Source organism: Gobio gobio, assembly GCF_949357685.1.
Source record: "Gobio gobio genome assembly, chromosome: 14".
Taxonomy (NCBI): domain Eukaryota; kingdom Metazoa; phylum Chordata; class Actinopteri; order Cypriniformes; family Gobionidae; genus Gobio; species Gobio gobio.
In genome coordinates this window covers 35,877,124-35,938,071 of record NC_137107.1, presented here as the reverse complement: position 1 = coordinate 35,938,071, position 60,948 = coordinate 35,877,124, and the positions used below count along the sequence as shown (strand labels likewise).

At 41.1% G+C, this 60,948-nt stretch overlaps 1 protein-coding gene across 1 annotated transcript; it reads right to left on the bottom strand.

The window, feature by feature from the left end:
* Positions 1–1,276: 1,276 nt before the first annotated feature.
* nsmfa (NMDA receptor synaptonuclear signaling and neuronal migration factor a) lies at positions 1,277–44,677 on the bottom strand (the record flags this gene model as incomplete). The annotated part of the gene is made up of 15 exons (XM_079834956.1): positions 44,610–44,677; positions 44,490–44,526; positions 34,338–34,396; positions 33,307–34,098; positions 28,664–28,730; positions 16,310–16,362; positions 15,815–15,904; positions 13,773–13,897; positions 10,962–11,045; positions 7,916–7,949; positions 6,864–6,934; positions 6,527–6,606; positions 6,326–6,428; positions 2,980–3,055; positions 1,277–1,374 (listed from the first exon to the last, which is right to left on the bottom strand). Exons 1-15 carry the CDS (start codon positions 44,623–44,625, stop codon positions 1,277–1,279), a joined length of 1,785 nt encoding a protein of 594 aa, XP_079691082.1. The 5' UTR covers positions 44,626–44,677.
* Positions 44,678–60,948: the final 16,271 nt, after the last annotated feature.

Sequence of the window (60,948 nt, the reverse complement as noted above, 5' to 3'; positions counted from 1 at the left end):
ACTTTTGATCAATTTAAAGCATCCTTGCTGAATAAAAGTGTTAATTTATTTCAACAAAAAAAGCTTATTGACCCTATATTAAGTACAGAAGGAAGGAAAAACTGGGCACTAAAACCAAAACATGAATACAATTTTTTGACAGCTTCCGCATGTACTGCACTCAAGGAGGTACACACGATGATGGCTTAAATATACTGCCATTTGGAGCCAAATAATATGTTTAAAGACTGACAGTTTCAGACCAAGCAATCAAACTGAGCGTGAAAACAGCCAAATTGTTATGAACACATTGACACAAGCGCTTATTTGAGCAATTCTGTAACGTCTCTATGTTCCTGCTGACGCTTCAGGTGCACCTGGTGTAGATGCCTGGCTATATTGAGGTCAGAGTTTCTATTATTATATGACTGGAAGTCACGATTTCCCAGTATGGAGACTCTGTATGATTGCGTTTTTACAATGGGTCTATATTTTCAAAGGAGGGACAGGTACTGGCATATAATGAGACGACACGAAAACGGAAAGTGATGAAAGATTCCTAAACCTCTGAAACAAGCACATATAAATATGTTGGCAGAATGCACATTCTTTCCACCTAAAACGTCCACACATCTGGATAGGGGGGAAATTAACATATTCATAAAAGCTAAAACCTGAGTTATTCAAAATAGTTCATTAGAAAGACCACAACAATAAACACTGAAAAAGTAATTTGTGTACTATTGACATTTAGATTATTTGCATGACTATAGCTACTCTATATACTCATGAGATGTATATCCTGTATGTATATCGATATATTAGTTGTTATTTCATGACCATGACCATTTCTGTGTTTTCTGGGTAGGTAAGTTTCGGCGCAGTTGATTTTGCACTCAGGACACTGTCATGAGCACAACTGTCTCGGGCTAGAGATCGATAGCGTTCAGCGATATGTTAGTTTAAAAAAACAGTCGACAACTTGTTTGTCAACCAGAGAAACACCCCCACTTTTCTCCATTTGAGAACAGAAACATCCACGTTCACAGATTTCTCTTCCATTTCGATCCATTTGCCATTTGTTTTTGCCCCTTGTGTGTTACCGTTCGGAGGTGGTTGAAGTCTGCAGAGACGAGCTGAAATAAACAATACTCGAGACGCAGCGATGGCAGAGAAGTGTCTGTGACCATCTCCACTCGTTTTCCTCTTCCTCCTGTTCTCCGAAATGAAAGCTGGTAGAATGGAGTTTTACAGTGGGACGTCCTGCCCGCGATGCTACAGGCTGATCCGCGAGGGGTCACAAGAGATCTTCGTAGTCGAGGAGTTTCGAGTGCTGCCGGGTTTTCCAAAGTCGAAACAGACGGAAGTCGAAGTACATCTCAATCATCTCTTTGCCTAAAGGAGAGAGGAAGATATGATTCTGGAATACATTTGGTGAATTCAATGTGAGAATGCCTCTCTATGATGAACAGACACTTCAACATAGATTCTCTCAGGTGGTAATTGGAAAACAGCATGCAGAGAGAGACAATATAGATAAAGAGAGATGACAGAGAACTGATTGAGAATGAAGAGAGGAAATTGAGAGTCAGTAGCGATGTTTCCATCCACCTATTTTTATGCGAATTTTGGGACATCGCACTATATTGCGATATTGGTATTTGCAACACTGGATGGAAACTCCAAGATGTGCATAAATTCTAAAAATGCGCATACAAAAACTCATGAGCAGTGAGTTGGATAATATTTTTTTCCATAAGAAAACACATTTACAGAATAAACTCCCCGATGCGCAATGGGACGGCATAACTGGATCAACCAGCCGACCGATCTCGTTGCACTGTTTTGGTCGTTCTGAAATGCTGGAGCATAGACTGTTTTACACAACACCCAATAGGATTTTTCCATAGGCTTTCGGGTTATCGCAAAAAAACAAGCTCTGCGATCAACAAAAGTTTATGATACTTGCACGTGTTGTCCCTCAAGATCATTTTCACAGATGAACACAACTTTTATGAATTTTGAAGTCTAAATGCAGTCGCCAGAAGTAAAAAGCTAAAGGTACTACACCACGGTCGCTCGACTTCAATGTCTCCACCACTTAACTTCGGACAACTCTTTCAGTTTTTATCTCAAAACATTTGAGTTAGACTAGTTTATAAGAGCACAATTATGAGCATAATGAGGCTGTACAAGCGGACTGAGTTTACCTGTTAACGTAGGATGACGTTTAATCTCCTCGACAGACTCTGTGGTCCCATTTAGCCACTTGTTAACAACCGCCTTTTTCAAAACACATAACAGCTTCAAAAAATCACGAGTTAGGTAATACTGGTGTATTTTATGTCGTAGAATATTGAGTTTGTGTTCACCACAGACCTCATTTCAGCCATTTAACCAAAACCCCACTCAAAAAACCCATTGACTTTGGGACAATGGAACCGGAAGTGCTAAAATGCTAACTTTCCACGTTTTGGCCTACAAAGTGATGTCATACCTGCACCACTCTATTGGATGGAAACAGTGCTTTATTCGCAAATTTTATTTAGTTAAATTGGCAACTTTGAATGGAAACGTAGCTATTGAAAGAGAGTGGTGGAGTTGCTGTCCTAGGACAGATAAAAAAAAAACTGAAAAGAAAAACCTGCATTAAGTTATTTACAATGAAAGGCATGTCAGTAAAAATCTTTCATCATACTCCCCCTCATGCCATTCCAAGCCTCTCATACAGGTATGGTACAACATGAGGGTGAGTAAATGACCAAATAGCTATACAAAAGCTTTGTATGAAAAAAATAAGCGTACAAGTTTGGACTGACATGACGAATTCACATTTTTGAATAAGATGCATTGCATGTAAATCAGTATGCCTGTATGTTTCCTCCATTAACAACTACTAGATTTCAAATCATGCAAGAAAGAGTCTGTTTGTGTGTGTTTATATGTGTGTAGGAGTGTGAACATAAGCACATTTCAGCAGTTTATTGCAGACGGTCTCACCCTGAGCGGAGAGCTCCAGCGGTGACTCAAACGTGACAGAATAAGGCCTCATCAGGTTCTTCAGTTTCTGGAACAGCTGTTGGCACATGATAAGCCAAGACATTAATAATCCCCTTTTTTTTCTCCCCCTCACACAGCTCTCTCACTCTCTCCTTCACTCGCTCTTTGACTCAAGGAGGTTAGTTAGGGATAATGGTAGTCTCTCTCTTTGCGGCCCTGGATAAATCTCACACGGGGGACTGGAAGGGCAAACAGGAGCCTTCAAAAGAACCCAGTTAAGATCTTAACATTCATGCACCGCTCCAAGAGGCTTCAGAACTCAGACGGAGATTAAAGATGAGTTTACAGACACAGATTTTCTCTTCCGGCTCACCCTGAGAAGGAAGCCGGTGCCTTGCAGAGCGAATAAAGATGAGAACGTGACCACAACGCTAAGGAGGATGCCACAAACAAATGCTGCAAGATTCATAGAGCTCTCCTTTGGGATGAGCATAGATATGGTCTTGTGAAGGCCAAATTCTGTTGGCAGATAACCCAGCATGCATTCACGAACTCACACAAGTCAGTCATCCTTGTGTCAATCACAAGCACGCACGCAATTCTCAGGAACAGTGGCGCCTTTTGAGAAATGACGCATGGCAAAGGAGATTTACGTCGAACCCGTCTCCATAGAAACGCAATTGTACATTAGGTTCCAAGGGCGGCATGAATGTGTCCTTGGGGTGTAATCTCGGGGCTCCTGTCATAAAACACTTGTCAGGCTACCAAACAGACGGAATGATCTGAAAGTCAAGCCCGACTCTAAAGGACAGACGCAGATTCGTGTTCAAGTCACAAGTCCAACGGTTACAGAGTTTCAGATCAGATGTTAATGATCACAGCAACTAGTTTGGGTGTTACATATACTACTGTTTAAAAGTTTGGGGTTGGTAAGAAAAACTCTTACACTCATCAAGGCTGCATTTATTGGATCAAATATGCAGTAAAAACAGTAATATTGCAACATACTATTACACTTCTCAAATATAATGTATTTCTGTGAAGGCAAAGCTGAATTTTCAGCATCATTACTCCAGTCTTCAGTGTCACGATCCTTCAGAAATCATTCTAATAGGCTGATTTGCAGCTCAAGCAACATTATTATTATTATCAGTGTTATTTTAGGATCATTGATATACTATTACATTTAATTAATTTAGTTTTAGTCATTTTTTAAAATGTCTAATAGTTATTATTCATTTTTGTTTTAGTTATTTTAGTTCTTCAAGTTAAACCAAAAGAAAATGAGAAATGAGGGCTTGTCAACTAGCTGAAATAAAATTTAATTTAAAAAATCTTTTTCAGTTAACGGATTTTTAAAGCTGCAGTCCGTAAGTTTTGCCTCTTTGTCGTCATCTCTGTATGAAACCTGCAATTGCAGTTATTTGCGGAATTATCATTTTACGTGGGTTGTGCATCGGCACAGCTCCTCAGTGCGGATGAATCTAATGTTTTGAGGAGTATGTGTGGGTCATTCATCACCGCACCAGTGTGGATACTGTACTTCGGAATCACAGATTCTACGTCTTGGAAGTATGACCAAAATAATCATTTTCACCAGAAAATGTCATCTGAACAAGAAACATATCTGCCACTTTTGTTCAGACCAACTGAAAGAAAAAAAGCATTACAATAAATTATGCTACCAATTTTTGTAATTTCCAATTAAATCTACCGATTGCTTAGGTCATATCACATCAAAACCTGCAAATCATAATTATTGTCATACTTTACAGCTTACAGCATTAATATACAGCATTGCGTGACTATGCGTATTTAGTGTGTATTAGCGTAACCTGTAGATTTCTGTACGGTCTAATCTTTTGCTTTTGACTACGGGTGAATCTCCAGTTGTCACTGATGATTGTTGTTTGGACTTTCTGGAATACAATCCACCATCATAATGATAAATTGTATAACTCCAGCTGCTGTGAGAAAAGGCTATAATGATCTGCCACCTGCAGCATCCTCACATGCGATATAGCCTACTAGCCGGTCTCCTTATGTATACAGACATGATGTAATGACGCAAAGACGAACTGTGCCATGCTCGAATTTCCCGCAAAAAGCTACCAGTACCACTCAAATTATAACATTATTTTACAAGCTTACCGCGTGGGCTAAGGTAAGGAGATAGTTTTGAACACTGGCTGGTGATGTACTTGAAGTGTTTACAGAAACAAAGGGTGCTTTCACACCTGCCTCATATAGTTCGATTGAATCGTACTAGAGTTCGTTTTTCCCTTTGGTGCGGTTCGTTTGGTCAGGTGTGAAAGCAGCAATCGCACTCGGGTGCGCACCAAAAGCGGACCTAACAAGCGTACCGAGGGTACATTATCGAGGGTACATTATCGAGGTCTCGGTACGCTTGTTTGGTCGGCTTTTGGTGCGCACCCGAGTGCGAAAGTTTCTTAGTTTCGCTTTCAAACGAACTCTGGAGCAGTTCGTTTGTGGTGAGAACGTGATCCGACCTCGAACAGACCCAACTGCAAAAAGTACTGATCATATTTGGACTAAACCAGCTGCTGTAGTCAGCTGCGCTGTGCATTATGTGATGTAGTGAGGAGGTGCGGAGCCTCATAGAAATTTGATCTGATGACCATATTAGGTCGCAACTTTCAAAAACTCACAAGAACAGCACGATCTTCGCTTGAATTGACGAGCGATGCGCGCTCGCCGTTTGCAGTGCATTAGATTCGTTATAGAAATGTATTGTTTGCATATTGTGGTGTATACAAACAATGTAATAGATTATGGCCATGGACAAAACCAGCCCACGCAGTCGCAGTTTAGGAAATACGCCATGGCCAATGAGTGATGTGGATGTTGTCATGTGACTGCATTTTGGTTAGTTTCAACTGGTTCGGACCAAAGCAATCAGTGTGGTGTGAAAAGGAGCCAAAAAAGCTGAAAAATGCTACAATGTATAATTGTTTGCCCTTGGTTCGGACCAAATGAACCGAACTAGAGATGTGTACACCCTAAAGTCTATTTAGCCAGAAATAGTAAAAAAACACTTCCATAAATTACAATAAACTGACAATTACAGGCTGTTGATGCTTAAACATAGCTCTAGATACTGGACAGGAAAGAGTTATTTTAAGTTGCATAACTGAGGGAAAAAGGCTGTCAGGCATGATGGTGACAGACGGAGAGGTGTGATAGGAAAAATGGAGAGACGGAGTTGGTGCATGTGTGCGATGAGAGCTGAACATGGCCCCAGAGGGACCATTTCTAAATATAATGCAGAAACTCAAGGTACAAGCATTACATAAATACCACGGACTAGCTTCAGAACTTGACGTACCTTCTCTCCATTCGGATTGCCCAGGACATAGCAGCCCATGATGTGGATCAGGTTTGGCTCTGGATTCACTTTACTCATAAACCGGCTCAGTCGTTTCCAAAACCTGCATGAACACCACAAACACACAAGCAAATCCCTCTGATAATAGTTCTCTCATTGAAGGAATACTGGGACAGAAACAAAAGCATGGATCTCACTAACTGGCTCATGTCTTCTTCTTTCTCGACCTTGGCAAAAGTGGCCACTTTATTCTTCAGCAGGTACAGGTGCCCTGGGCCGCCCTGAGACAGAAAATGACACATTTGAAATCTTACATAACATCTAACTCAAAGAAACAGGAGAGCAGTACTGCCCTCTGAACTGAGAGAGAGAATTCCTGTCCAGAACACACAACCATTACACAACATCAAACCTGTATCATCAAACTGAAGAGACAGTAGTGCAGTATTATTCCTACAAACACTGCTGATTCGCTCTGGTGCACTTGCGGTCTCATTTCGTGTCATTTTGTGTGTTTGTGGGCCTGTTTTTCTCTTACCTGACAGAAGATCATCATGCGCCAGATCTTTGAGCCCTTCCTGTAGGCTGTTAATCTCTTTTCAATCTCCTCTGCACAGAAAACAAACACACTGTCAGGATGACCATGGCAATTTAAACAAAACCAGATCGAAACCTAGGATTCCACTATTACCCTGGTTATACCTTAAATGTAAAAGTCTCATGTAACCGCAATTTTCTTGCATGGCTGGACTGTTGATTTTCATGCAAACCCTTAAAATAATATTTTCAAGTTAAGTATAGACACTTTCAAAAGTGATCTAAAGACTTAGTTATTTCGTCTGGCTTTTGGTGTTAATGTGAGTGATTTGCTGTAACATGGACTTGATTGTTCTTGTGATTTTATTATTTTATGCTTGTAATAATTTTAGAGTTCTACGCTATTGATATACAGCACTTTGGTCCATTCTTATAGTTTTGAAAGTGAATATTAAATATAAATAAAATTTGAGCTGAGTTGATTATTTTAATTATTTATTTCCTGAGGTTCACCTTTTTATTATATTATATTAATTATATTTTACAACAAGGTTCCATTTGCTAACATAAGTTAACATGAACTTACAATGAAAAACATTTATTAATCTTAGTTCATTTTAATTTCAACATTTACCAATACATTATTATTATAATAAAATGGATCCAATCTATTTTGTTAGTTTATGATTTATTTATTTTTGCACAAACAAACGGACAAAGAAAAAATATAATTACCATAATTATTCGCATTTAAGAAAGGAAGACAAACTTTAATTTATGATTTATTATGTGACTTTAACACACATTGAAAACGTGATTCCTACAGATTTTAAAAAGCCACTGTTGTAAAACAGTCACTAAAAAATATTGCCACTTCTCTGATCCAGAGTCATTTATCAGGAATCCAATTGTTTTTGTATTTCTCATGCTGGCTGGTGCAAAAAAATCAATACAGAACCCACCGTCATTCCACACTGAAACAATCAGGCAAGGAGTAAAGTGCTCAAATACACAAAAAGCACACATCAAACACACACACATGAAGCTACGTACCCAGAATATCATCAAACGTGGCATGTTCATGATCCTGGAGAAAAAAATAATAAAAGCAATCAATACAAGACTTTGCAGGACTAATTCGGAAGAGAAAATGTTTTTGTATTATTCTTAGGACTCTATCATACACCCGGCATAATGCAAAGCTAGGCGAGATGCAAGTGTTTTTTGCTAGTTTCAGCCCGACGCGGTTACATTTTCACGTCCAGCACCACGTTATTTAAATAGCAAATGCACTCGCACCCATCTGTTCGCCCATGGGTGTGCTGGTCTGAAAACGAGGTGTGTTCAGGCGCATTGTTGGCGCGCTGCTATTTTGAGGCAACTGAAAACGACAAACATCCAAACAGTCAATAGCGCAGTATTTTTTGTGTTATTTAAAGGGCGCGTTAGTAATATGCGCCTATAGGCGGGTCCACAACACGTGTACACTCTGCTTATTACACACACAGGGACGCACAGCCATGGGCGCCGTATAGGGGGGACTGATAGGGGCCCCAACAAATAGGTAAAAACGAATTAAAAATTGTTATTATATTATACAATATATAAACCATCATCATTGAGTATATTTCAAATAATAATCAAATGAATGATGTCTTTTATTTAACTTATTCTGGCAATAAAAAGTTAAATATCCCCATTAACCAAAAAGTAATCATCCATATTGACAGACCACCCCCCTGTATCTGCATGAAATGGTTTGGTCCTGCCTTAACGCACTCATCAGTAGCCGCGTTTCCATTACAGATTTGCGCAATATATTTTCTTAAGTCGATAAAAAAATATTGCGCAATGACGGGGTTCCTATTAACTGATGTTATGCGACTAAAACAATTTGTTTCCTCTCGTGACAAGTCATTCCAAAAATGATGCCATGTAGGTTGTTAGGTTTATGTATATTCCATCCACCGCATGCCATTATTTTTAATGGAAGGAGACATGCGTGTTATCCAAGCATTGATGGCAATGAAAAGCACCGTATACTTGAGCAGGTTATTGTGATGCATTGCTGCCACATACAGAGACGAGCGAAATGTTTGAATTTGCATGCTGGTAACTCAACGTTTTTTTTTACTTTGGTTTGGAATTTTGTTTGTTGGAAATATAAACTGAATTTAGAAATGCTTTTGAAATGAAAAACTTTGCGTTTAATAAACAAAATACATTTTTGAAATGAAGACAGCGTTTGGAGTGTAGTGCACAATAATCTGTTCCCAGAATCCACGGCCTTTGTTCTTATTGTGAGTGCACACAAATAAAAGTAGACAGTTTATAGTTTATAATTATGTATTGCACTGATCTGTATGGCTAAAAATGACGGAGTGTGAGTTGTTTCCGCTGTCATGAAGGAAAAAATCCATCAGAACACTGGTTAAAGAAAACGTAGCCTATTCAGTTTTGTAGTTAGGCTATGTTTAAATATTATTATTATTTTAATTTCATATGTTGATTATCAAAAGTGAGCACCATGAGTAAGGCTACATAATCAGATGCGCATATGTCTGGGGACATGGATTTTGAGCACTTAATTGAATTTTGTTTTCTAGAAAGTCTTTCTATAAAATTAATTTCGTTTTGTATACATTTTATCTTCATTTTAATCAATGTTTCATAAACCGATTGGCTGGATTTAATAAACAATTAGGAAATATAGCAGCCAATATAATCGTGACATGGAGGCGTCGGCGCCATTAATAGCATTGCATGTGAACTGGAGCGTGTCTCACGGACATGAGAAATATGTTGCTTGAAATGTCTACTTTTAAACGAAACTATTCAAAATGAAAAGAAATAGGCTACTCTCTGATTATGTAACAAAATGTAAATTTCTCTCTTGGTGCATCCGCTACTGCGAAGATGGCGAGTCAGCATTGTCAGCCGACATTGACACAGAAAACTCTAGAGTTTATTAATAAACAATTAAAATGTCTCCTTGCTATTTTTGACACATTCATAATCAATACTTTTGCCGGTTCTATGTGGCAAGCTTAATGTGTGCGCTTGAGTGAGGATAATAATAGCCTATTATATAGGTAGCCTACTCATTACGGTAGGCTAATATATTACATAAATGCTCGGGTTTAGAATTCTCTCATATTTATGAAATTAAATTAATAAGTGCTTAGTCAACGAATGGCTTAAATGAACAACTACTATTATATAAAAAACTTTAGTCAGGGACAGCCCTACTTATTTCACATATTTTTGAACCAACATGTCACAATGTGCAATCTGGGATGAGCAAGCTCGAGTAATAAGTCAGTATTAGATTTTGGATAGCTAGCTTGGCTTGTATGTTTGGTGCAGAATGGGTGTGTTAGGGGGGGCCCAACCTCATATTCTTTCATAGGGCCCAAAATTGCTAGTGGCGCCCCTGCGCGCAGCAGCACACAAACATTTCTAAATATTCAAAATAAAAGGATTCCTCTCTGGAGAAGCATTCAGTCTTTCCACTCGCAAATTCCGCCATGTAAATAGTGAATCTGTCATGGTGCAAACGCAACTGGCTTTTAAAGGGAATGGGAGATGAGACTCTGATTGGTTTATTGCACGTTACGCTCAAAACACACCCATGACTCATGAAGAGACTAGGTACAACCCTTTAGGACCATGCGCCTGGCGCGCCGACCGTTTTTTCTGTCGATAACAAGCAAAAGTGGATTTGGACATGCCCTAAGTGCACCTGCGCCACACGCTTCCGACCATGTGCGCAGATCGTTAAGATAGGGCCCTTAATGTCACTAATCTCTAATATGCACCCGTCCAGTCCAGATAACCTTACTTGCTCCTGCTTTTCTTTGTGCTGTTGAGGACGTGTTGTGATTACTATTGCGTTTGCTGTCAGTTTGGTCTTCACTTGTCTGTCTAAACCTCTGGACCTCAGGCAACATGTCTAGCTGCATCTCATCCTATACCATGTGTTTGACTGTCTATGAAAATCTGTAACCTTAAAATTGATATCCAGTGTTCGACATAAAAATATTTGGATGATTCTTCATGTCATAGTAAGTGATGCAGAGTAAAAACAGATTTGACTTACATAGAGTATGGGTATAATAGAAGGATCATCCTTTCGAATAATATTGGGAACATATTCTGCTTTGGGCACTTTAGATGAAATCAGCTAAAAGACACAAAATCACAAAGATAAAAATGATCAATTACGTGAAAGATTTTAATTAAATGTAAATAAAGGAATAATTCAGACAAAAACTAAAATTTCCAGATTATTTACTCATCCCAAGGCCATCCAAGATGTATATGACTTTCTTTCCTCAGCCAAAGAGAAATCAAGGTTTTGAAGGAAAACACCCATCTAATGCAAGTGAATGGTGCTCAACATAGACCATATTTGACAGTCCAATCCATACTTAGGCAGCTTCAAAGGGCTCCACATGGTTTGCATTTCAATGTTTTTCATTCATTTTGAGAAATACTGAATCTGTTGCTGTGTAAGTGAGATGAGTAAATGCCTGCTCATTTAGTCTAGAACTACAATAATCATCATGTTTACACAGCGCTCACAACACCTGCACTTACTCTCGATTTCTCTCAACATGTGGACAGAAGAGCTGTGAGTCAATACATGAGAAAACAAAGTAACTTGCATTACATATTTGAAAAAGTAACTCAGATATTTTGTTGTAAAGTAAAGAGTTACTTTACTAGTTGAAAAAGTAATCTGATTACATAACTCACAGTAGTCTGATTACATAACAACCTGTAATGCAAATGCTTGCTTTGGTCCAGCTCTACAAAGCACATTCACAAGACGGTTGATTTCACAATAACCGCCCCATTGTTTACAAGATAGGTTTATATCCAGGATACACACACGATCGGACCATTTTTAACAATAAAATGAAACAAATACTAGCAAGGACCACTTGTAAACAATTCTTTCTGCCTATGTACCTTCTCAACTCGCACACGCGTGAGAGGTTGTGAACTTGTGAACCATCTTGTGAACAGACTTTGAAGCGTTTTTTTTTTCCAGAAAATGACTGATGGTTTCACTAGAAAAGACCCTTATTCAGCTGGGGTCGTGTGGATCCCTTTGAAGCTGCCAAAATAAGGATTTTGGACCATTCACTTGCATTAGAAGGAGAAAATTCCTGTAATATTTTCCTCCAAACCCATAATTTCTCTTCAGCTGAGGAAAGAAAGTCATATACAATGGGGCAAAAAAGTATTTAGTCAGCCACCAATTGCGCAAGTTCTCCCACTTAAAAAGATGAGAGAAGCCTGTAATTTTCATCATAGGTACACTTCAACTATGAGAGACAGAATGAGAAGAAAAAAAATCCAGAAAAGCATTTATTTGCAAATTATGGTGGAAAATAAGTATTTGGTCAATAACAAAAGTTCATTCTCAATACTTTGTTATATACCCTTTGTTGGCAATGACAGAGGTCAAATATTTTCTGTAAGTCTCCACAAGGTTTTTACACACTGTTGCTGGTAGTTTGGCCCATTCCTCCATGCAGATCTCCTCTAGAGCGGTGATGTTTTGGGGCTGTCGCTGGGCAACACGGATTTTCAACTTCCTCCAAAGATTTTCTATGGGGTTGAGATCTGGAGACTGGCTAGGCACTCCAGGACCTTGAAATGCTTCTTACGAAGCCACTCCTTCGTTGCAGTGTGTTTGGGATCATTATCATGCTGAAAGACCCAGCCACGTTTCATCTTCAATGCCCTTGCTGATGGAAGGAGGTTTTTACTCAAAATCTCACGATACATGGCCCCATTAATTCTTTCCTTTACACGGATCAGTCGTCCGGGTCCCTTTGCAGTAAAACAGACCCAAAGCATGATGTTTCCACCCCCATGCTTCACAGTAGCTATGGTGTTCTTTGGATGCAACTCAGCATTCTCCAAACACGACAAGTTGAGTTTTTACCAAAAAGTTCTATTTTGGTTTCATCTGACCATATGACATTCTCCCAATCCTCTTCTGGATCATCCAAATGCTCTCTAGCAAACTTCAGACGGGCCCGAACATGTACTGGCTTAAGCGGGGGGACACGTCTGGCACTGCAGGATTTAAGTCACTGGAGGCGTAGTGTGTTACTGATGGTAGCCTTTGTTACTTTGGTCCCAGCTCTCTGCAGGTCATTCACTAGGTCCCCCCGTGTGGTTCTGGGATTTTTGCTCACCGTTATTGTGATCATTTTGACCCCACGGGGTGAGATCTTGCGTGGAGCCCCAGGTCGTCAGTGGTCTTGTATGTCTTCCATTTTCTAATAGATGCTCCCACAGTTGATTTCTTCACACCAAGCTGCTTACCTATTGCAGATTCAGTCTTCCCAGCCTGGGGCAGGTCTTCAATTTTGTTTCTGGTGTCCTTTGACAGCTCTTTGGTCTTGGCCATAGTGGAGTTTGGAGTCTGACTGTTTGAGGTTGTGGACAGGTGTCTTTTATACTGATAACAAATTTAAACAGGTGCCATTAATACAGGTAATGAGTGGAAGACAGAGGAGCCTCTTAAAGAAGTTACAGGTCTGTGAGAGCCAGAAATCTTGCTTTTTTTGTAGGTAACCAAATACTTATTTTCCACCATAATTTGCAAATAAATTCTTAAAAAATCAGACAATGTGACTTTCTGGATTTTTTTTCTCATTCTGTCTCTCATAGTTGAAGTGAACCTATGATGAAAATTACAGGCCTCTCTCATCTTTTTAAGTGGGAGAACTTGCACAATTGGTGGATGACTAAATACTTTTTTGCCCCACTGTACATCTTGGATAGCTTGGGGTGAGTAAATAAATCAGGACATTTTCATTTTTGGGTAACTATTCCTTTAAGTTAAATTAAGTAAAAAATAAAAAATATATTTTAAAAAATAATGTACCATAATTTTAGGAGGGATGAAGTCGTCCCCCTCACATGCCAGTCTCTCCATCTCTCTCTCCTCCTCCCAGTCCATGTCTTCACATCCGCCCTCATCCGGAGTACAGCAGGTCTGCAGTTCCCCACCTGTGGCACCACACAACACAGCAGAAACAGACAGTTCAATGATGGACACAGACAAAGCAGAATAAAGACAGAGGGCAGAAAAGAACAAAGAGACAAGGGAAGAATGAGAAGACAGAAATGGTGGTGGAGAGCAAGGTTGAGATGAAGAGATAATGGAACAAAGATAAGATAAATAGACAGTGAATATTTTCTACATGGACTGCAGTAAACTCTCACTCTTAGTTTTGTTTCCATGTAAAGTCATATTCTTATAAAAGAAAAAGTTCACCCAAAAATTTTATTCCAAACCTTTATGCCGTTATATTTTTATGTGGACATTTTTTTGTTGTAGTTGAGGAAATCCCAAAGAATGATAATAGTGAACACAGCTGTCAAGTTCCAAAAAACATCAAAAACACATAATAATTAAAAGTATAATAAAAGTAGTTCATGTGACATTCATATTGCTTAGCATTTCAAGTCTTCTGCAGTGTTATTGTTGTTGACTAAAACTCAAATTAAAACTATTGAAATAAATACATTTTTGCTAATTGAAATATGAGTAAAGAAAATATTAGATGAAAATTTTTACAAATTTAAACAAAAATTAGAAATGTTGCAATTGACTAAAACAAAATGATAATGAATTTACTGTGAAGGTTTATTGAATCCTGAATCAATGATTCAATCACTTGAATCCTGTAAAATTTGAATCCTGAATCACTTGTTTGACTGCAGTCCATTTAAATATACAGTACACCTAACTAGAGTTACACATATAAAACTGCAAATGAGAGACAGAAGTATCAGTAGTATGAAAGAGAGTACAAGGGAGAAAAAAACTCCATTAGAAAATCAGCACCACAGAAAACCAGGCAGCTATAGAGAGAGAAAACTGACAGAGAAAAGCAAGTATACAAATATTACAACTGTAAGTCAAATGTTCACAATCGTTCATCAGGCTCCCCGCAGACACGGGTGTAAAGAATACATATGATGACAAAAAAAAGGTCCAAAGACAAAATACACACAGAGTTAACATGCTGACACAGAATTCTAGTGTGCACACACACATACACACACACACACACACACACACACACACACACACACATTCGTCTCCAGAGTCCAGACAGACGATCCAGGCGGGACAGATACTCACAGAAAGAGAAAGAGGAGAGGAGCACATATTCGGGACAGAACCACGCTCAGAGGAAGACAGACAAACAGGATCAGCATCAAGAGCAGAGGAGGCATGTCACTGAAAGACTGTGTATGTGAGTCTACTATATGTGTGGGTTATAGAAGTGTTCCATAGGGTTTGCAATGATTTATGTACACTAACATTCATAAGTTTGGTGTCAGTACCATTGTTTTTAAGAAATAATAGCTACTTTACGCATTCAATTGATTAAAAAGTGATAGTAAAGATGTTTGCATTACAACACATTTTTTTTATTTAAAATAAATGCAGGTTTTTTTGTACTTTCTACTCATCCAAAAATCATGTTTCCACAAAAATATTGAGCAACACGACCATTTTAAACATTAATAATAATAAGAAATGTTTCTTGAGCAGCAAATCAGCATATTAGAATGATTTCTGAAGGATCATGTGACTGAAGACAGGAGTAATGATGCTTTGACATCCCAGGAATAAATTACATATTTTAAAATATATGTAAAACAGTTATATAAAATTTTAATAATATTTTTGTATTTTTTATCAAATAAATGCAGCCTTTGTGAGCATAAGAGACTTTCAAAACAAAAAAATCTTACTGACACCAAGCTTTTGAACGGTAGTGTAAATAAGTAATAACTGGTTCTGTCAATAATTTTATATAGTGATCTTGACATATGGGAATGTTAAGTATGTCAAAGTAGCAAGTAGGTGACCGTGTGTGTGTGTGTGTGTGTGTGTACAGGTGGACTCACTGTCTTTTGAGTCGTTTAGGGAGTCTTGTTTGACAGGGGTCGGATCGCTCCAGGATCGGTTGAAACTCTTCGCCCTGCGCTCTGCAAATGCTAGTGAAGTGGAGAGATGGTCACACGCACACAACGCCCCATGATCCTCACAGACTGTGGGCCGCAGCACATACAGTACACTCGTACACACCAACAACCACAACACCAGCTACACACACACATTTCTCATATGCTTCAATGTCCATTTCCTCCATTGTCCTTTGCTACACTTGAAACACACAGAAGCAAAATCGACCAATCCTCAATCGTTGTTTCATTGGTTACAATGACACAAAACTGTCAATCATCCTCCATACAAACACACAAACATCCCCAAACTACACATGCGCATGCTAACCTACATTCACAAAGCAATGCATCACATGCACAAACAAAAACACACATGAAACAAACACAAATGGAACTGTGCAGTCAGTCATACTGAATATTCACACATAGACTCACTTTGTGCTTTCATTCTTCTGCTGCCCACCATTCTTAAATGCTTCCGGAAATTCCTAGAAAAAGACAAAAAAAGAGTGAAAGAAGATAAATCAGGTCATCAAGTCATTTTTTTATGGATAAAAGCACAAGAAAACAAACAGCATGTGTGTGACATTTCACCAAAAACCCTTTGCTCTGCAGTAAATAAATCATATCATATCCACGCTTGAAGACGTGAAGAGATTTCCCGTGGGTTATTCAAAAGAGCAAACATATTTTGAAGGCCATATGAAACCCAAGCGCTTCGCTAAATATTTGCACCACGTAGGCTGACGGAGACGCGAGCAGACGTCCTTGCTTGTGTGCACTTCTGTGCAGTATTGAACCAGCAAGTGTGTACTTTCTTTGAGCCATTTGGCATCACTCCAGCTGACTGAGAAAGCAGACGAGAAAAATGCCACTGCAGTAGAGTCTGTCCCACACCTTCAACACGACTCTTACTCTACGCATATCCATGACAACTGTACACTTAATTATAATGGTTGAAACACTAGTAAGGGGTGGACAAACGTGACAGAGAAAACAACAGATGAGAACAACAACAACTGAGAAGACCAAAGCGTTAGGTCAGAAACCTACTCAAATATACAGACAAATAAACATACGCAAATATACAGACGCTGATGTGAATGCTAGGCTAACATATTTCAATCATGCTGTCCTGTTGTACATACCTGTGACGTGTTCTTGTGTTACTGCCATGGTAGATAGTTACCTTTAAAATTTCTGTGCCATTAAAGAACCTATTAAATCAAAATGTGAGTTGTAAGCCTACATGTGTGTTAGCATTGAGGCTAGATACACTATATTGACAAAAGTATTGGGACACCCTTCCAAATCATTGAATTCAGGTGTTCCAATCACTTCCATGGCCACAGGTGTATAAAGTCAAGCACCTAGGCATGCAGACGCTTCTACAAACGTGTGAAAGAATGGGTCACTCTCGGGAGCTCAGTGAATTCAAGTGTGGTACCGTGATAGGTTGCCTCCTGTGCAATAAATTCATTCGTGAAATTTCCTCCCTACTAAATATTCCATGGTTGGCGGTATTATACAGTGGAAGCAATTGGGAACAACAGCCACGAAGGGGTAGGCCACATAAAATCACAAAGCGGGGTCAGCGCATGCTGAGGTGCACAGTGCGCAGAAGTCATCAACTTTCGGCAGAGTCAAAAGCTTCAGACCTCCAAACTTCGTGTGGCCTTCAGATTAGCTCAAGGACAGTGCGTAAAGAGCTTCATGGAATGGATTTCCATGGCCGAGAAGCTGCATCCAAACCTTACGTCACCAAGTGCAATGCAAAGCGTTGGATGCAGTGGTGTAAAGCACACCGCCACTGGACTCTAGAGCAGTGGATACGTGTTCTCTGGAGTGACCAATCATGCTTCTCTGTCTGGCAATCCGATGGACGAGTCTGGGTTTGCCAGGAGAACGTTACTTGCCTGACTGTATTGTGCCAAGTGTAAAGTTTGTTGGAGGGGGGATTATGGTGTGGGGTTGTTTTTCAGGGTTTGTGCTTGGCCCCTTAGTTCCAGCAAAAGGAACTCTTAATGCTTCAGAATACCAAGACATTTTGGACAATTTCATGCTCCCAACTTTGTGGGAACAGTTTGGGGATGGCCCCTTCCTGTTCCAACATGATTTTGCACCAGTGCAGAAAGCAAGGTCCATAAAGACATGGATGAGCGAGTTTGGTATGGAGGAACTTGACCGGCCTGCACAGAGTCCTGACCTCAACCCGATAGAACACCTTTGGGATGAATTAGAGTGGAGACTGCGAGCCAGGCCTTCTTGTCCAAAATGAATGAATGGTCAAAAATGTCCATAAACACACTCCTAAACATTGTGGAAAGCCTTCCTAGAATAGTTGAAGCTGTTATAGCTGCAAATGGTGGGCCAACTCCATATTAAACTCTACGAATTAAGAATGGGATGTCATTCAATTTAATGTGCATGTAAAGGCAGGCATCCCGAAATTTTTGGCAAAATAGTGTATATGCTGGTATATTACTAAATGTTGACAAAACATTTAAGCATTAAAAATGCACAGTCTTTCTAGATGCAAATTTAAAATTATATTGAAATGAATGGGAATGCTAATGGAAAGCTAGCTTTTTTAGTCACACGACTGGCGCAGAGACCAGGAAGGCAAAACTGAACACTGAACTGCATCACAGGCCTGTCAATTATTCATCTGTTTCAAGCCACAAATATTTGCAATCCATATAGAGCACCTGCCGCAGTATTTTATTTACTAAAAAATACTACTGCTTAAGACAGTGATATTAAGATCAAAATTCAGTAAACATCTTGATAATATACTATATACAGGCAAGCAGATGAGCTCAGAATATGAACGCAACATGCAGAACTGCACATTAAATGTTTTCTTTATAAAGGTTTTCTATGGGAAAACGCTTAACATGAAACTTTGCACATTGTGTTCATTATTTTGGTTCATCTACTTGTCTGTACATAGTATGTTTTATTAATTAACTGAATTTGGTCCACCAATATCACTGTGTTAATCCACATTAAGCATTTCTTTATATGATTATCTATGGGAAAATGCTTAATATACAAATTATGCATCATCATTACGGTCGGTGTATACTGAAATTGGTCTTTTAATAGGTCGTACAGTAGTAGTTAGTACAAACCTGGTAGAAATAACTGTCTGGCAGCAGAGAAAAGCCTTGTTTTGCCCTCTAGGTGGGAATAATTTTAACTAAATATGAGAGATCATACAAAATGCATGTCATTTTGATTTAGTACTGTCCTGAATAAGATATTTTACATAAAAATGTTTACATATAGTCCACAAGACAAAACAAACAGCTGAATTTATTATTATGACCCCATTCAAAAGTTTATGAACCATCGTTTCTCAATACTGTGTGTCGTTCCCTGGATGATCCACGGCTGTTTTTTTGTTTTGTGATGGTTGTTCACGAGTCCCTTGTTTGTCCTTAGCAGTTAAACTGCCCAATGTTCTTCAGAAAAATCTTCCAGGTCCTGCAAATTCTTCAGTTTTCCAGCATCTTTTGAATATTTGAACCCTCTCCAGCAGGGACTGTATGATTTTGAGATCCATCTTTTCACACTGAAGACAATTGAGGGACTCAAACACAACTATTAAAAAAGGTTCAAACATTCACTGATGCTCCAGAAGGAAACACAGCGCATATCTAAAATATCTTATTCAGGACAGTACTAAATAAAAATTAATGCATTTTGTATGATCTTATGTTGTTAAAATTATTCACATTTTCACAGATTTTGCAATGCTTTTTCTTGCAACTGTATATTCTCCTGGGACCCAAGAATAGACTTTTGTCAGTAGTGGGCATTATATTTCAGTGAATTTCACCAATTGACATCATACATATCACAGTTTTAAGTCTGGGTGTCCTGTATAGAGCACATTCAGGGCTTTTCAGAGATACCAAATGTTGGGAGGTTTCACAATGATAACTTCTCATTTGTCTTTAAAAATGACTGACATTAATTTAGTGATTAAATTCAGCACTCTTTTGGAAAATGATAATATTTTGTAATTATCTTTTAAATCGGACTCATTTTCAAATTGTTTCTCATAAATCAACATCTCAGGAAAATGTCATAGGATTTTATTTCTAATCAAAATATGACTTTCTGTTACAAAACAGGGCATTGATTTCATACACGTCGACTAGTGGACACCACTTAGAGCATTTATCAGGCATTTTGGGAGCACATCAAGTGAATATGGAAATAAATTATATATCAACATTCCTATGAAATAGCAGATATTATGAAAATGTTGCCAATTTTTACTCCCATTATTACAGTTCTTTTCTCATTACATGCTCTGTTGCACCAAGAACACATTAATATGCAAAATAGATACAGTGTATAGATGTATTGTATTGAATGGGACTACCCATTTATGGACATTTTACCCACATATTGCATAAAGTAAAATGGTATATCGATTCATTCTGTTATATTTTTGAGAATCATCTTTAAACAAAGATGAAAAAAAATCATCTTTAAAAAAAAACACACTCAGTCCTGGAGGGCCGCTGTCCTGCAGAGTTTAGCTGCAACCCCAAATAAACACACCTGAACCAGCTAATCAGTGTCTTACAAGGCCCTAGGTTTGACACTGATTAGCTGGTTCAGGTGTGTTTAATTGGAGTTGGAGCTAAACTCTGCAGGACAACGGCCGTCCAGGACTGAAGCTTGGAACATACTCTGCAAGAACAAAGAAATTTGTTAGTTTTCTCGAGGTGGCAAGAACAAGAACAAAGTTCGTTCTGGCCAGACATTCCATACTTCACGAGAAAAGCAGGTGCCGAACATCTCCGTTTCTCCGCATTAACCCCGCCCACTTTAAAATTCTGACCAATCACACAATAGTTCTCGGACACCCACAAGAAAAAAGTTCTGCTCAGACGATGTGTCGAGAACGAGCTGCGAGAACTCCCAAACCAGGGCTCCGAGAACAAAATTACGTCATTTTGTTCTCATAGCCCTGGGAGCGAGAACTTTTTTCTCTGTTCTTGCGGAGCATGTTGCAGCCTTGAGTGTGGAGACCCCTGCTCTAAACAATGTAATGACATGAAAAAATACTACATTCGAAAAACTGGACTGTATTTGTAATTACACAGAAGCATACTTCAGTGGGGCAAAAAAGTATTTAGTCAGCCACCAATTGTGCAAGTTCTCCCACTTAAAAAGATGAGAGAGGCCTGTCATTTTCATCATAGGTACACTTCAACTATGAGAGACAGAATGAGAAAAAAAAATCCAGAAAAGCACATTGTCTGATTTTTAAAGAATTTATTTGCAAATGATGGTGGAAAATAAGTATTTGGTCAATAACAAAAGTTCATCTCAATACTTTGTTATATACCCTTTGTTTGCAATGACAAAGGTCAAACGTTTTCTGTAAGTCTCCACAAGGTTTTTACACACTGTTGCTGGTAGTTTGGCCCATTCCTCCATGCAGATCTCCTCTACAGCAGTGATGTTTTGGGGCTGTCGCTGGGAAACACGGATTTTCAACTTCCTCCAAAGATTTTCTATGGGGTTGAGATCTGGAGACTGGCTAGGCCACTCCAGGACCTTGAAATGCTTCATACGAAGCCACTCCTTCGTTGCCCGGGCGGTGTGTTTGGGATCATGGTCATGCTGAAAGACCCAGCCACGTTTCATCTTCAATGCCCTTGCTGATGGAAGGAGGTTTTTACTCAAAATCTCACGATACATGGCCCCATTCATACTTTACCTTACACGGATCAGTCGTCCTGGCCCCTTTGCAGTTAAACAGCCCCAAAGCATGATGTCTCCACCCCATGCTTCACAGTAGCTATGGTGTTCTTTGGATGCAACTCAGCATTCTTTCTTCCTCCAAACACGACAAGTTGAGTTTTTACCAAAAAGTTCTATTTTGGTTTCATCTAACCATATGACATTCTCCCAATCCTCTTCTGGATCATCCAAATGCTCTATAGCAAACTTCAGATGGGCCTGGACATGTACTGGATTAAGCGGGGGGACACGTCTGGCACTGCAGGATTTGAGTCCCTGGAGGCGTAGTGTGTTACTGATGGTAGCCTTTGTTACTTTGGTCCCAGCTCTCTGCAGGTCATTCACTAGGTCCCCCCGTGTGGTTCTGGGATTTTTGCTCACCGTTATTGTGATCATTTTGACCCCACGGGGTGAGATCTTGCGTGGAGCCCCAGGTCGTCAGTGGTCTTGTATGTCTTCCATTTTGTCTTCCAAACTCTTAAACAAGAAGTTACAGGTCTTTGAGAGGCAGAAATTTTGCTTTTTTTTGTAGGTGACCAAATACTTATTTTCCACCATCTTTAAAAATCAGACAATGTGATTTTCTGGATTCTTTTTTCTCATTCTGTCTCTCATAGTTGAAGTGTACCTATGATGAAAATTACAGGCCTCTCTCATCTTTTTAAGTGGGAGAACTTGCACAATTGGTGGCTGACTAAATACTTTTTTCCCCACTGTATATACTGTCAAGAAGCAAGTTCATCATCAAAGGCGATATACTGTATGATCTGACAGAATGCAACATTAGATGCACTGTATGTTTCTTTAGAGCAACTCATCTCCTAAATTTGTTAGCAATGAGAATTATGAGAATACTGCTGAACGTTCATCTACTAAACAACAGCCTGAAAAAGTAGACTGACTGTAAAAGAAGACTCGTTTATGCTAATGCACTTATAGCACCCATTTTGGCAATGCTGAGATTGTAACGCATTCTTGCATTATGCATTTGAACACATTTCAGAACATTTTCATCTACACATGAAATCAAGCAGTTGCGTACTTATGCACTTTTCTAAGCCATTTTGTCCACACTGAAAATTCCAACAAGAAAAAGTGCACTTTATACCAGTTGATGCACTTAATTAACTGAAAAAAATGAATTGTGGACACCTTATATGCACTCAACAGTCGCAGCTTTACATAGGTGGCCAGATGGGAGGGGCCATCAGACTCCGATGGATGACAAAATGACCTTTTATACCTCAAACATCAGTGCATTGTACATCACTTGGGATGCAACTTATAATTTGGACCTTATAGTTCTTGTTCAAACACTCTTGGCAGAAATGCAGCGATACACATGGCTAGCGCACTGTGGAAGCATATCCTGATTATCCAGTGCATTGTGTAGGAAAATGTAATTTCAGAATTGTATTGAGTCTGTTTCAGGGTTTTTCACAATGTGTCCTGTTTTTTGACATAATTACATTGTAGATCATGACTAATTGGAAGGGAAGTAATGAGGAGACAGGAAGAGTGAAGCAGACACAGGAGAGGAAGAGAGAAAAAATGCTCTGTTTACACATGTGACAGAGCTGTGCCCACCTGTGAGAGGAGGGCGATATGGAGAAGTCTCCTTTTTCTGTCCGTCTTACGGCCTATTTACTCCCACGTGCATTAGAGAGAGAGAGGGAGAGATAGATAGAGAGAGAGAAACCTCCCTCGCCCCCGCAGCTGAGGATGAGTCACAGCCTTTCTTCTCCATTGTCTCTTTGCATTCTCTTACTCTCTCTGTCCCATGTCTGCAATCACTGCTCCTCTATTAGCTCTTTAATTTCATCACCACCTCTCACACGCTGTTAAATAATTATATTTCCTCAACCATTAATATTTCACCAAAAATTTAAATTCTGTCATCATTTCCTCACCCTCATGTTGTTCCAAACCCACTTTCTTTATTTTGGAGAGGCTGCTCACTGCAGAGCCAGTGGGTGGAGCTTGACGTCCAGCTTTCAATTCACTGGATGCAATGGGTGGAGCTAGATTGTCCACACCCTAATCCTGTACACCTATCGCTCAACATAACTAGGCACGATTGGTCGATACAATCGACTGCGTCGACGGTGTTTAGTCGACGTCAATATTTTTAGTCGACTGGGTAACGTTAAGTTGGGTACGATATGAAATTATATTAGTACCGGTCCTTTAAAAATGACAGCACTCTAATAAGAGCAGCATTTCTTAATTCGCGTCGATGTGTGACAGCAGAAGTGAGGACGTGTGTTTGAGCTCTGCTTCCACCGTTCACTAAACAATGGAAGCAGAACAGATAAATATAAGCTCAGGAAAAAGAAAGCAACAGAAAAGATGAATCAGATGAATATGATGCTGGTAGCACAATCTGATAGGCAGCATTTTTTTGCTGTCGAATTGTGCAACCTACTGTTTTAATGGGAGGTAGCGAAATGTGACAAGGTGGGACAAATCGACAGAAAACTGGGACGTGCTCCCGCGCGGTGCCGGACTCTGATCTGAAGCGCGCGCAGCCGCGCACACACCTTTCACTCAGACAGATCGTGACGCCAGTTTCGCAAATTATTGGGTTTGAATGGTAAAAAATATTCGGGTAAACTCTGTCGGATATGTCTTTAGTTAACGTATACAGAGTTGAATGAGAAATCGGGTGTTACAATGAATTTGGTCCGTGCAGCTCTTAAAGGGCCGGACCTAATATTCTTTGTGAAGCAGGGCAGGGCAGGGCAGGGCAGGAACACGCCGGCCAAGTAAGTTTTTAGTTTTTTTTAACCCTAAAATAATGATAAAACAATGAATAGTAAGTTCTGTCATATTATTCAAGTACTTTTACAGGGTTTTTTTTTGCCATGGTATCGATTCAGTATCGGTATTGAGCTATTTTAGTCTTGTATTGTATCAAAGTCACAATTTTGGTATTGTGACAACACTATTCTATATAAAACGTATTTGCTGATATTCTCTTTTTTTTGTTATGTTGGTTTACAAATTCGTACCTTTTTACATTTTTAATCTTTTAGTTTTACATTTTGTCAAGGGCTTGTTTACATTTACTTGTCTTTATAGTACAATACTGAAGGCCAACGTTGCAAGTTAAATTAAATGTTTTTAAGTAAACTTGTTGAAAATTATTGTGATAAATTAGTCGATAGATTAATCGACAAATTAGTCGATAGATTAATCGATATAAAAATAGTCGTTAGTGGCAGCCCTAAACTCCACCCATCCAAGAGAGGTGGAGCTAGGCGTCATTTGGATCTGCAGTTAGCACCACTTGCTATTTTGTGGATCATGGAAAGCAATATTTCACTATTTAAACCAAAATTAGGATTTATTGAAATACACTATGTGTATTATATTATTACTATCTTGGGTGCTCTTCTACATACTCTATAATGAATGGTGACTGGAATGATCACACTTCAAAAAAACATGAAAAGCACCATAAATTTGCCATATAAAGTTGTCCTCTGGTATAAAACAGATTTAAAGAATTGGAATATAGCGAACAAGTTGTATGAATGAACTTTATAGTGTTTTACATGCCATTTTTGAAGCTTGACAGTCCCCGTTTATAGTATGAAAAAGAGCAGCCTGGACATTACGTTCTATGGAAGAAAGTCATACAGATTTCGAACGATATGAGGACAAATTTCTAATTCAGGTGAACAATCCCTTTTAGTGGAAGCTCAGTAGGGTCGGACTATGTGTTATCTCATGTCACCTCATCTTCAAGCAATTACTCAGGTGTTTTTCCACACCACATTGTCTTTCCCCTACAGCAGCTGTGCATTGTGGGAGACATCTGGCTGGTTGCTCCAGACTGCTGTCCAATATGACCTCTCCGGCTCCCAGTTGTCCCCACCCACAGAAGCCGCTCTGATTAGGTAATTTTATTCTTGCCTTGTCTTCCACTCATTCAGATTCACACTCTCCTTTCATCTCTCTCCCTTTCATTATCTCTCTGTCCTTCCCTCATTCTCCTGAATGTATGATTGCAGTCTATCATTTGTCTCATGGGGTTGACTTTCTAGAGACGCATCACACCACCCCAGTCCAACAATACACTCCTGAATCATCTGTTACTGTGCTACTGTGACCATCTGGTCCTGTTTCAATTATCCCTGATCCTTAGAGAGGACTCTGAATGAAACATACTGGCTAAAAAACAAAGGCCAAACAATCTATAAAAAAAGCAGCTATATTGATTATATAAAGATTATGCTAATAGATCAGATCAATATGCTTTATCTGTACTGTTATGCAATATGCTTTTCCCTGTGGCTTTTCAGAGGCTTAGAAATGATAAAATGTGTGTGTGGAGGGGATTATAAATCTTATCAGCATGACTCATGAATATTAACTAGGTGACGTAATGCTCATCCAGTAGTCATAACCGATTTGCTGAAAATCAAGTAACTAGCCAAATTAGGATTACTGCTTACTGAGTTAATTGAATGCTGATATAACCGGTTGGCTCAAGCTGCACCAAGGCGTAGTTCGAAAAGCAAAATATAATAAAAAAAAGAAATAAAAAAAAAAGAATATATATATATACAATTTTATTTACCCCAAACATCAATTATCACTCTAAAAAACTTTTTGTACATTTATTTGCATTATAACACGTTTATTTCAATTCAAGTCCACTTGTTTTACGGAATTCATCTGAACATCGGTGACATGGTTTAGTATTGGGAATGTCTATAATATCTCTTGTGGTCATGTTTACATTGGTTTGGTCATTTTCCAATAACCCCCTATTTCTGAGGTTACAAGCAACTGCATTTTCCTCTCAACTTGCATAGTTCAGTCAACACCTCAGTTGAACAACACTAAGAAAGTTAGTTTGTGACTGCAAAACAAAAAGCAATGTTAAGGTTTGTTGTAACCGTGTAACCAATCGAATCTGACTCAACCCAACCGCACAGCAAATTAGGGGCTAACCTGCCGAGGATGGATGGATGGATGGATAGATAGATAGATAGATAGATAGATAGATAGATAGATAGATAGATAGATAGATAGATAGATAGATAGATAGATAGATAGATAGATAGATAGATAGATAGATAGATAGATAGATAGATAGATAGATAGATAGATAGATAGATAGATAGATAGATAGATAGATAGATAGATAGATAGATAGATAGATAGAGACATAGATAGAGACATAGATAGAGTCATAGATAGAGTCATAGATATATAGACATAGATAGATAGACACATAGACAGACAGACACTGTACTGCTTCCAAATAGGGCTGTACTGCCAAAGCTCTTTCTCTGTCTGACAGGAATAAAGGCAGCGATAAATGACAGGCCCGCAACAAAGTACCTCTGGATGACGGCAGCTGACTCCACCTCATTCTTTCTCCTCTTTCTCCGGAAAACCCTGCCAGGAGGTGACACAACTTTAATGGCAGAGAGGGCAAGGCTCACTTGAGTGCGGTTAGAGGTTAGAGCCATGCTCATGAAGGGGCATTGTTAGCCTGGGGTTAAGCAGGAAGAGCTCCTTCTGGGCAAATAAAGGTTCAGCTACGAGCAGAGCTTTGGATTGGATTAAAGTATAAATGAACGGGACTCTTGCCGACACAGGCTTTATTTATTGTTGATGTTTTGATAAGAGAATATCTTGATCCTTCCTGATAACATACCTAACTGCATCACCTATGGATTGAAATTCAATCCAGATACTCAATATCTCCTTTATTTTAATGAAATAAAAGATGTAGTTAAGTAAATAAATAAAAGAGTTACAACTGCAATTCAACATGCAAACCATACCAAATTGTCCCGTGGGGCACTCAACATTTCTAGATTATCAACTCAAGTCAAAAGATGATCGGCATCAGCATCTGTCAGCATTTCTAAACCATCCAAGACAACTACATCTCTGTCTCTTGCTGAGGTAATCAGAATTATCCCAGACCAGCCTATCAAATGTTTCTCAGAGCTATTTCCTGAATCAAAACGCATCGCTGCATTACACACCACTAAAGCAACATCATCAATCTTCCCCTCAGGTTTTCAAACCAAGCGCAATGTGATTCTTTTATACATCAAGGTAAAATCATTTTACTTCAGTTTCATCTTCGTGACAGCGGTGAAATGACAGTTTCCTTTGAGCTACCCTGGGAAAATTCAATAAGTGTTTGTTTCATAGACGTAAAGTGCGATTTTAAACAGGTTTGTGTTTTTCCTCACACAATTTGAAATTATAGAGCAATTACAGAAAAAAAGTACCTCAGAGATCCTCAGAAAATTCTAATCCTGTCCAGATAGAAATGTCTGTGATTGCAGTTTTTTTTTCTCCTTAGCTTCTTTTCATTTATTTCAAAGACTAAATATTGTAAATAAAGCTGAAGTGGTGGGACTGGAGGGATGGTGGGGCGGGCCGTGGTGCAGAAGCTAGCGTTTGACATCACACGCTGTCATTTTGTGACATTTAAAGGGTACAAAAGGGATACTCACGAAATCCTGTAGAGCAGAGAAGCGAGGCAGACATAAAGGAGAGAGAAAGATAGACAGAATGCTTAGATAACAACCACATTTGAAGAAAGTGTGTGTGGTCATTGTGTACTTGTCGGCTCTCTGAGTCAGTTTGACAGTAAATGTCACTAAATGAATGTGTGTTAGAGGCGAGACACCTGTTGTGCCATCTGTACTTGAGGTCAGTATAGGCTTCAAACTTCAGTGTGTTTGTGTGTTCATGTTTTTCTATCCCAGTAGGGACTTTAACCTGAATGCACACTGACTCATGGGGACCTAAATTGAGGTCCCCATGAGGAAACAAGCTTATAAATCAATACAGAATTCATTTTTTTGAAAATGTAAAAATGCTGAAAGTTTTGTGTGATGGGTAGGTTTAGAGGTAGGGTTAGTGTACGGGGATAGAATATACCGTTTGTACAGTATAAAAAACATTACGTCTATGGAGAGTCCCCACAAAGATAGTGAACCAAAGGTGTGTGCTTGTGTGTGTAATGAAGTGAGTACTCACGCCTGCATGGTCGTGGTAGCAGTCTGAAAGCTGAACATGTTTTCTTTAGGGAACCAACTGTTATCGTCTGGTTAGAAACAGACATAGGGACCACATTAGTATGGTTGAAATGATGCATCTGAATGTATGAATTATGTCAAACTGAACAAACATATACAGTAGCCCCAAAAAGTATTTGGATTGCACGAGCCACACTCAGTAATCGCCTAGAAATGCACCCTAGCGGCAGCAAATTAAATTTTCAGCCAGGGCGTCTAGCAACTCTCCGTTGGCTTGCGAGCTGGAAAAACCAAACTCTGGTCAGGCCAATCACATCGTGTATAGAGTTGGTGGGCGGGCTTAAAGGGTTAGTTCACCCAAAAATGAAAATTCTGTCATTATTTACTTACCCTCATGTCGTTCGACACCCGTAAGATCTCCATTCATCTTCGGAACACAAATGAAGATATTTTAATTGAAATCTGATCGCTCAGAAAGGCCTCCATTGCCACAATGCACGGTTCACTCTCAAGACCCTTAAAAGGTACTAAAGACGTCGTTACAAAGTCCATCTCACTACAGTGGTTCTACAATAACTTTATAAAGCGACGAGAATAGTTTTTGTGCGCAAAAAAAACCTAAATAACGACTTATATAGTGATGACCGATTTCAAAATAATGCATCATGAAGCTTCAAAGCGTTATGAATCAGCGAGTCGAATCATGATTCGGATCGCGTGTCAAACCGCCAAACTGCTGAAATCAGTTGACTTTGGCGATTCAAACCGCTGAATCGACTCACTGATTCATAACGCTTCGAAGTTTCATGATGCCTTGTTTTGAAATCGGATATCACGATATAAGTCGTTATTGAGGGTTTTTTTGCGCACAAAAACTATTCTCGTCACTTTATAAAGTTATTGTAGAACCACTGTAAAGGGATGGACTTTGTAACGACGTCTTTAGTACTTTTTATGGGTCTTGAGAGTGTAAAGTGCATTGTGCCAATGGAGGCCTTTCTGAGCGATCGGATTTCAACTAAAATATCTTCATTTGTGTTCCGAAGATGAACGGAGGTCTTACAGGTGTCGAACGACATGAGGGTAAGTAATTAATGACAGAATTTTCATTTTTGGGTGAACTAACCCTTTAACATAATGACGGCAGAGTTGCGGCGGTTCCACATGCTACTTGAAAACAAAGAAGCTGGCGAACAGCAGTCTTTCCAATCGGCTTTGGCTGCGACTCTGGAAGACTTGGAGTTAAGCTTTTCTTTGAGAAAAGAACAAAGAACGGCCCTGAAGTTATTCTTAAAAAAGGAAGATGTGTTCGGAGTTTTGCCGACCAGATAAGGCGAAAGTTTAATCTATCAACTAGCTCCGCTTCACCTTCTTCGTTGCTCTGGTTGGTTGTAGCGCTATCCTATTGCGTGCAGAGGGAATTTGAAAGACAACCGTTTATCCCGCCCCTCGGATTGAGCCCTACCAATGGTGTGTTCCCAGACCCAACATCTTGATGTGGGTCTGGCTTGTACAGGCCAACACTCAGTAAGAAATGTAGGAATTTCACTGCACTAGACACAATATCAAAGCAAATCAGCACCCAAATTATGCTAGCTTTACTATTCTCAGCTATTTTTGATGTTACATTTAGAAGTCAATTTGCACAGAAAATCAAGTTGACTTGTCCCTTTAATTTAATTTTTTTTATAACAAAAGCCCCCCTCCAAAAAAACCCGCACTTGTGATAGAAGTATTTAGTGCCAGTGAAATGTAAAGCTCAAAATATTTAACAAATCTGCAAAAACGTCTTTTATTTGAGCTATAATGCTGTCTAAATTGTCATTTTTGTGCTAGGTCTACTGTTCTAGACTACTGAAATTCTAGTTATTCATCAAGGATTCATCCTTGTATCTGTGGGTTGTTGGCAGTACATCAAAAGAGACATGTTGTCAGGTAAAGATGACTTGTTTCTCTCTGGTTTTCAATTGTCAGACCTTATTAATGTACGCAAACAAGAAAGAGACGTTTATGTCTGTCTGCTGATTCAAGGCTACTGGAAAACTACCTTCTTAACTTGATGTTGAAAGGTTCTGACTTTGCTCAGAGTTAGTATGTTAACATGTAGTCTGTGATATTTAAGTACCATGGCTGTATTGAGGTATTTTCCAAAGTTGTATATAATAAAGGATTTGAAATAATTGGCTATTAACTCCACTTTGGTGCTGCAAGAATATTGCATAATGCCCCAATAACCAACTTCTCTCATCTGAGCTGCCTCAGCGGTCAAATAACACTTGTCAATGCCAAAATGTCAGAGATGACCAATCAAATCAAATTACGTGGGCTTTATGTTCAATGAAGCTGCTGATGAAGAGTGTGAATTCCAGCGAAACGCTTCAGTTAACAGTCATAAAGTGTGAGATAAGATCTAAGTAGCTAAAATTAAACATTTAATGATTGACAGCTTTTAATTTCACCATTTTGAATTGAAAATATATAATTTATGCGATTCATGTAATCTAAACCCTATGTTTACTTTCTTCACTGACACAGATGAAAATGTATCAATCAAAGCTCAGCTTTGGGAGGGGAAGAGATGCAGAGTAAGATAAGCAGATTGAGAGAAATAGAAGAAATAGACAGAAGGTGATGGAGATGAGAGAGGAAGAACAGGTTTTGACTGGAAGTTATGCTACTGCCCACTGACATGGTTTTAAAACTATTATCATATTTTTTTGGCCTTGAAACGCCTTAAAGGTCCCATGGCATGAAATTTTCATTTTATGAGGTTTTTCAACATTAATATGAGTTCCCCTAGCCTGAATATTGTCCCCAAGTGGATAGAAATGTTGATCGGTGTAAAACCGAGTTCTGGCTGTCTTTCTCTGCCTTTGAGAAAATGACAGGCCAGACTAGCCAATCCTGAAGTCTCCTGGTTTGACGTCCAAGCAGGCACGGTTTCCTCCCTTTCCTCCGCCCAGAGAATCTGGCACGCCCATGCAAACGCTCGTCGAGAGATCATTGCATCATTGCTTGTGAACGAGTGAACGCTGGCAGTTTCTCAGTGTTTGGATGTACAAATGAAAACAGAAGTCTTTTTTCAGTTCCTTCTGATCTGTGATCAGTGATTTCTGATGTGTAGCTAATTATTTATTATTCGTGCACACAATGCGGCTTCTCTCTCTCCAGACAGAACGGTGTTTTCGTGTTTTATATCTTGTGAGTCAGTGTTTTTGTACGTCCTCGTCGCGTCTATCGGTTCTAAAATGTGCATACAGTCATGAGTTTCTGCTCAACATCAGCAGAGATAAACCTCACACACGCCGAAGCTCGGCCTTCAACATCCCCGACCCACAGTACTGCATCTGGCCCACAGCGGAGGCACCAAACGCGGCGTGAGATTAAGCAGAAGGGGGGTAAGCTTGAGCATATCCGGGCTAGCCAGCCTAGCCCCACAATAAACTGGATTACATCCGATTACTGCTGTTGTGTCTTTGTTTGCGCTGTGTACTCAACGCGCGTCACTGACGCTTTTATTTTATTTTAAAAATAATGCTATTATCAACACTTACTTTTAACTCGTTCATCTCGACAGCTGTAATGGTACTTTGCATGTGTTACAAAGTTGGTAGAATAATGATGAAGAGACGGACTCGGTGTGACTGTTTATTCAGAACTCTCAGATACAAACACAATAAACTCGCGCTGACTGACAGCGCTCTCATAACTCAGTAGTTACTATAAATAACTTTGTTAGCAATCGCTGAGCTCAGTCTCTGATACATTAGTGATGTCCGGTTCGCGAACGATCTTTCTTTTGAACCAGTTCTTTTTAGTGAACCGAATCAGTTCACCAAATCGGACTGAATCGTTCTAAACGGTTCGCGTCTCCAGTCAGCGCTGATCCATAATTTACTAAAGTTACTAACTTTCTGACATGAGTGACAGTCCCTCCGACTAGAAATAGACTAATAACCTAAAGTATATGCTGTAACTAAAACAGTTCAGACATGCTGAGAACTGATGTGAAGTGAACACAGGTCCATCCGTCTCCCTGGCAGACTCGTGCCTGCTCGTGCCTCGATAAACCACGCCCCCTCCGCTCATATAAAATGCAAAGATGTCAGCCAATCACAACAGTGGGCGTTTTTACTGAAGTCTCACAGCAGACACGCCTCTTGAAGCAGGGCATTCAGCCACAGGGCAAACAGCAGTATAGAAAAAATGCCTTTTATTTCTAAATTATGACATTTTATGATGTAAAAGTCATACTAACAATATAAGTACAGCTCAGGAAACATTATAAAATAATAGAAAAATGCCATGCCATGGGACCTTTAAAATGTGGACGGCATGCCCCCAAACCTCCCTAGCAAGCTCGATTTTGAACATTCATTTAAGTGCAGTTTAAGTGTCCAAACACTTTTGGGGCCACTGTGTGCAGATTCACCAGCAACAACACACGCACATGGTCCACTCCACAGAGGGAGAGAGCACAAAAGAGACACACAGGAGAGAGGAGAGAGACACAGGAGAGCGGGAAAAATACAGACCACGGCACATCGAACACATCGACGCCCCCCATTGTTGGCTGAACCCCACCCCTTCCCCTCGGCCAGAGCCTCTCTCTCTTTCTCTGTCCTGCCGCTCTCCCCCTCTCACCTCGCTCCAGCCCAGTCATGCGGTCCACACTGCACATCCGCTCTAGTGGTGGCCGGCGCTGCTTGCCTGCCTCTCGGGTGCTGCTTTCCAGGTCCAGGGATCCCTGGCTGCGTGACGGAGCCCCGGGACAGGTCTCACACGCCAGGCCACAGTCCTTTCCCTCCCCCCAGCCACGAATGTTGTGCGCGCTGACTGAGCTCTGCAGAGGCTGGGAAAGGTGGTGGTGATGGGGTGCCCCGTGTTGGTGGTGCGACGTTCCAGCACCGGAGATGTGCTGGTGGGGGCTGGTTCCGCTGGTTCCGCCATTTCCGCCTCCGCCATGATGGTGGTTGCCGTGATGGTGGTTGCCACTTCCGCCTCCACGGTGGCGGTGGTGCTGAATCGGAGAAGACGAGTTGGAGGACGTAGAGGCCTGGGCAAGTACTTGGGCATGACATGCCTCCCGTGTCTCTTTCAAGACCTCAAGCTCCAGGTTCTCCTTGCTTCCCCGGCTGGTTCCCAGCATGCCGCTCTCTCCAGTGATGGTATAGACCCGAGCAGGCTGCAGAGCGCACTCCACACACTTCTGCTGGTCCTCCTCTGCTGAGAAGCTGCGCTCTAGGGACAGTCGGCTCTTGGAGGAAGTCGTCGGAGGTGGCGGTTCCAGAAGGCCCACGGCGGGGTTAATCAAGCTGGGATCGGCGCTGCCGGCTGAGTGCTGGAGGGTGCAGCTGTGGAAGTTGTTGTTCTGTGCACACAGGCTGTCTGGGAAATCAGAGTCGTGGCCAACGAGGGTGTCAGACAGTAAGTGATCTTCAAATCAAACATTAGGACAGATGCCGAGAGAAAGAAATAGGAACAAGTGAGAAACAGCAAGAGATGCACAGAGAAAAAGACAGATGAGGTAACACACGCTACATTAAAAAGTGGCACAGTTCCTCATGAAACATGAACGCGCCTGGAGTCTGAGAACACCACAGGCTCTAAATGGACCAGGAAAAAAGAACAGCAGAGAGAAACGGCAGAAAGAAAGAGGAATGGAGATTTCTGACCTGATCCGTTGTGGTTCTCAGGATGGGTGTGAAGGTACTCTCCAAATGCACGAGCTGCTCTGAAAAAAACACACACACATACACACATTGGTCACTGGCAGGCCCACATTGTGAATACAGTCACAGCTGAAGGATGGTGTTAGGCACGACGTGCTGACAAGTCACGAGCAAATGACTCGGTTCTATTTCTGAATCGTTCAAAAAGACCCCAAAACCAAGTACAGGATTAAATCTGTCTGATGAATCTTTCAACAAATTAACTCACTAATCAGACGGAACAGTTTTGAGTACTTGAAGGGATAGTTCACGCAAAAAAGGAGGTTCTGTCAACATTTACTCACCCTCATGTTGTTCCAAACCTTTTGAAACACAAAAGAAGATATTTTGAAGAATGCTGGGAACCAAAACGTTTTGGTGCCCATTGACTTCCATTGCGTAAGCAAAATAAAGTATCGAAATATACTATTTTATGATCCACAGAAAGACCATGTTTGGAATGACATGAGGCTTACTAAAGTCTGTAACTATTTTAGGTTTTGGGTTAACTATCCCTTTAAGGTTTCTGAAACTTTAACTAGTATCATTACTGACGGATAGCTCATATGACAAGTATAGGTAAAGTACAAATTTGAGGGCAAAAAAATTAATACAAAAAAAACCCCTGTCAGCAGCTGATCATATTTAGCATTTGCTTTCATTTCTTAAATCCTAAACTAATTGAGCCCATGGTGGTGGTCTCTTTTACGAGAGAACTTCAGAGCATTAAAGTCAACTTACAAAACATGCATACAGCTGCATATCCTACATGTAAACATAACATTATATCACAATATTTATCATTTTATTTTTATTTCATTATAATTCTAGTCAGTTATTTTTGTGTTGAAACAATCATAATTTAGTTTTGCATAACCATGACCATAAGAGGTACTCACACTAGTGAGAGTTTACTTGCTGCTGTGCCTTTAAGACTTTCATGCAAATATCCTTTTCACATGTGATTGCACTTTGCACTGTTCACATCTGGCATATTAAACTCGTTTATACAAAAGATCAAGTAAATTAGATTTCTAATGATATGGCCCCCTTTAAATACACATTTCCCCACAAATGATCATGTGAAAGCCCTTGTAGATGGACGACGGTTCCTTGTGTGTCGTAACTCCTCCTGCTTCCAGATCCGGCTGTCAGTTTCTCTCACTTCTTTTTCAATTTAAGAAATGACAGGCCCAGTGCGGACTACTCTTAGCCTCTTAATGTCACCTGCTAAGCTGACACCAGCCTCGGGTATAAAGGGCTTTCATAAGGATATGAGTAATGCTCTGCATGCGGCAGCTGTCTGCATCGGGAGGTTTGAAAGCTGGACTCCTCAAACTTGAGAATGTTCTGCAGTGTGAAGGCTGAAATGAGGGGCAGGCATGTGGAAACGCATGTGACTGTGAAAAAGAGGGCATATGGCAGAAAGAAAGGTGGGAAAACAAGACTGGGGGAGAGGAAGGGAGAAAGAGAGAGGAGGTCGACGACGAGGAGGCAAACGCTCTGTGTAAATGTAATTGGTTGCTTTGTATTTCAGTGCCACCCACAGATTCAGATGTAGCGTTTTTATCTTTCCAGACCATGAGGAAGAATGTGGGAGAATGATGGATTTAAGGGTGAAAAAGGGACAGAGACATCGAAACAATTAGAACAAATAGAAATATGGAATGAGGATGGGAAAACAGAAATGAGAAATAAAAATAGAAAGATAGATAATATATACATGAATTTATAATTAATTAATTTATAATGAATAGCATCTATTAAATAATCATAACTACTATAGTCCGACCATCTTCCTAATATTGTGTTGGTTCCCCTTTTGCTGCCCTGACCTGTCGAGGCATGGACTCCACTAGACCCCTGAAGGTGTGCAGTGGTATCTGGCACCAAGATGTTAGCAGCAGATCCTTTAAGTCCTGTAAGTTGCGAATTGGGGTCTCCATGGATTGGACTTGTTTGTTCAGCACATCCCACAGATGTTCGATTGGATTGAGATCTGGGGAATTTGGAGGCCACGTCAACACCTCAAACTCGTGCTCCTGAAACCATTGCTGAACCATTTTTGTTTTGTGGCAGGGCGCATTATCCTGCTGAAAGTGTACATGGTCTTCAACAGTGCTTAGGTAGATGGTATGCGTCAAAGTAACATCCACATGGATGGCAGGACCCAAGGTTTCACAGCAGAACATTGCCCAAAGCATCACACTGCCTTCGCCGGCTTGCTTATTCTCATAGTGCATCCTGGTGCCATGTGTTCCCCAGGTAAGCAACACACACGAAAATGTGATTCATCAGACCAGGCCACCTTCTTCTATTGCTCCGTGGTCCAGTTCTGATGCTCACATGCCCATGGTTGGCGCTTTCGGCGGTGGACAGGGGTCAGCATGGGCACCCTGACTGGTCTGCGGCTATGTAGCCCCATAGGCAACAAACTGCGATGCACATTAACTTCTTGAGCAATTTGAGCTATAGTAGCTTGTCTGTTTGATCGGACCACACGGGCCAGCCATCGCTCCCCACATGCATCAATGAGCCTTGGCCACCCATGACCCTGTCGCCGGTTCAACACTGTTCCTTCCTTGGACCACTTTTGATAGATACTGACCACTGCAGACCGGGAACACCCCGCAAGAGCTGCAGTTTTGGAGATGCTCTGACCCAGTCGTTTAGCCATCAAAATTTGTCCCTTGTCAAACTCGCTCAAATCCTTACGCTTGCCCATTTTTCCTGCTTCTAACACATCAACTTTGAGGACAAAATGTTCACTTGCTGCCTAATATATCCCACCCTCTTACAAGTGCCGTGATGAAGAGATAAACAGTGTTATTCACTTTACCGGTCATAATGTCATGCCTGATTGGTGTATCGGTGAATTATACACTCACCTAAAGGATTATTAGGAACACCATACTAATACTGTGTTTGACCCCCTTTCGCCTTCAGAACTGCCGTCATTCTACGTGGCATTGATTAAACAAGGTGCTGAAAGCATTCTTTAGAAATGTTGGCCCATATTGATAGGATAGCATCTTGCAGTTGATAGAGATTTGTGGGATGCACATCCAAGGCACGAAGCTCCCGTTCCACCACATCCCAAAGATGCTCTATTGGGTTGAGATCTGGTGACTGTGGGGGCCATTTTAGTACAGTGAACTCAGTCATGTTCAAGAAACCAATTTAAAATGATTCGAGCTTTGTGACATGGTGCATTATCCTGCTGGAAGAAGCCATCAGAGGATGGGTACATGGTGGTCATAAAGGGATGGACATGGTCAGAAACAATGCTCAGGTAGGCCGTGGCATTTAAACGATGCCCAATTGGCACTAAGGGGCCTAAAGTGTGCCAAGAAAACATCCCCCACACCATTACACCACCACCAGCATCCTGCACAGTGGTAACAAGGCATGATGGCTCCATGTTCTCATTCTGTTTACGCCAAATTCGGACTCTACCATCTGAATGTCTCAACAGAAATCGAGACTCATCAGACCAGGCAACATTTTTCTAGTCTTCAACTGTCCAATTTTGGTGAGATTGTGCAAATTGTAGCCTCTTTTTCCTATTTGTAGTGGAGATGAGTGGTACCCGGTGGGATCTTCTGCTGTTGTAGTCCATCCGCCTCAAGGTTGTGTGTGTTGTGGCTTCACAAATGCTTTGCTGCATACCTCGGTTGTAACGAGTGGTTATTTCAGTCAAAGTTGTTCTTCTATCGGCTTGAATCAGTCGGCCCATTCTCCTCTGACCTCTAGCATCAACAAGGCATTTTCGCCCACAGGACTGCCGCATACTGGATGTTTTTCCCTTTTCACACCATTCTTTGAAAACCCTAGAAATGGTTGTGCATGAAAATCCCAGTAACTGAGCAGATTGTGAAATACTCAGACTGGCCCGTCTGGCACAAACAACCATGCCACGCTCAAAATTGCTTAAATCACCTTTCTTTCCCATTCTGACATTCAGTTTGGAGTTCAGGAGATTGTCTTGACCAGGACCACACCCCTAAATGCATTGAAGCAACTGCCATGTGATTGGTTGATTAGATAATTGCATCAATGAGAAATTGAACAGGTGTTCCTAATAATCCTTTAGGTGAGTGTATTCATTATAAATTCATGACAAATATGAAAAGTGATATTTAAAAAAATACATGACTGGTCAGCATTACTTTTCCCATTTTAAATATCCTTTTTTTTGCAGTTATGAGGTTATAAAAATGCATGTACGTTTAATAATAAAATAATAAATAATATATACTAAAAAAAATAGTATAGATATTAGCTGCAGTTCTTGTCAAATACTATAATACAATAAATTATTTCAGTAAAATAGTTTAAAATGAGTATAGCATGTCATGACAACTACCCAGGTCTGCATGTGTTATTACATATAATGGAAATTATCTCCATTAGAATATGAAAACAGCTTAGATTGGCTCAAATTACAGACTCATGAATAACAGTGACGCAAATCATCAGCTCAATAACCTCAAGAGATGCTCAAAACCTCATTCATACCAAAGCATCAAAGTAAGCACTTATTTGACATTTAATTCACAGACGGCTATAAAGAGAGTATCAGAGACAGAAAGAGCGAGAAGACGGGAACAAACTGCAAAACGAACGTCATGACGCTTCCCACAGGAAATATTTGTCACCACTGGCCCATCGTAAACAGCAGGAATCAAAGACACAGAAAGAGAAACACTAATTAGTTTGGGCCTGAGGGGGTATCATCAGTAACAATCGATAACACCATCTGAGAATCATGGGAAATTAATTAACCAATCAGAACAGCCGATTAAGATTTGAATAAATAATGAGGCCAGTATAACCAAAGAGACTTTGATGGTTCACTTTTTTATAATTGCATATTGATGGCTCAATAATAAACGAACAACAGCTTATTCTGTTTCGCATACGGTGGCTTTGGCACTTGCAACTGTGTAAATCTCCGGGTGAGTCATTGCTTTTCGGGAAGCTGATTCAGTCTAGGAGACATGACGGATGAGTCCTTAATACGCTGCGGCTGAACCCGTTTTGGCCACACAGACAAATATTTGCAGTCACCAACACATGCATTGGTACCTTTAATGTATTTAATGAACCTGTTCTGCACAATATATGGCCCACGCATAATCACATGCATTCCCCACGCACGGAAAAACCCACTCCGATCTCAATACTGCAACCTCCTCCACAGAAGCTGTCACACGCACTGGGATTGTTCCACAGGGATCCCTGGTGGCTTGCAGTCGCCCTCAGCTTTCCTGACGTAACGTACAACAACATGACACTTGTGACAGCACTTTAAATTATTCAGTTTCACCACTAACAGGTCGTGTTGAACCGGCCCATTCCGTAACAAGCATCCTCCAATGCGAGAGGGTTAATTGGAGTGCCAGTTCAGTCTGAAGAGCCACATACTTGACCTGAAGAGTGGGGGGATGCAGAAACGAGCAAGGGTAGATGGTACTTCACCTGATGGTGTATAAATAGCTAAATGACATAGTCAATGCTTCATTTGTAAATGAATAATTGCTGGATCAAAACCATATGTTAACCATACAACTTTTCATACAATGACAACTATAAGAGCATCATTAACAAGTTTCTGCACAGCCCTAACTACAGCCTAGTGTATTATTCTGTCACGTATACAGCTATGTTGAGACAAAAAAATAATTCACTTGATCAGTGATATTCTCTCTCACCGCCGACATTGCCTCTTTCATTAGCTATCGATTTCTGACTCATCCCATTGCTTGAGTCTCCTGCTATTCTGATTAGTAATACTAGAATTGTCCAGGGAGCAGTTCCATCTCCTCTGGATCTCTTTTGATCAGAAACACCATCAGCTTTACTTGCGGATATATAAAAAATGATAGAATGTCTTTAGCCACGTTTCCACAGCAGGAACTTTCCCCAGGAACTAGGAACTTTGGAGTGGTACATGACATGTTTCTTTCGACCATAGGGAACAGGGACTAAATGAAGTTCCGGGTAAAAATTGCTCCCTCATAAGCCCCGTTTCCACCAAAATTACCTGGAACAATTTGTCCCAGGAACTTTTTTTCCCACAGACCTGTTGCTGTCTGCGTTTCCATCGTGGTCTAAAGTACATTGAAGATTAGTTCAGCGACGTAGGACTGTGCACGGCTTTCCAGTTCAGCTGGATTTCGTCCACCGCATATAAGCTTAATAAGGCCTCATTGTCTGTCCATCGGCTGTATTTTTTAAACTTCATTGTTGATTCGAATAGCAAACAACTCGCACTGCACGCAGCGCAACAGACTTTGAAAAAATGGTGGTTGAAATAAAATACTGGTTGGATTCAACTCAACCAGCATGTTCAGCGCCCAAGTCCCACCCCCGAAAGTTCCTGAACTTTGAAAAAGTACTACCTCGCAAACAGGGCCGTTTGGAGGGGGAACTTCATTTAGACCCTGGTTCCTGCGGTCGAAACACACTGAGTAGCACCCAAAGTCCCTAGTTCCTGGGGAAAGTTTCTAAAGTGGAAACTCGGGTAAAAAAAATCCATGCTCACGAGGTAGTACTTTTTCAAAGTTCAGGAACTTTTGGTGGTGGGACGTGGGCGCTTAAAAGTCTGTTACTGTGTGCAGTAATAGTTGTTTGCTATGCGAATCAACAATGGAGTTTAAAAAATACGACCGATGGACCGATGACGAGGTTCAGGCTCTATTAAGCTTATATGCGGAGAACGAAATCCAGCCGGAACTGGAAAGTTGCGCACAGTCCTACGTCACCGGACTAATCTTCACAGTACTTTAGACCGTGATGGAAACGCAGACAGCATCAGGTCTGGGTGGAAAAGAGTTCCTGGGACAGATTGTTCCGGGTAATTTAGTTAGAAACTGGGCTTTTTTGACAATATTAACATTTTTATTAGAATAAATCCTCAGGTATAGGCCTATACACTCTCTCCAAACTTTCCGCTGCTCACTGCCCGCAAAATAAGCAGTAAACACCAACCAATGAGAGTGATTTTGAACATAAGAAAGCTAATTGGTCTATATATGTTGAGGGCCAATAGCAAAACATAACCTCCAAATACATCTGCATAAACCCGTGCCTGCTCTGTCTCTCTAACACAGTCACCTATAATACAATGCAAATATAGTGTGGGTAACAAAATCTGATTGGTAGCATTTGTTTGTCAAGAAACCAGATCGTTTAAAACAAATAAAGCAAGGCTCAAATAAAGCACAGGACATAGTGCTTTTGTCATCGCAAATGCCCCTGTTTTCAGCTTGCTTTACATGCATATCATTATAGTACAGCTCTTTTTTTAAACCTATAGCGAGCATAGTGCCTACATAGGGCGCTTACTATTTAGGCAGCATCCTAACAGTCATGGAATCCCATATGTAACAGAATTGGAACCGTAGTATTCAGTATACTATTACTACTGAATGAAATTTGAACATTCAATACTGAGCTTGTCGCAAAACATAATAATAAAAAAAAAAATCTATGACATTTTATTAGATTATATTATAATTAATGAAATATATCATAATAAATGTTCATCGAATTTATATTTTATTTAAATTAAAATTGACATTAAAATAAAATTCAAGGTAATTATCCATCCGCTCTGGCAAACAATATTTTTATATTGCCTTTTTTTCCTGTTAAGTCTTTGATTAACATCAGCTTGACGTCCCAAGCTGCGGGAATTATCATATTAATAAAATATCAGAAGAAATACAGGAAGATAAGAAGGAAGGAAGGGGAGCAAAAGAGAGGGAGGGGGAGAAAATGGGTAATGGGTAAAGTGAGAAAGAGGAAAAAAGAGAGAGAGAAAAAAGAAGAGCCACTAAGTGATGATGAAATAATAAAAGGAAGTCAGCATGCTTCTAGACATGTGACCAAAAATATAGGTGAGCAAGAAGAGGAAAGGCTATGTGTGTGTGTGTGTGTGTGTGTGTGTGTGTGTGTGTGTGTGTGTGTGTGTGTGTGTGTGTGTGTGTGTGTGTGTGTGTGTGTGTGTGTGTGTGTGTGTGTGTGTGTGTGTGTGTGTGTGTGTGTGTGTGTGTGTGTGTGTGTGTGTGTGTGTGTGTGTGTGTGTTTGAGGCTGGAGTGTAGGAATGCATCGTGTGAGTCCAAGGGGTTGGAGAAACAAGGTAGGGAAAAAAAAAAAGTTCTGAGAGAAACATTAAACATGAAAGCGTATGAAATGCGGTGAGAGAAGATGCAGGGAACTGGCGGAATTCAATACGACAGAAGAGTTATTTCCAGTGCCAGAAACACAAACATTCTTTTAACCAATTAAAGACATTTACATTACATTTCTATTTCAAACAAATGCTGTTTGAAATGCTTTTGAACTATCTACTTATCAAATAATTATTAAATAAATGTATCACGGTTTCCACAAAAATATTAGACAGCGCAATTCTTGACCACCAAATCAGCATATTAGAATGATTTCTGAAGGATCATGTGACACTGAAGATTCAGCGTAATGACGCTGAAAATTCAGCTTTGCCATCACATGAAAACATTTTTTTTTAAATTATAATTTATTAAAAATAATCAAACAGAAAACTATTTTATTTTTAAATTGTAATAATATAATAATGTATATATGTTATATATAATGAAACTTCTTTCAAAAACATTTTAAAATCTTACCGACCCAAAACTTTTGAACAGTATTGTAAAGCAGTATTTTCTTTTCCCATTAAAGAAAATGCATCATTTATCCACTGTTATGTCATTCCAAACCTGTTTTTGTCTATAAAATGAAAGCCAATGGGGTCCAAAACGACCCTTAACACAAAGTACTTTCATAAAGGGTTGGTACCTACATCTCTAGAGAGCACTGCTCTTTATGTTTCTTTACTTTCAGCAGTGTTACTCTACACAAGCAGCACATAAAAGCATGGACATTGGACACAGTAGGAGAGAACCAAATCCATGACACTGTCCTCACACATTTCCACACATTCGCATACACAGCAGGCATTCATGCATGATACATACACACACTAGAAAATTCACACTCAAAGACACTCTCAAACACAGCGCCGTCATAATGCAGCAGAGTAAACTACTGTACAATTGATGTTAAATGCCGTGAATGCCATGTGATTCATTTTCACAATAGGCAACACAGTTTAAATTAATCACATGGCATTTAACATCAGTTTAGAACTGAGTGTGCATGAGCAGGTTTCAAATTGTCCACGTCAACCAACTACCATTGAGAAGAAAGCTAACAGACCTCTTTCTTCAGTTATTATATTATAATTAAAAATGAAATGATTTAGGTAAACTGATTGTCTAGACTGCACCATCTTCTTTTTAAGAGGCAAACACTTCACTAGCATTTTCCCCAGAGAACCTTATGCATTTAATTCAGGCAAGTCCTTATAGGTGAGTGGATAACATGCATTTAATATGAGCCTAGGGACAACCAAACAATCAAGCAGTGCTCATAGCTTGCTTCTTTGACACACTTTCCTCTGTTATATTCTGAGCTAGTAAAAACGGCAGAATGGCTAATGGCAAGTTCTTGTAGTGCATGTTTGCGCTGCATATGGGACCTGCGCTTCAGCACAGACCACAGATTAAAATGTCACCCTCCTCCCTCTTCCACGGTTTGAGAGCTGGGCTTAATGATGCCTGGAACCCTCCTTCGCCAAGAGCGTACCCTCTCCTCGACTCTCACTCTACCCTCTTCTCTCTCTCTCTCTCTCTCTCTCTCTCTTGCATAAAAGCAGAGACAACAATGTCAAAGGCGTAATCGTAGAGTGTCAGAGTCATCCTGAGATCTGCATTATCTCAAACGGTCAGAGTAATTACAGGACACGGTCTCATCTCCGCTACCAGAAAATAAATAGAGCAGGAAGTGAAGGGGGGAGATGTACTAAATGACTTCAAGTATATAAGAAGTGGAGTACTTGCAAAGATGTACAATTAATTTGGCTAAAACTGTAAGGCAGACGATTTAACGGTTTTGCATAGTGGGAGGTATTATCTAGGATTTGTTCTTCTGGCATTTGGATTAAATTGAATTAGTTAAGTTTTACCTACTGAAAAAAAGGGATAGTTCAACCAAAAACAAAGAATCTGTCATTATTTACTCACCCTCTTGACGTTCCAAATCCGTATGCTGATATTTTTTCTGTGAAACACAAAATGAGAAGTTTTGAGATAGGGATAGCTGCAGGTCATAATGGGCATGGCGAAATGTACACTGACCCCTACCTTTCAGCATGCCCATTACTCCGACCTGTAGATACCCACACTTGGATTTTGAGGGATCTTAGTGCAGGTTTTTTTCTATACAATGATCACAAGATTTTTTTGTGAATATTCGGTTAAATTTCAATCTGTACCTCACAGAAAACTATCAAATGGTTACAGAATACTTGAAATACAGTGCATGAGTCATATTGACTAGTGGTTTGTGTTTATGTAATTTTGTTTAAAAACATTTTTTTTATACATTTATACAGCAAATGACCGGCTGAACGAAATGAACTGACGTGAAGGCCAAGTATGGTACTCCGAATTTGTCCTCAGCATTGAACCCATCCAAGTTAGTGCACACACATTAGGAGCAGTGAGTACTGAACACACACACACACACACACACACACACACACACACACACACACACACACACACACACATACACACACACACATACACACACACACACACACACACTGCGAATCATGGACACACACCCCCGGAGCAGTGGGCAGCCATTCACAACTGCCCCCGGAGCAGCACAACTGTTTTCAACACTGATAATAATAATAATAATAATAAAAAATGAACAACAAATCAGTATATTAGAACTAATTCTTGAGTTGAAGGATCATGTGACACTGAAGGCTGGAGTAATGATGCTGAAAATTCAGCTTTGCCATCACAGGAATAAATGACTTTATAATTAATAAATAGAAATTTTTTGATCAAATAAATGCAGTCTTGGCGAGCTTAAGAGACTTATTGTTAGATTAATGTTACAATTCAATGAAAATTAAGACTTATTTTATACAATTATATATACCCAATACACAAACACACACAAAAATATAATTTACAAAGCTGTTAACAGAAACCGACAATAGCTAACCTTCCATCCACCCAAGTCATTTATGAAGTAGGACAAAAGAGTCTGAGTTTCTTCCCCGATTGCAGCAACTTCCATTTATATTACTGATATTTTGCTGCAATTTCCTAGGAAGTGACGTTTTTGTTCTCTTTAAGTGACATTCCAATTTTGTGCATATAGTAAATTCAATTCGCAACTTTGGATGATACGGTAGGGAGATAAACACTGCTGTTAATCGGCCAAGTGGATTTGGTTATTGGCCGATGGTAATAATATCAAATTCGCCAAATATTGTCTGATATATTGGTTGTTAATATGAACTACTTTTATAGACTACTACTTTTTTAACATAAACTTGATTTCCATGAACTGTCATATGAAAAATGTATAATTTCTAAGTGTGTTGAAAGCAGACGAGCTTGACCAGGGTAGCTATGATGGGTATCTAGCCAAAATCTGCATGTCCGCAATATACTAATAACTAGCAATTTTTTCATTTAAAATGGTCACTAGCTGATCCAAATTAGCTGGTCTAGGTTGGCGTTTCAGCAGGGTTTAAAAATTATTTAAATGTCGACCCAATGGTTCATGTGGCCGGTCCCACAAAAAAACCCAAGCTATATATGAAGATCTTCATAAATTCCCTGCTTTGATATCTAATATGAACATACAAGCTATTTTTAATGTGCTGGAAGGAGTGTGACGACAGGGTTATGGGTCTAGATCTTTGCTGGGAAACTCTAAGTACGTCTGAAATGCCAGCATTCTGCAGATTTATCTGCGGTCCAAAGATCAATGAGTCAGATCTCATCAGCCAGCAGTGTGCTGAATAAAAACACTGAAAAGAGCTTCACTTCCCACTCGATATCTCAGACTAGGCTTAAAGGGTTAGTTCACCCAAAAATGAAAATTCTGTCATTAATTACTTACCCTCATGTCGTTCGACACCCGTCAGACCTCCGTTCATCTTCGGAACAGAAATGAAGATATTTTAGTTGAAATCTGATGGCTCTGAAAGGCCTCCATTGGCTCAATGGCACGTTACACTCTCAAGACCCTTAAAAGGTACTAAAGACGTTGTTACAAAGTCCATCTCACTACAGTGGTTCTAAAATAACTTTATGAATCGGCGACAATAGTTTTTGTGCGCAAAAAAACCCCTAAATAACGACTTATATAATGATGACGATTTCAAAACGGCCTCATGAAGCTTCGAAGCGTTATGAATCAGTGAGCCGAATGATGATTCGGATCGCGTGTCAAACCGCCAAACTGATGAAATTTGGCGATTCAAACCGCTGATTCGACTCGCTGATTCATAACGCTTCGAAGCTTCATGAGGCCGTGTTTTGAAATCGTCATCACTATGTAAGTTGTTATTTAGGTTTTTTTGCGCACAAAACTATTGTCGCTGATTGATAAAGTTATTTTAGAACCACTGTAGTGAGATGGACTTTGTAACGACGTCTTTAGTACCTTTTAAGGGTCTTGAGAGTGTAACGTGCCATTGAGCCAATGGAGGCCTTTCAGAGCCATCAGATTTCAACTAAAATATCTTAATTTCTGTTCCGAAGATGAACGGAGGTCTGACGGGTGTCGAACGACATGAGGGTAAGTAATTAGTGACAGAATTTTCATTTTTGGGTGAACTAACCCTTTAAAGAAAGGCAGACTCTCTTCAGATACTGCAGGCATGAGAGAATATCCAGGAAGCTTCCTTAAAAGGTCCCACATAGGTCAATGATTTTCTGTGTCTGTTTTAAGTGCAACAGAGATTACGCTGCACTGGACTTACAAAGCTACAACTGACAGCAGTCTCAAGGCTGTCAAAGAGGTTAAATGCTACATTTATCATTATGAATAGCCTTTGTTCTGTCTAAGATGTCCTGGTGCTTTACATCAGCAAAAAAAACTAAAATCGATAAATAAATAAACCTTCCTACTTTCTGGCTTTCTGGAAACATTATTAAAACAAAACGAATTTAAAAAATAGGCAAAATTGTGTTTTTAAAGTAATGTATTTTTTTCCTACCCATTGGCAAATAGTTTGTTCCTGTTTTAAGCATGAACCTCACTAGTTTAATTTGTTATATTTATGCTTCAAAAATATGCCAATAGAGCAATAAAATAATACATTCTTTAAGAATATATAGCCTCTTTTTGCTTCGTCAAAGTTTTGCTGGAAAACAAGATGAAAACACAGATTAAAAATGTTTTTTTACAGTGTAAAACTCGGTCTCATATAAAAAATATATGCATGTATTTGTCAAGATGAGATGGCGTGATAGCATAGCCAGTGACTCAGCCTCTCAGCTCATAAATCAGAGTGGATGAGCATCAAGTAGAACTCTGCAGATCACTCATGATTAGCATACAAACACTGTACAGACCAGGCTCTCCATGCTGACCCGCTGGCCCTGAAAGCATTCAGCCTAAAAATGACTCAGACAAAATAAAAAAATAAAGACAAAAAGAACACAAAAAATGAAAACAAGACCAACAGGAAGAACCCATTACATAAGCCATACGAAGTGATTTTGAGTAGAAAAAAACTATTGCTACACATCTAGGGGCCATTAGTTCAAACTTGAGAAAGCTAGAGAAAACCACTACAAATGCATGATGTGGCCGAGCTGAGAAAAATGTAAGAGTAGTGCAGGTTGAGAGCAGGATACTTCCTGTTCTTTAGTGTGTCGGAGTGGGACTATTGATCCTGTGTTATTCGCAGAACATGGTCCACCTACAGATTTTGGTTTTGAACAGCTCAGTGGTCATGACCCATGTGTCTGGAGTATCAGAGACTGCTTTCACGAGATGCAATAGTCCCCCGGACAATGACGAATCCAGGAGCTGAAAGGGATGTTCAATAGTAAGTCGGCACAAAGCGTGCATGTTATTCCAATCTGTGTTGAGAATGACTAGCTTATGACATTGAAGACATTTCTCTGACAGGCGTCTAATCTGAAAGTGCAGGGTTTTAAATTTGGCTTCGGCTGACAATTACTCTATAGCACAACACCTCTTTCTTTGCTCAAAATCACTATAATTTACAGCCTATAATAACAGTAACAACTGCCCTGGGCCAATGACTAATTCCTTTGCAAATGAGCAGTTTCTTCCTGCAGGGCACAGGTCCCATATCTGAAGTCTGAATGCTGTCTGAATACTCAAATGCAACTTGCTTTTATTTTCATTCAAGGCAGTTTTATGGCCCTTTATTTTGATAGAGCAGAGCTTTATTTTCCAAGACCCTCTATTAAGTGACAACATTTGAAGATGTTCTGATTCATGATTTCTGAAGGTTGAAAGGATGAAAATTAAGCTTTGCATACAGAAATAATTGTAAAGTATATTAAACCATTATTTTAAATTGTAATAATATTTCACAATATTACAGTTTTTCTGTACAGGCTTGATGAGCATAAAAGTAAAAATAGTAATGTTACCAAACTTTTAACCGGTTCTATGAATATATATGTATTTGTTCGAATGTCATGTGTGGTCCTCCATACTATGAGCAATTTGATTAAATATTATAGAGCTTGACAAAATGTATATACGCTTGTATAAATGTATAACAAATTATATTCATAGTTTAAAAATTAAATGACTTTTGATTGTACTAATTGCCAAAACTTTCCTAGGTCTAGAAAGCACACTAAAATTCCCTCACTCAGTATATCTAGGTTGTCCATCTTCATGAGAACCGTGGTTTGTAAATAAAAATGGTAGTTGTTAAAGGAGTAGGTCACTTCAGAATAAAAATGTCCTGATAATTTTCCATGTCATCCAAGATGTTCATGTCTTGAGAAATTAAGGTTTTTGAGGAAAACATTCCAGGATTTTTCTCCATATAGTGGACTTCAACGGAGTCCAATGGGTTGAAGGTCCGAATTCCCGTTTCAAAGGGCTCTACATGATCCCAGATGAGGAATAAGGGTCTTATCTAGCAAAACGATTGGTCATTTTCAAAAAAAAAATTGTTGTCATGCGTGACGTGGTGTTAATCTGTGTACGGTTCAAAAGGTAGGTATGGTAAAAAAAAACTCATCTCATTTTCTCCTCCAACTTCAAAATCATCTGAAATCATTGTATTACATTTTTTTGTAAAGGCCGTTTGACTTAGTCTTTGCAAGTGTAAACACAGGGGTGGTACTTCTGCCTATGTGTATGACCTTTCCAACGTGATTACATGATAATTACATGAAAATGATAATTTCGCTAGATAAGACCCTTATTCCTCGTCTGGGATCGTATAGAGCCCTTTGAAGCTGCATTGAAACTGCAATTTGGACCTTCAACCCATTGTACCCCATAGAAGAATCCTAGAATGTTTTCCTCAAAAACCTTAATTTCTTTTCGACTGAAGAAAGACAGACATGAACATCTTGGATGATATGGGGGTGAGTAAATGATCACAAAATTGTAATTCTGAAGTGAACTAATCCTTTAAGGGAACTATGAGAGATAGGATTTCAGCTAACACCTGGATCGTTAACTGTTATAGCTTAATTTATAACTTGTTTTGTCTTATTTTAAATAATCTTAAGCCATCTTGTGGCCCCAGTAGAAGTGTGCTGAGGCCGCCTGGTTGAGAACCACTGCCCTAGAGAGCTAATCACCTAAGACCCTTTCGCACAGAGCCTTGATCCCAGAAAATTGCCATAGAAATGCTAGAGTGCTTTCTGTGTGAACGCAAACACATCCAGGAATCGATCCCGGGATGGGGACCTAGTAACATTGCTGGGATCAGTCCCGGAAAGCGCACTGTTTTGAACAAAAGGCATGACCAATGCCGTAAGGGGTGTGTCGTAGTGATAATGACGTAGTTATCGTGCAACTCTTTGACCGGGGGTTCTAAATGCAGATCAATGTTCACGTTGCACATTAACAAAGAAGAAAGTTTGTGTTCATCAAGGAACAAAGGAAAAACTGCAAACTGGAATGAAGCACAGACCAGGGAGACATTACATCATGATGTCACATGCCTTTACAGGATCTTTATGGGATGTGTGTGAACGCATGCGCACATTCCAGAAAATCACTGGCAGTGTGAATGGACCAAAATCAAACGATCCCGGGACAAATCATCAGTGTATTTTCCGGAATCTCTTGTGTGAAAGGGGCTTAAGACTTTCACTAATTATTTGATCATAATTAAGATTCATATGTTCAGCATACAACATGTAGATTACTCATGCATTAAAATTAATATTTTTTAATATTGGATTACTCAAAACCCTATGTACCTATTCATGTTAACACGTTATGTCTGTTTAGGATGCTGTCTACCATTCATTGATACATTGGTCATTTCTACTCAGCATGCAAAGCTGTTTGCACAAATATACCTGCCCTGCATACTGAACAGCCACTCGTTCAAGCTTATGACACACGCACACACGCGTAAATGCACCGAGGTAAAGGAATGCCATCCCATTCATCACCTCAATCCTTGCCTGAATGCTGTACATCTACAGCAAGATTTAGTAGACAAGGTCGTTTCAATGACCTCTATCAACAAGGAATGACAGTGCCAGAGTTTATCCGTTCGAATGCAACAATCACAATCCATTCTGCATGTGAACATTAAGAATGCAATGACTCACAGCATCCCTGAGGCACCAGGCCCAGGCGTTAGGGTGAGAAGGTGAACCACCTGCCATCTTATGAATTATGACAGACGTGATACACATGAGAGCTAAACACACATTAGTTATGTAAGAATAGCTCTATAGGCAAGACTAGTGGTCAATCAATATCATTTTTTATGAATAATAATAAAAAACATGCTGCTATGTCAAATAACATGTTGATTTAATCCTTGTGGTGACTATACCATTCTCTAGGTTACAATAGCGCAAGTCAGACTTCCTATAATTCAGTGTGACACAAAAAACCCAGTCAGTCACGGATGATTGACTGATCGAGTCAGTCTCGTGCATACTTGCCTGTTGCAAGCGGTGAAGGACACTGTCAATGCTTTGATCTACAGTTAAGACAGGCGAGTAGATTACTTTTTAGGCAGCCACGCTGGAAAATCCATCTTAAATGGGCAGCTGATCCAACATTGTCTAAACTGATCATTAGCATTGGCTAGACCATCTTAGACCAGCCAACAAAACAGCTTAAGGTGGTCAAGCAGACTTCTGGAATAAAATGGAAGTTTAAAATGGATTTTGCAACAGCATTCTCACATCTACATTTAATTATTAGAGTCAATTTAGGAAATAAAAAGTTTATTTCCTAAACAGTTATCCTACACTCAAGAGTAAATAATAAAATGAATTAATGAATAAATATAATAATTACATTGTGGGACCATTTACTTAAAAGGGATAGTTCACACCCAAAAATCTAAAACCTGTTTTTTGGGGGGTTTTAAACCAGTAAGCTATGATTTCTTTCTTCTCCCGCTGAACACAAAAAGATTAATTCTGAAGTGACTGGTGACTGAACATGTCAAGGATGATAGCACAAGTAGGCTACATCTCGGAGACGTCTATTTTATGTCTGTACTACATCTGCAAGATGTATTTTTTAGAGTGTTTGCTCATCTGCAATACTATTAGATGTCATATAGACATTTAGAAGTCATCTTTAAGATGTTTAAAATGTAGAATGTATGTAAAACTGCTTTTTCAAAGACGTTTATCAGATGTTTTTACACAGCAGATCAACAAATCTTTAGCTTGCTTACGTACATGTGGTAGTACAATCAATATAATATTAAATAAAATAAAATAAACAACAAACAAAATTCGCTCCAGACTATAAATCTTCACCTGATAACTGACTCTGCGAGATGAGATCATAAGTTATTTAAATGATTCAATAAAAAGATTCAACACAAACGAATCTTTCACGAATCTGACATTCCGAATTCTGTCATGTACGTTAGGCTACTCCGATAAAGCAAGGGCAGAAAAAATAGGCGAAATAAAGATTTACTTTCCTTCACACAACCATTATCGTATTGCTCTGGTAGACTTTTATGATACTTTTATCATGATGTTTTTATGAGGCTTCACATACCTTTACAAATAAAAGACATACAGATGTTTTTCCCCCCGCAAAATGTATTCTGTCGTACACGAGGGAAGGTAAATGACTGAAACGGCGTTTGGTGTGAATTAACATTCATATTCACAAATTCACTCGTTTTCGTAACATCGATATTCAAAATGACCCGTCTGCTCAAACAAATATCATGGCTGACCTTTCTTTTCGCACATGAATGAGAGTTAAGATCCCTGTTTTGTAACTTCAGTGGCAGTGCGCGCACACACACGTACGAATGCAGAGCTGAGCTGATGCTTCATGCGGTGCATGACCCAAAACGAGTTGATAATAGCACACACTCACCTAACTTTGGCTGCCACCGAAGAAATCGCATCATTTCTCAGATTCTTCCTTTTGGACGCTGCAGTTCCCATGCTGGCATGGAAACAACGCTTGCAAGAAAACAGCACATTCCAGATGTCAAAGCATTGAAGAAAACGCGTGGGGGAAAAAGGGATGGAACAGGTTGCTTTTAGAATGCGGGTCCTTTGGCGTTCAGATGAAGGACTGTATCATAATACAAAATTTGAAGACGCGGGACAGAGGATGCTGCCGTCTCCTCTCGCTAGTGTCAACTAGTTAAAGAAAAAACACACGCACGAACAGGTCCCTCCCCTCCTCTCTCTCTTCGTTGAAATGAGAAAGACACGATGGCTTGAAGAGTGTTTATGGTAGTGTGTGTGAAGGTCCAGGCAGGAAACCCAGTGGGACCATATATAGAGCGACCACTCCTCCAATTCCACCCACTCGTCCAGCGCTAATGCCAGGTATACAGAATGAGCTGGAGTGACCGGAACACATGCATAAATACCGCACTTCTAATATGTTCCCAGAATATTAATGCTTGAAGGACATCGCTATAGTTAAATATTGGTGCAATACTTACTGTGCATAATGTGTATGGGATATTTCTATCTATCTAGGAAGGATGGATGGATAGATAAATAGTGTTTGTCATACAACCTAGAAAAATGCTTCATGTGCCATAGCATCTAAATTGTCTATATCTTATCCAATATTATTGTATTAGGTTACACAATATCAGGTAGAAATGGCTCATTGATACCTTATTAGGGTTTCAGACACATGACTGTACCATGCACACTCACACAGCTACATGTGCGCACAGGTCTGGAGCAGTGTGTCTTCGCTCCACGCCAGCCTGTTAAATGTCTGCTGTTGCCTCACTGTAACAGACAGCCAACAGACAAATCCCTCTGCTGTAGGATGGCTACAAGTTCTTAAAAACAGTGGCTTTAGTGTAGCAGCAAAATATGGATTAGAGACACTACACTCTAAAAAATGCTGGGTTAAAAAAATAACCCAAGTTGCGTTGAAAATGGACTAACCCAGCAATTGGGTTGTTTTAACCCAGTGGTTGGGTTAAATGTTTGCTTTAAACAACCCAATCGATGGGTTAGTCCATTTTCAACGCAACCTGGGTTCTTTTTAACCTAGCATTTTTTAGAGTGTACTGTATGTAATCGGTCAAGTCATCTGAAGAGGTCACAAACCTGATTCTTACCTTTATTCTGTGTTTCATGCTTCTGTACTAGGCAAACACATGTGTGGAAAGAAACAGAAGTCAGCTGGATTGAAGAACAATATATATTACAGAGCTTCTGGGTTTTTCTGTGGCCAATGCCGTTTTTTAAAGTAAATAATCCGTAGCTCTGGGCTGCGAGTGTGCGTGGTGGGACTGCCGATGAAGGGAGGAAAAGCAGAAATGAAAATGACAAAATGCCCTTTCTTTAACACAGCACACCAAGAAGTGCAGCACTGTGTACAATATGTTCTGCCGATAAAGCCGATAGAATTTGTTAATTATCCCCACACAGACTGCAGTGGATGTTCACATCATGCACAGCTAAGCGTTACAGATTAACGATTTAGAAATTGTGTTAAAAACAATTCCCCACCTTTGCACAATAGACTTATTTTACAAATTAATAAAACATCTCGTTAATTACTGGCTACACTGTGAAGTTTTGGCAAGAAATGTCCTCTGAGAAGACAAATGTTAAATGAAGTGTTAAAAAAACCTCATCACCTAATGCACACACAATGAGTTTGACATTGCATTTGTGCTTTTGTGTCTTATTCTTTTAGATGATGATGATGAAGAGGGAATGGTGAAAGCACTATATCCCTCTGGACTGGATGCCCTCATCCGTTTGTGCCCTGGACAAAGTCTCAATTTTTCTCTCGCACACACACCTGGATCATTTCTGGAGGGGGGCACTGCTGTTCCCATCACTCACCGTCTGTTCCAACACAAATAACCTAACAAGGTCAGCCAAAACACTCGCATTCCATTACTCCGCTGGCTCATTGTGTGCCAGTGCTCCTGCCATCGCTACATCACATTTGTGTTTTGACAGTCGCTAATAATGCCATGTGAAATCTCATAAACTCCCACTGACACAAGCAAGGAGAGCCATCCTTAAAACTCGTTATGATAATTGCAACAGTGAGACCCTTATCTTTGCCACTTAACATAATTTGAAACTTAATTTGAATAATGCAATAATTGGTAATCATGTAGGTACAACAGGCAAGTGATGTAATTCATATTATCATAGCATCTGCTTCAGCAAACGTCCTAGAGAAATAAGAGCATATTTGATGGAATTATTCCATATTTGTTCATTACATTATTTCCACATATTTTTTAAGGAATTGTAATGTAAAATTGACATTTGTAACACAAAACACAAATATTTACACTATTATCCCACAAAAAAAAAAACGTCCTGCTTGGTTTCACAGTAAAAATCTGCATGCAGTATTACAGCTTAAAGAAATATTCAAAGGTTTTATATAAGGCAATAGATGCTATTTACACTAAGTGCAAATAGTGATAGCTGCTATTTAAACTAAGTTTAAATAGCAATAGATTCTACTTACACTAAGTGCAAGTAGCAATAAATAGTATTTACAGTAAAGTGAAAATAGCAGCATTTTCTTAGCGATATGCTATTTACACCAAGCGATAGATTCTTTTTGCAGTGCACTATGTAAAAATAGCAGTATATTCTTTGCAATATGTGTAATAGTAATTAGATGCAATTTATACTTATAAATAGTTGCAGATATTTGCACCTCAATGTTGTTGTACATTAAACGGTATGCAGTAATAACAGAGTGTAAATGATTATATTTATTAAAATGATTAAATGGATGCCACCTTATTGGGACAATAAAGCCCTCCCTACACCGACCCCTACCCCTAAACGATAAACACTTTATTATTAAACACACGTTAGACACTTTATTTCCACTTTTCGAATATTTTCTTCTTTTTTATTGAAAATAAATGCCTTTACCGATCTGATATGTGATGGGGGAAGGGAGTAGAGCGAGTTTGGCAAAAGGCGGATTCAAACTCAGCACTTTCTAACACGTGCTTTACCCCTACACTATTGCTGCTGTTGACAATCCAGCGTCTGCCTTAATTTTGTCTGGCCCAACCAAATGTCAGTGGGCGGAGTTAGTGTAAGTAGCCTCTGCCAACAAGGTGAGCTATTTGCACTTAGTGTAAATAGACACAACATTGATTACAAAAAAAAATATTTTTATTGGTTACAAATACACTCCAATCTGTACACTTTAAATTCTGTTTCAGTATCAACAGATGATGTCAACAATATGAATGTTATCATTTCTTTAGTATGGGGAAAAATGGCTTACTAACCTTTTCTGTGTTAAGTTATCTCCAAGTTTACATCTTTGTTGCCATGACAATGTAATGCCTACAACAACCTTAAAAAATTAGGAAAAATTTACAGCTAAAATAATACACAAGTTTTTACAGAAGAATCGTCTCGGTTACGGATGTAACCCTCGTTCCCTGAGGAGGGAACGGAGACGTAACGTTAGTGACTAACGAATGGGGGTTTCGCTTAGAAGCCTATTATCTTCGAGCTTAGAGAAAACGCCCAATGGCGTGCCAATGCCATGTGGCATGCAGAATTTGCATACGTAACTCCGCCTCACCGCGTGAGTATATAAGGAAGAATGTGGCAATATCGCATTATGTTACCTGCTTGAGGAGCCAAGACTGAACTCCTGCGTTCCAGGTAGCACAGCTGATGTGGCAACGGGACGTTACGTCTCCGTTCCCTCCTCAGGCAACGAGGGTTACATCCGTAACCGAGACGTTCCCTTTCGTTCAGTCACTACGACGTAACGTTAGTGACTAACGAATGGGGGTCCCAATATAATCCCGCCACTCAGCTGTCTTCCAGTGCCCTGCGTAAGTGTGAGTACCCTGTCGTAAGACTAGTACGGACGAAGGACTCCCACTTATCACAGGATTACCAAGGTACACTGGGAAGCATATCCCAGTGAGGGAATGCCAAGGATGCCTACCCGTGGGGAGGACTTAAGAGACACATATGACCCGGCTAGGGGCTGCATATGGAGATCTCTAGGGTACCAGCCGAAGGTGGATTTTTAACCCTAGGGTTGGCGGGGGACACGCCAAGGGAAGAAACCCGCTCACTGCGGAGACTTATGGTGAAATACTCGTGTGGGGGTCGCCGGAGGGGAACCATGCACACGGGGCACCTGGCCGGAGACGAGGGTCTGGGCTCGCTAGAGGGCACACACACAGGTATCGGCGTAAGCAGTGCTGGAGGAGCTCAGGGCTCTCGGGGAGCTCACCTGAGGAAATATCGCACGTATCCAGTCCGTGGAGTGGAATGGCAAGCAAGCGAAGACACCAAAGCCTGGTCCATTACCGGCCCCTCGGGGGGGGCGAGAACATAGTCGGACACTGGCTCCACTCGGAGATAGTAGAATCTGGCGAATGTGTTGGGTGTCGCCCAGCCTGCAGCTCTGCAGATGTCTGCTAGCAAGGCGCCATGCGCTAGAGCCCAAGAGGAGGCCACACTCCGAGTGGAGTGTGCCCTCACACCAAGGGGACATGGTCGACCTTGCTGCTGGTAAGCCAAAACAATGGTGTCCACTATCCAGTGAGACAGCCTTTGCTTTGAGAGAGCACTTCCCTTCCGCTCTCCACCATAACAGACAAAGAGCTGGTCTGAGGTCCTGAAACACTGCGTCATGTCTACGTAGGCGCGGAGAGCGCGTACTGGACAGAGCAATGCCAAGGCTGGGTCTGCCTCCTCCAAAGGCAGCGCTTGCAGGTTCACCACCTGGTCCTTAAATGGAGTGGTGGGAACATTGGGCACATATCCAGGCCGGGGTCTCAGGATCACGTTAGCCAGCCCGAACTCCAGGCACGCTTCGTCAACCGAAAATGCCTGCAGGTCCCCGACCCTCTTAACTGAGGGCAATGCGGTCAGCAGAGCCGTCTTCATAGACAGGAACTTAATATCAACCGACCGCAAAGGCTCAAAGGGAGGCCTCTGCAGAGCACTTAAAACTACTGCGAGGTCCCAAGAGGGTACGAGAGGAGAGCGAGGAGGATTCAGTCTCCTCGCTCCCCTCAGGAACCTGATGACCAGGTCGTGCTGACTTACCTTTTTGTTCTCCAAGAGATCGTGGTGGGCAGATATTGCGGCCACATATACTTTGAGGGTGGAGGGAGACAGCCTTCGCTCCAACCCCTCTTGGAGAAACTCAAGCACGGACCCGATCGGGCATTTCCAGGGGTCTTCTTGGCGGGAAGAGCACCAGGTGACGAAGAGGTTCCACTTCAACGCATAGGCATGCCTAGTGGACTCTGCCCTAGCGGAAGTGATGGTGGCGACCACCGTAGGTGGCAGGCCACTCAAACCTGCCGCGTCCCGTCCAGGAGCCACACGTGGAGGTTCCACAGGTCGGGACGCGGGTGCCATAGGGTGCCCCGTCTCTGAGTAAGGAGGTCCGGTCTCAGAGGAATAGGCCAGGGAGGGGCTGTCGCAAGGAGTATGAGTTCGGGGAACCAGGTCCGGCCGTGCCAGTACGGGGCGACCAAAAGGACCTGCTCCTTGTCCTCCCTGATCTTGCACAGGAGCTGTGCGAGTAGGCTCACTGGGGGGAACGCATATTTGCGTAGGCCCCGCGGCCAGCTGTGCGCCAGTGCATCCGTGCCGAGCGTGCCCTCGGTCAGGGAATAGAACAGGCTGCAGTGGGAAGAGTCGTGGGAGGCAAACAGATCTACCTGTGCGTTGCCGAACTGTTCCCAAATCAGCTGGACCGTCTGGGGATAGTCTACATTCTCCCGGGAGAGGCTGAAACCGCGAGAGCTCGTCGGCTGCGTGGTTCAGGACTCCCGGAATATGGACAGCACGAAGGGACCTCAGGCGCTTCTGACTCCATAGGACGAGATGGCGGGCGAGTTGAGACATACGGCGGGAGCGTAGACCGCCCTGGTGGTTGATGTACGCTACTACGGCCGTGTTGTCTGTCCGGACAAGCACGTGTTGACCCTTCAGCAACGCTCGGAAGCGGTGCAGGGCGAACCGTACTGCCAGCAATTCGAGGCAATTGACATGCAGTAGGCGCTGGGGTCCTGTCCAGGAGCCCGTGGCTGCTTGTCCATTGCACATGGCACCCCAACCCGTGGCAGAGGCATCCGTCGATACGACAACATGCCTGGAAACTTGTTCTAAGGGAACACCTGCCCGTAGAAAGCTGAGGTTCGACCACGGGGTGAGCGTCTGTAGGCAGGGCCGGGTCACTTGAACCCGGAGCGTGCCAGACTGCCATGCCCATCTCGGGACTCGATCGCGAAGCCAGTGCTGAAGCGGTCTCATATGAAGCAATCCGAGCGGCGTTACCGCGGCTGCCATATGCCCCAGGAGCCTCTGAAACAGTTTCAGTGGAACCGCACTCTTGCTCTCGATTTGACGGAGGCAAGTCAGCAGAGACTGCGCACGCTCGCTCGAAAGCTGCGCGCATATGGCGACCGAGTCGATGTCCATACCGAGAAAAGAGATCCTCTGCGCGGGGCAGAGTTTGCTCTTCTCCCAGTTGACCCGAAGGCCCAGACGGGCTAGGTGTTGGAGCACCCGATCTCTGTGTCCGCAAACCTGCTCCCGAGAGTGGCCCAGTATGAGCCAGTCGTCGAGATAGTTCAGGATGCGAACCCCGTGCTGCCGAAGGGGCGCAAGGGCTGCCTCGGCAATCTTCGTAAAGACGCGAGGGGACAGAGATAGCCCGAATGGGAGGACCGCGTACTGATATGGCCGCCCCTCGAAAGCAAACCGTAGGAACGGTCTGTGTCGAGGAAGGATGGAGACATGAAAGTAGGCAACCTTCAGGTCGATCGCTGCAAACCAATCGTGAGGACGAACGCATTCGAAAAGGCGTTTCGCAGTCAACATCTTGAACGGAAGCCGGTGAAGGGATCGGTTCAAGATGCGAAGGTCCAGGATTGGCCGTAACCCACCGGTTTTCTTGGGTACAATGAAGTAGGGGCTATAGAACCCCGACTTCATTTCGGCTGGAGGGACAGGCTCGATCGCACCCTTCGCCAGCAGGGTGGCAATCTCCGCACGCATGACGGGGGCATGGGCCCCGGTCACGGTATAGCGGACTCCCCTGTAGCGGGGAGGAGCCTGCGCGAACTGAATCGCGTAGCCGCGCCTGGCGGTCCGCGCAACCCAGCGGGACAGCCCCGGAAGCTGAAGCCATGCTTCCAGAGACTGCACCAACGGGGTCATACGGACGGCAGACGTACCCAGGGTGGGGCAGCGAGGCAGCGTTACCAGCCCGGACAGGGGAGGCTGTTGGGCGTCCCGGGGTCGGGGCACGGTTAACGGCTGTGTCCTGACAGAGGAGACCAGGGAAGGACGCACGTTCCACTGGGGTCTGCTCTGCCAGGAGGCTGGCGACAGAGAGGGATGCGAGTGGCGGGACCCGTGGGTGGCGCACACCGTCATCACCGGTCTCTGGGTCCTCAGAGACAGGAACATGAGTTCTTCCCAAGCGCTGCTAGCCCAGGGGCCGGCAGCGGAAGGATTTTCCCCCGGCCCTCCACCGGGGGAAGGAGAGGCCCTGCTACCATCCCCTGGGAAGAACTGGAACCCATCTCTGAGTTGTCCACCTCCAGCCTGGCGTTTAACCAGTCTGGGGAGCGGACTGGGCGACATCCTCAACCACCTCCACGGCGCGGCCCAGGTGAAGGCTGCTGCTGGGGCCGGGTGGGAAGAGGGAGGGCGCCCTCGGCGGCGAGCGGACTGAGGCGACTGAGCCGGCGGCTGGTGCAGCAGCTGGCCGCTGGGGCAGTACGTGTTACAGCCTCAGTCTGCTCTGGGGCGGCCGAGAACCGTTGGGCGCAGTTCTCAGCCACGCCGCCGAAGAGGCCAGCCTGGGATATGGGTGAGTTGAGGAGGCGGGCCCGCTCAACGTCCTCCACATCACCAGGTAAGGCCAGGTGTTCTCCCGGACCACAGCTGTGGACATTGCCCGACCCAGGGAGCGTGTGGCCACCTTCACCGCCCCGGGGCGGGATCAGTTGCGGCACGC